General features: G+C 42.0%; 3 protein-coding genes across 5 annotated transcripts; all 3 read left to right on the top strand.

The window, feature by feature from the left end:
- Positions 1-2711: 2711 nt before the first annotated feature.
- lgals3bp.1 (galectin 3 binding protein, tandem duplicate 1) lies at positions 2712-10745 on the top strand. The gene is made up of 6 exons (XM_080723669.1): positions 2712-2823; positions 3416-3519; positions 3945-4154; positions 5825-5959; positions 7884-8178; positions 8917-10745. The coding sequence occupies exons 2-6, from the start codon at positions 3438-3440 to the stop codon at positions 10022-10024; spliced, it is 1830 nt and encodes a 609-aa protein (XP_080579795.1). The 5' UTR covers positions 2712-2823; positions 3416-3437; the 3' UTR covers positions 10025-10745.
- An 8306-nt stretch (positions 10746-19051) lies between these two features.
- Positions 19052-36501, top strand: LOC308283281 (metalloproteinase inhibitor 2-like). Its single transcript, XM_080723685.1, has 5 exons — positions 19052-19392; positions 31930-32030; positions 32405-32513; positions 33260-33384; positions 34972-36501. The coding sequence occupies exons 1-5, from the start codon at positions 19263-19265 to the stop codon at positions 35167-35169; spliced, it is 663 nt and encodes a 220-aa protein (XP_080579811.1). The 5' UTR covers positions 19052-19262; the 3' UTR covers positions 35170-36501.
- A 1732-nt stretch (positions 36502-38233) lies between these two features.
- On the top strand, positions 38234-57646 carry usp36 (ubiquitin specific peptidase 36). 3 transcript variants are annotated; one of them, XM_080723666.1, is made up of 20 exons: positions 38234-38314; positions 43491-43756; positions 44345-44566; positions 44675-44785; positions 46053-46155; positions 46249-46316; positions 46474-46544; positions 46653-46735; positions 47288-47399; positions 47533-47673; positions 47974-48074; positions 48165-48303; positions 49098-49457; positions 50739-50963; positions 51445-51566; positions 52182-52928; positions 53035-53261; positions 54066-54257; positions 55546-55661; positions 56245-57646. In XM_080723666.1, the coding sequence occupies exons 2-20, from the start codon at positions 43504-43506 to the stop codon at positions 56374-56376; spliced, it is 3525 nt and encodes a 1174-aa protein (XP_080579792.1). In that variant the 5' UTR covers positions 38234-38314; positions 43491-43503; the 3' UTR covers positions 56377-57646. The 3 variants fall into 3 exon arrangements, with proteins under 3 accessions (XP_080579792.1, XP_080579793.1, XP_080579794.1); XM_080723667.1 differs by having other exon boundaries at positions 53038-53261; XM_080723668.1 differs by lacking the exon at positions 56245-57646 and adding an exon at positions 55337-55400 and having other exon boundaries at positions 55546-55664.
- The last annotated feature ends 14443 nt before the right edge of the window (positions 57647-72089 follow it).

The following is a 72089-nucleotide window of genomic DNA, read 5'->3' on the forward strand; positions in this document are numbered from 1 at the left end:
CATCCATGCCTCTGCTCTCTCTGACTTTAATACCCTCTCTCTCCGCTGCTAAACTAGTCTGCGTGCTGTCTGCTTCTCACGGTGCCTCATGTATGATTAGTCGTATGACTGTGTGGCGCACGGAACAGTAGATTTCCAAGATCAAACTGTGTCCCCTACGTTGTAGGGTTTGTAGATCAGGCAGTGGGCGTGTACTTGCAAGAGCAACATAGCGAGTCAGTCGGATGTCATTTCCAATAACGCGTCACGTCAGGCACCCGTGCGCTGTTGGCTGTTCCCATGCTGGTAGTGACTATTTCTGCTGATATAAAACAAACCTGTATTGAGTTTTAATTCCCATCGCAAGCAATCATGATACAACGTTACGTCAACCTGGGCGGATGGATGTGGACGGTATGAAAAGTGTGTGCGTGGCTGCGTGCGCGCGCCTGTACATGTGTGTGTGAGAGAGAGAGGGAGGAGGGAGAGATGGAGAGAGAGAAAAAGAGAGAGAGAGAGAGATCTGTCGATCAGCAGCTGTCTTTCTCTTGGTCACTCGCTGCTGTTCCAGACGAGGGATCCCAGAAAAATATCAAACATGTTTGAAAAGAGTCGGGCTGGTCCCGATCGCCCTCCGAGCCACTCAGCGGTGCTCAGATTGAATCCGTGAGACCTCACGCTAGAAGACATTTATGCCCGATAGTCGGGCACGTTTCAGTCGGAGGCAGCCAGATTGTCGGGGGGGTAATTAAATAGCCCGATTATCGGTTAGTGTGCGGCCAGCTTAAGATTGAAAGAAAATGTGTCTTTCCCCCTACAGTTTAAACCTTTGTGAATGTTTGAAATGTTTCCATTTGAGAATAACATTACATTAAAAAGGTATTTTATATTTCAAATACAGAAAATACTTGACCTGAAAGTATTTTGATACAAATTACATCCAGTTTTTCCCATCCCAGCCAAATACAAATTACAAAATACAAAAAAGTATTTCAAATACGTATTTCAAATACATGTATTTCAAATACTGCCCATCTCTTACTTTACATAACGGGGAGGTTTCTATCCACATTGTTTGTTTTGATTTGGACACTTTTTTTCCCCTTGTCTTTTTTGTGTGTGTGTGTGTGTGTGTGTGTGTGTGTGTGTGTGTGTGTGTGTGTGTGTGTGTGTGTGTGTGTGTGTGTGTGTGTGTGTGTGTGTGTGTGTGTGTGTGTGTGTGTGGGTGTGTGGGTGCGGGTGCGTGTGGGTGGGTGCGTGTGCGTTTTATTGGAGTTATTTGACTATGTTGGTTAAGCGAGCCCCCATGAATGTTTTTTTTTCTTATTCTTTTTCTTTTTTGTGAAACAATTCCAGAATCATGATGTACTGTATAGTAGTACTAGAGATATAATATGCAAATACAGATTACTGTATAAACTATAGACTATATATCTATATTGAACTGATATTTTTAAATGTTCTAAATCTACTCATCATTTAAAAATAGAATCTGACCAAGCAGAGCGTTTCGCTTTGTCTTGTCATTGCGTATGAACAGAGAGATCCAGACCGTGAGCTGCAGCCACGGCTGGGTGAAGTGATAAGGCTGTGTGTGGGGATCTACCATGACAAGGAATGGGCAAGTGTGTGTGTGCTGACAAATGGCACCTGGCTGCAGCCCAAGTGGTGTGTCTACAGTTACACCTCCCTGGAGCCAAGCCTGTTGACGTTGGGAGGGGTTAATGGAGGAGGTGCTCTCTAGGTCCATTAGTCCTCCTTCCATTCCATTAGTCCTGATTTTATGACCCTAATCTTGAGTGGGATTATGACTGGTGGAAATAATCAATTTCTTCAGAGATGGTGTGTGGGCTGAAATTGGTTCGGAAGTAGGCCTTTTTAAAGCTCTAGTCTAATCTGGAGATGAATTATGCCACTCCAAAATCAACCCACTGCAAAGCTTTTTGAAGATTAGACTGAAAACAATTTAGGGTTAGCTGAGGCCTTGATGACAAGCATATCATGCAATACATTATACCATACTGTATATAGCTACTGTAATGCATTTATCCATGTGTATGTGATGTGTGTGTGTTTGTTTTCAACTAATCACTAATGCGATCATTGTCATTATTCTTTTGCACATTGCCATCAGGCCAAGGACCTCAATTCTTGAATGGTTTTCAAATTGTTCATTTGACACTGTCCTGCTTCTGGTTTGATGCGGATTTGGACCTTTTTGACCTGAAGGTCAAAATTCTATTTTTCAGACAGGCTCTATTAGCTCAGATGTAAAAATGTCAGCTCTTGTGCAGGAGACATGAGTTCAACTCTGGGGTAGGACAGGAAAGTCATATTGCAGCTTTATTTCAGTCTTAAGCCCCTTCGACACAGTTTGGAATGGCGACGTTCACCAATGCGTGTACAAACTAATATAGGGTAGCCTAATATGGGACTGTCATATCAACATGCCATATAAACCTGACCTTAAGTGCAACAACTAAAGGTCTTTGTTCTCTTACAATTTTGTTTTTGTTAATGAATATCAACACATTATTGGAAGTAGTATTTGGTGAAAGATAATTATGGGGTAAAAAATATATTGCTTTCTCTTTTGATTCTTCCCTTTGTTTAACAGGACATCTATAAACAAACTCCCACTAGGTTTCAGTCTCCCAAGAGAGGTTGTGCAATCCCCCTCACTGCAGTGACTTGATGTGAAACGAAAGTTAGAAAACTAGTTCCAACCCCCCAAAAGGGGCCTAGCCCCTTTTTGTTCCTTCTTGTGGGTTATAATCAGTGAGATTTGGGAACATACTGTACAATCTAAAGGAAAAACTACACCTGAGGACTACACAGAGGGATGTGAGTGGTCATTTCACTTGACTGAATATAAGTACCTTAGCTTTTAGTTTAACTCACAAATTGTCAGCAGTGTATCATGTTATATGTAAGGTATGTAAGGTTGATATAGCCTAGTATAATGTATAATAATTGTTGCTGCTTAGTGTTTTACTATAACCACATATAACAATACATCATATTATGTCAATAATGTCGTTGTAATCAACCTTTTTCAGGTTATTGTATTGTATTGGCCACATTTTGTATATATATATATATATCGTCATTGTTTGGTGGAAACCTTGTATATCCAAAACCGTTCGTTTTGTATTTATCATTTTAAAAATGATCTAAACTAGTGAAAACCGACTTGTGGTGCATGGCGTTGTGTGCTTGTAGATCTGCTGTTTTCACTACTTTTGTGCGATGGCCTTATACGTATGATGAAGCAGTGCTTTACTTTGCGAAAAAATGTACAATTTTGAAACTTGGTTTCTGCCCGACAGTGACGACATGTAGGTTACATTGGTTGATGATTAACCTTATTGACCGATAAGCTGTTGTACTCAAAAAACATTTTGTTTTTATTCACTTTTCTCCTTGTCTTTATCAGAGACCCAATCCAGCATTTGGAAATGTTGACTTGTGGAGTGGTTTCCTATTGTTGGCTGTTGCTGTTTTGTCATGTCACCATGATTGATTCTGGGCCGTGGAAATGTGAGTAAATCAGGACCATGCCCTGCTCCAAGACACAAGACACATTTTGAAACACCATCAAATGTTATTAATGTATTTGTTTGTTTAAGACAACCCTCATGCCATAATCGGTTTAGACTGATTATTGGTTTGCCTATGATCCTAGATTACTATGCATTACTATTTCTATGCATTTGATGTATTGCCTTGTGTTTTCTTTGCTTAGGCAACTGCAAATTGCTCTTGACTTCTAAAAATCTAAATTGTACATGGCCATGAATTATTATTATTTTTTGTAAGTGAATTTGACATCTTTAGAATCATGTTTTATAACGCCATGCAATTGCAGATCACTATAAGTCTACTCTAATCTAAACTATGCACATAATATATTGAAAATATGTTTTTCTAAATATATATATATTTATCTTTGCATATATGAACAGGGAGAGAACCAGATCTGCAGCCACGGGAGGGTGAAGTGAGGCTGGCGGACTCTAAGAACATCAACGCGGGCCGTGTGGAGATCTACCATGACGGGCAGTGGGGAACCGTGTGTGATGACAAGTGGGACATGGCTGCAGCACAAGTGGTGTGTCGACAGTTGCACTTCCCTGGCGCCAGGTCTGCTCTCATTGGAGGGGCGAACGGAGAAGGTAGCCTATACTCTCTAGTTCAGTTGGTCTTCAAATTGTTTTTCAGGCCAAGGACCCCTTAGCTGAGCGAAAGATGAAGCAGGGACCCCCACTAAATATTATTGCGACCCTCAGGTCGCACAGTTTCTATGAAAACCTCCACCGGCTGTCCCTCCGTCAGTCTGTCTGTCACGTCACTTTTGGCCCTACTCTTATCTCCGGCACCGTTGCCCCTATCCATGCTAAACTTTGCACACACACTCCTTGGCTGGCAAACCACAACCTCTGCCCTTGATTTCTCACATGCCCCTCTTCTAGCTCCACCATGAGGTTGCTTTGTATGTGTATACATGCAACCTGACAGTCGCTTATCTCCTGATTAGGGAGTCTTACTGGTATAAAAAATGTGTTGCAGGTTCAACCTTTTCATAGAGTTCATAGATAGCTTCATCGCTGTGTTTGACAGCACTATCAGTGTTGAGTAAATGTATGAGTTTTTGTTATTGTTAATGTGTATTTTCAGATATTTAACCACTTAAAACCTCAATACTTAGTAGACTTGACCCTTGGGCTCTGGTCTTCTGTTTTTTCCCTTTACACGAAATCTCTTTGCCAGTTGGCCAATGTGTCCCCCAGAATAGGGATGCTAGGGTTCAAGTGGTTAATGTAAACAAAAAAATCGAACCTCTGTTCGAAGTGGAGCTGTGTGTGTGTGTGTGTGTGTGTGTGTGTGTGTGTGTGTGTGTGTGTGTGTGTGTGTGTGTGTGTGTGTGTGTGTGTGTGTGTGTGTGTGTGTGTGTGTGTGTGTGTGTGTGTGTGTGTAGCACCTCTCTGGTCACCCAGGATCATGTGTACCGATTTTTGTGACATTTGAAGAAAATATGTAGGAAAAGGAGCAAAAAGTGTGTTTTGGAGAAAATTCAAGATGGCGGAAAATCTATCCTGGCGCAAATGGGCGTGGCCTATATCGGGAGATGCGTCTTGACCCAAGGAATCCAGGGAAAAAAGAATTTTAATTTTCCGACCTACGGTTCAACAGTTACAGGCCAAAACGTAAACTGGGCTGTTATAGCGCCACCATGAGGCCAAATGACACTATTATTTTTTATTTAATCCTTGAAATCATTATGAACCTCCTCTCCAAGTCTTGAAACTGTAGCCCCTATGGTTTGCGAGAGAAAAATAATTGAATGTGAGTTTTTGCGATTCCCATTATAAGTCAATGGGGAAAATTAATTCACTAATAAATTAATATCAATTAAACTATAGAACCTTTCTCTTAGCTAGTTACTAGCACACGATTCCCGAGTAAGCCGGTCGATTTGACATATGGCGCGAGTGTGTGGTGCAAAAACTGTGGGAGGAGTAGCGTGCCGAAGTTTAGGCTACAGACACGGACGGACGGACGGCGACCCACACACACGGCCACGTATAGGGAGCTTGTGTTCCACACAGCTCCAAAAATCCTATCACACAAAGACTTTGGTGGCCCCTCTGTAGTAACTGTTGAAGACCAATGCTTTAGTTACACTAGTCCCCCACCAGAGGGCAGTAGAATCATATTTAAAAAAACAACATTGCATGGTTGTGATTCAAGGATTGACTTGAAGGCTCACCATTGTGCACTATTGCCACACATAACAAAATGCTTGCTCATGCTGTCTAAATGAAGTTATGGTTTCACATGGCAGGTTCTGGACCTATTTGGCTGGACGATATGGAGTGTAAAGGAACAGAAACGTCTCTGTCCAGCTGTTCTTTCAAAGGCTGGGGAGTGACGGACTGCACACACAAAGAGGATGCTGCAGTTATTTGTGACGATGAAGGCATGTATCTAAAGTGGAATCATACAGGTCTCTTTAAACAATATAATACAAAAATGGATGATAAATTGATATCTCTTGTGCAAAGATTTTGCACGTGGCTTAAAAGGGATATTTCACTTAGAGGGATATTTCACTTTCAAAAAATCTTTTTGTCATTTTATTGTCTAATCAGGCTTTTGGGAACACCCATGGACAGTTTTTGAATTTCTTCATTCAGTATTTAGATATTTGATATTCATGTCCCCCCATTTTCCCCCTTCCAGGACCTTCCTGGAAGGGGGAAAAAACCATTATGACTTCAATCTCCATTTTAACCATGATAGATAGAAAAACACCTGTCCTTTTTTCTGGTGACTCCTGAGTCCTGACACCCTCCAAATACGTGAGCAGGCCATGTTTTTTCGATTGACATTTCTCATTGATTTCTATTAATTTTTGGGGGAAATACAAATTATTAAATACAATAAAAGATTATAAAAAATCACACCCGTGTGAACTGAGCGGTGGTTTACCCACCTAACTGTACTGTACATATTCTGTGTTCTATATCTATGAATTCTATGTGTTCTAGATCTATGAATTCTGTCACCCCCCCCCCCCCCCCCCCCAGGCTAGTCTCGACAGCACCCTCTTACCCACCAACCCCCCCCCCCCCCCCCCAGGCTAGTCTCGACAGCACCCTCTTACCCACCAACCCCCCCCCCCCCCCCCCCCTGTGTGTGTGTGTGTGTGTGTGTGTGTGTGTGTGTGTGTGTGTATGTGTGCGCGTGTGTGTGTGTGTGCCTGGCCTGGCCTGGCCTGAAAACAGCGCCCCTCCCTTAACATGTGTGGTCATAAAAGGTACTGTAGGGCAGGCTACATACAGACCCACCCACATACACGGACACATACACGGATACACGGATACACGGATACACGGATACACACACGGCCACTCTATGGAGACGGTGTGACCACCGCTCAAAAATAAATGAAAAAGGGTATCGAAAAAACACGGCCTGCTCACGTATTCGGAGGGTGTTAGGAGTCACCAGAAAAAAGGACAGTTGTTTTCATTGAATCTATCATGGTTAAAATTGAGTTTGAAGTTATAATGGGTTTGTAGGCTATAGGAAGTGGGCAAAATGGGAGAAATGAATATCAAATATCTAAATACTGAATGAAGAAATTCAAAAACTGTCCTGGGTGTTCCCAAAAGCCTGATTAGACGATAAAATTACAAAACGTTTCCCCCATTTGCCCCCTTCCTATATAGCCTACAAAACCATTGTAACTCACCATTGTAAACTCCATTTTAACCATGACAGATTCAATGAAAACACCTGTCCTTTTTTCTGGTGACTCTTCCTGACAACCTCCGAATATGTGAGCAGGCCGTGTTTTTTCGAAAACTGTTTTCATTTATTTTTAATATCTTTTTGGGAAAATGAAGGAAAACTGCTATAAAAATGATTACAAATAAATGAAAAGGGTTATCGAAACACGGCCTGCCCACGTATTCGGAGGGTGTCAGGGGTCACCAGAAAGGTTTTCATTGAATCTGGTTAAAACTAATCACGGTTAAAATGGAGTTTGAAGTTACAATGGGTTTGTATAGGAAGGGGGCAAACGGGGACAAATGGGGCAAATGAATATCAAATATATAATTACTGAATCAAGCAATTCCAAAACTGTCCTGGGTGTTCCCAAAAGCCTGTTTAGATGATGAAATGACCAAAGATTATTTTGAAAGTTAAATATCCCTTTAAAGTCAGTTTCACAAACAAACATTTACATACAGTAACCCAGACACAACATATGAATATGCACTTTCCATGTTCATTTTATATCAAACACTAAGTCCATGATTAAATAAGAGATCTACTGGCACAATACACTGTTGTACAATGTTCATTATAATCCCATCTTTCCCTGTCCCAGCCAGGCCTGAATATAAGCAGCACCAGCGATGCCAACCACTTGCTGGACCACAGCCTGGGTCTGTCTGAGGAGCTCGGCCAAATGTTTGACAGTGAGAAGGGCTGTGACTTCCTGATGATCGTCCAGAGCCCCACTAGCCAGCGACAGGAGGATGGAACCATGGGGATGGTCGGGACGACAACCGTCTGCGCCCACAAAACCATCCTCTCGCTGTTCCCGCAGTTCAATGCCTCAGAGGGGAATAGTAGCGTCTATGTCGTCAGGCAGTCGTGCCAGTCATATTTCACTAGTTTCGTCAGGTAAGCCGAAAAACAAAACAAGAAACGAAACAATCTTACTCCACTTGACCACTTCCTTGCGTCATTTAGCAATAAAGAGAAGTTGAGACATGGAAAAAAACAAAGTTACTTAATCTAACAAAGGACGTGTCGTAAAGTCACCCCAAATTATTACAACTTTAATTGTTGTGGAAAAAGTCATGCATCAAACAAAACAAAAAAGATTGCCAATGCAGTGGACAGCAAAGTTCAAGAGAAGGTTAGAGACTCGCTCAGCCCTACCAGTTTTGTGCCATATAACCTTCAAAAAGCAATGTGTTAGAAATACATGATCCTTCTGTTTCTCAATAGGTACTAATAGAAAAAAATCAAAGACTCTTATTCCCTTAATTCAAAGAAATAAGACTTGAGAGAAACAGGTGTAAATGGAATTTACTCTATTTTGAGAGAGACAGGCAAGGAACAGTACAGAAAACACATCCAATCCGTTTCACGGTCGGAGCTCTCTCTGACAAAATGGTGGTCAGACATTGTATATAAGAGAATACACTACAGTACATGACAGTTAGGCGTGTTCACTGTTCATAGGTTCTCATCATAACAAGACATAAACGTAGGATCCTGGTAACTTTCCACTAGCCGTGACATACTGTAAGCATGGAAACATGGCACTTCCGGGTGGAGGTGGCATGGCACAATATATATTGCATATTTATTGAATTCAAACGATAGATATTAACTACCAAAATTATCCATCAGGTACATTTACACCCGCAAGATGGACGTGACCTTCTCCTCTGCCCAGTGCCTTCACCAGATGGCCTCCGACTTTGGGGTGACCCAGCTGATGGAGGACACGGGCCGACTGTTCACCAGGCTCCTCCCAGAGGACGTCACGTTCCACACCCCGGTGTCCCTCTATGAGTACTCAGTGGAGACCGGCGACTTGCTCCTCCAGGAGAACTGTCTCCAGTATCTAGCCTGGAACTACCACAATCTAACCACGTCCCCTGCTTGGACCCGCGTCACCGTGGACCTCATCAGAACCCTCCTACTCCGCTCGGATCTGGTGGTGCCAGACGAGGCCTACGTTCTGCAGGTCCTGGAGAAGTGGATCTCTCAGGAGGGCAATTCCACCAGTTTGGAATCCCAGGTTGACCTGCTGGGCCTCATCCGCTTCCCTATGATCCCCGCTGAGAAGCTCTATGACTTACAGTTCACCTCGGTGCTCTACAATGCTCACCACAATCTGTACCGTGATAAGATCCTGAAGGCACTTAATTTCAATTTTCTCCTCTTCAGCACCCTGAAGAACAGCTCAGCCTTCAAGGGAGAGGATTATGACTATCAGCCCAGGATTTACATAGCAGAGCCATGGAGCACTGCTCTTAGCCCACCTAAGGTGCCCGCAGTCACAAGCTACCGACCAACTGCTAGACCAAGGCCAAACTATAACCAATATCAAGGGTATGCATATGACGGCAGCTATGGCAGGAACGCGTATCGTGGCTGGCCGGTGACTGCACCACCCACTGTCAGTCCGTACACTAACACACGCAAGTCATTTAGCACACCTGTCCACAATAGCCTGATCTTCCAGAACAACATGATCCAATGGGAGGCTATCGTAACGAGCGAGCCGGTTGCCAAGTTGACTGCCCAAAGAAGTCTTCCTCGCCAGTACCAGAACAAAGTTCGCTTCAGTAACCGGCTTCTGAGGGTGTGCCAAGGCAAGTACGTCTGTCAGGTCCAGGACTTCAAGAACAACGAGGCTCAGATTGCTTCCAACAGCAGCCAGGCCGTGCCGTGTCCTTGTCCCAATGACCAGTACATCTACCGCTTTGTGGTGAGACCGGAGTACATGTGATCCAACCAACAGAGCCTATGATACAATGGTGGCAAGTTACTAAGTACATTAAGTTAAGTTCTGTACTTAAAGTACAAGTTTCAGTACTTTTACTTCTACTCCACTACATCTCAGAGGCAAATATTTTACTTTTTCTCCACTACAATTATTTGAAAACTTTAGTTACTTACTGTACTGTAGTTTTGATTATTATTACAAAACATACATTAACCACTTTGCCCATCTGAAAATAGCCGATTTTCAAGCTCGCAATGCGTTGATGCGAAGCATTGAACTTGTAGATCTGTTATCTGCAAAGATTTTTTCTTTTCTTTTTTACATTTGAAAACTTGAAATGAGACATTCTGCATAATGAGTACTTTATACTTTTATACTTTAAGCACATTTTGATACCAATACTTTTGTACTTTTATTCAAGTACATTTTGAATTCCCGGACTTTCATTTGTAACGGTGTATTCCTACATGCAGTAATGATACTTTTACTTGAGTAAAGAATGAGAAAACGTTTTCCACCACTGCTCAGATGTTACAAAGCAAGCTTCCGTACCCCACTAAATCATTGTTATGTTCAATTATTGAATAGGGTACAGTTGAGTGCTCATAATAAAATGATGTGCTTTGAGTGATTTTCTGATTATGTTTTGTTGATTAGCAACAAATGTTGAAACTGTTCAATGCTTTGCTTCGATTTAGTTTTCCAGACAAATAAAGGCATTTGAAGAAACTGGAATGTTATTGGTTTTTAATTTCTCCACCAGTTGGCATCTGTTTTTGAATCGGTAAACATACAAAAACTAATCTCTTCTCTACAACCTTCGGCGTGCCTTGACCGCTGTAGGGCATCTTATTTTCCGAAGATTGAATTAGCACTTTAATGAGTAAGCATACTCTTTCCGAAAGATTAGTCCAGCAGATTTTTACCAGTCCTAGCGCTGCTGCTTAATCTACCATCTGTCACCGTCATTTCAGCCAGACAGATGTTGTTCAGCTCACACACAGGCAAAAACAGGGTTTGAATTCATATAACAGATGAATTATGATGAATTAATATTAGTATTAGTACATTAAGTAATATGCAAGTGAAATGCTAATTTAATTTTAAATTGTAATCGAATTGTCCATTATGTCATGAATCATGACTCATGCTTTGTTGCTTCATTAATTTATCTAAAAGGTCTTGAGTTACATTTCATACACATCCCATATGACCTTACCAGAAAAACATTGGTCGATCTCAAGGTTTTTCCTATTAAATGATTTGTAGTTTATTTTGTATTTGTTGTCGTTTTATTCCAATGCCTTTTCACCGTTATCAACAGTTGACTGGTGTCAGCGTTGTATTAATTAAGAAAATGAAAGCCACATACATTACACATAGTATTGCAGCTTAAACATGATATGAAATACATTGTAAAGAATTGATAAGTCTGGTGTGGCAAAAAGACAATCTACAAGCTCACAGAGTCGCAATTTTACAGAGGTTTTGAAGAAAAAAACAGGGACCTCAGATTGAAAGTGGTTAAAGCACAGGTTAGGTCTTGTATAAAGTCAGAGTCACATTGGTATTTTTGTGAATCATGGAATCTTACAGAAAGCTTGGTGTTTTGGCAGACACCAGGCAGTTACAGTCACACACTTGGCAAAATACAAACAAACATGCCTGGGCAGGTCAATGAAACACTGAAGTCAAGTCACGTAACATAGAGTGACTCAAAATTATGAGTGGTGGGTTTTCTGTGGGAGTACTACTGTATACACAGAAGATAGGAGATGATGTATTATTAACATTATGCAGGGGATTATTTCACTGTCTTATCTAAACTCAATTTACCGATAAGATATCAGTCGCTGCAGTGGTAGAAGTCACAGGAATTATTTCGAGAATGGTACAGTATATTTCTCAATGGTAACCAACTGGACACTTGAGAGAATTGGACACCTTTTTCTGGAGAATTTGGCACTTGAAAGAACGCACCCGGTCACTTGGGGGAGAACTGGGTACATTGTTAAATTTTTACATTAGAATCCATTTCTAATCACTAATTCCCATTTAATCCCATTTTACATGTTAACACCCATACTGGAGCATTGCTCACCCATTATTATTATTATTATTATTATTGAACTCTTTGATGTGCAGTCTCCTATGGATCCACCCATGTACAACAAACTATACAACTGTGCAAATGAAGATCAATCCAACCATTATGCTAGATTTCAGTATACCCTCTTCGCTTTAGTAGCCAATTCTCTCCAGTGCCACATTTGTTTTAGTGCCGAGTTCCCTCCAGTGCCCACTTCATAGTCATTGTGTCTGTATTAACTATATGTAGTCCGGGCCGACAGATATTTCCATGACAGGTCAAACAAAAACAAGTGCCCCCACGGAAAGTTCAGCTATTACGTATCCTGTATAATGTAATTGGGGATGACTTTGCATTGAGTAACCAGTACCAAGTAACACCAGTCCATTACAGTGTAATAAATATGATACACCTTGTTGTTACTCAATGCAAAGTCATGCATGTCATGCCGATTTATGACACTCGCTCTCTCAAAACGTGCGTTGGTCATTTCAAAACTCTCGACATTTGTGGTGTGGGTGTCATAGATAGGGCAGCGACTCCCAAGCTGTGGGCCGCCAGGATATTGCAAGTGGGCCCCCAAATAATTGGCAAAACCATAAGATTTTATTGATGTAATCCAGCATTAATATAAAAATCAAACCTCGGTTCGAAGTGGAGCCGTGAATTTGAGCAGTTCCAGGTCTATGTTTTTGATTGAAGTGATTTGTAATTATAATCAAAATCTACAAAGTATTTACAAAATAAATAACTTTTGAACGGCTCTTTGAAAAGAACGGAAGAACGGTGACATAAATCCCATCCAAAAAATCGGCTCACTTCAAAGTGACATAAATCCCATCCTCCCATCCAAAAAATCGTCTCACTTCAAAGTGACATAAATCCCATCCAAAGAATTGCGCATGGGCAGATCCTGTTCATTCTCGACTGGACACAGACTCTGGTGAGACAGGACACACATTGCCACTCAGAGGGAGCCCATGTGCTCTGCACACGGCTCCAAAAACATTAATTAAATATAATCAACTCAAAGTATAAAATAACTCAAAAGTATACTCAAAGTATACTTCGTTATACCGGTAGTTCCATTGAACCAAAGGATTGATGACCCACCTGACCACTAAACACGGCAGCCTGTCCGCTGTCGTGTTAAAGGAGTAGTTCATCCCCAAAATGACTTCCTCCACTCCCTCAGGGAGTATACCTAGGCGTTCCCAAGCCAGTTTGGAGATATAATCCCTCCATCTGGTCTTTGGTCTGCCACGGGGTCTCCTCCCAGTGGGACGCGCATCGAGGACCTTCCTAGGAAGGCGCTCGGGGGGCATCCGTACCAGATGCCCGAACCACCTAAGCTGACTCCTTTCCAAGTGTAGGAGCAGCGGTTCTACTCCAAGTCTCTCTCGGGTGACTGAACTTCTCACCCTATCTCTAAGCTAAGGGATATACCAGCCACCCGTCTGAGGAAACCCATTTCGGCCGCTTGCACCCGTCCTGTGACCTTATACTTTCGGTCATGACCCACACTTCATGGCCATAGGTGAGAGTAGGAACGAAGATTGCTCGGTAGACAGAGAGTTTTGCCTTCCGGCTCAACTCTTTCTTCACCGACTGCAAAACCGCTCCTGCTGCTCCGATTCTCCGGCTGATCTCCTTCTCCATCTTCCCCTTTCTCTCATTCGTGAACAAGACCCCGAGATACTTAAACTCCTTCACCTGGAGTAAAGCCTCATTCCGCCATTCAACAGTTCAATAATACTTTTTTTGTATTTGTCGCATTCTTAAGAAAATAATGTAATTACAATAAATGTACCCCCATTGAAATGCATGATTTGGGTCCCCATCCGGAAATCAATGGGGGTAAATTCACGTAATAAAATCTTTGTCTTAGAATGCGACGAATACAAAAAATATTATTGCACTCAAGTCTCCATGGCCTGAGTAATCAATAGAAGAAAAGTCATTTTGGGGGTGAACTACTCCTTTAAGTGGTCAGATGGTCATGGGTGGGCCGGGAACACTTGGGCCCTGATCCAGAAAAGGTTGGGAACCACTCGGTGAGGGGACATAAATTCATCTTTTCACACCTGCAGAGCACTGGTCTGCTATTTACATTTTCGTACAGCATGCCAAGTGTTTCTCCTCCTCGGAGACATTCCGCGGAAATCCTCCCCACCGCTGGGCTATCTCCTTAGTGAGGAAAGCCCACGCCCGAGGTTACGGCATCCCCTAATATTGCAAGTGATGCCTGCAAAAGGGCAAACGGAAATGAGTGTGCGCTGGTTTACTGGAGGCCACTCATTTGGGATTTTGTAAAAGGGAAAGTTCCAAACAGGGTGTAAACAGTTTGCAGCAGTGAATCGTGAATGCAGGGGCGTCACAAGGGGTAGGAAAGTGGGACTGAGTTACTGGGGCCCAAGGTGGAGGGGCCCTTATAACTTTATCTATTGAAAAATAGCAGATATACAAGCTCACAGTGCGGCACCGAGTGCCGCGCTGCGAGCTTGTAGATCTGCTATTTTTGAAAAGTTGTGAAAATGTGTGAAAACCTTTGAATGTATTTTTTAAGCAAACATTTCTAACTCAAATTTTGCTTCTGGGGGTCCCTGGAACTAAATATTTTCAGATCGGGGTCCGTGGCCAAATACATATCATCTTGGGGGTCCTTGACATAGGTTTCTTGCACACATTTTCACGATTTTTCAAAAATAGCAGATATACAAGCTCGCAGCGCGGCACTCGGTGCCGCGCTGTGAGCTTGTATATCTGCTATTTTTCAATAGTTAACATTCATGGGGGGCCCATAGTGAATCCTTGACTGTACCCAGGGCCCAGAATTTGGTGTGACGCCCCTGGGTGAATGCCCTGGTTATTTGGTCATAGTTACGACAGCTCCAGTGGAATAGTCTCGACTCTCCACTGCACTGCTCTCCGGACATGCACCAGACTGCTGGTGATTCACGCTCACATCGTGACAGCACACTGCGGGCACGGTCGACCCCAAACCTCTGTTGCCATTGCTGTGTGTTTTTCCGAACAGATGTTTTCCCTCTCCTCACCGTCCCTGAGGTGGAATCAAACAATATGGAGCCATTGTCTCATTATCACAAATGAAATATATGAATAGCTTTTTGCTGGTGAATGGAAGATTACGGGAACTGTAGAGTATGTGGGCTGTGGCCGGCTCACATCGAGGGAAGAGAAAACAAGGGTGGTGCGGAGGAGGGGGGAAAAGGCCTGGGAGTATTGCATTGGAAGGTGGAGGGCAGGGTGGTGGTCAGGTCACAGTGGAGACTCGCTGCTCCTTGTGCAGTGTGCAGGCGATATAGGGGGCCTGGAGTCAGAGGATGTGGGTCACTGCCACAGCACCCACCAGTTCCCACAATGAGACCCTCTTTTTTCTGTTTTGCTGGGCTCTTCCTTTTGAGAATATTCCTGGCCCTTGCAAGTCTGTAATTTAGGCTCTAGAGGTTCAGCCATTTCTAAGCCCCTCTGGGTGTTTGTAGTGCGTAATGTACACATAGGAGGCTGCTTGCATTGCACTTCTTTTGACAAACCCACCCTCCACGGACAAATGAAAACCTCATGTTGATACCATAAAGCGGATCTAAACTGGTGGATAAAGTCCTGTTCAACCCTCAGTCGTAGTGTGCGGAAAAACAATCTAACAAAGAGAATGACTTGGGCGGATGTTACAATTCATTTTGATCACTGTCTCTTGACTGTTTAGTGAAATGCAAGGAGTTGGGAGAACACTACAGCCATGATACTTAGTAATTTGACTGTATTCCGCAGTATAAGCAAAGGAAATGAAATTCTTAGAAGTCTTTCCTGTAAATGGGAGGCACGCGCAAATCCGCTACTTATCTTCTAAGAAGGTTCTGAGGTCCAGGTGGGAGGTGGAGCGCAGTGTGTGTGTATCAGCACACCGCCTAGGAGCCAGGACATGCCTGCAAGACCACATCAGTAGGTATCTCAGTGCAAAGGAAGCCCGCTGTTTTGACAGGGGGCGGCATGGGGCTTTGCCCAGGAATAGATGTCTGCCATTGCCCTGATGGCTTTGGCATACCGTGGAACAGAGACCAAAGCATATTTCTACTCCCCACTTGATCTGGGATGTGTCACTTCCTCTCATGTGTGCGTCTCAACCCCACCACCACCCCTACTACTCCTACGTACATACCGGGTCCGTGGCGTGCTGTCGTCCGTTTAGCATGTCCACTGTCTTTGGTAACTTCCGCTCTGCATGTGAGTCATGTGGCTTCACAAAACATTCTACGTTTGGGGAGTTTCGTAATCTACACACTTTTACTTGAAAGTGGTTAGTTAAGGGGAAGACCACCCATTTTCAATATTGAACTATGTCATTAATATAACTTAGAGGAGTTGTGTGGAAATAGAAAAAAGGTTCCCCCCCTTATGTGTTACCTAGAACTGGAGGATTGATTTTGGGGTTTGTATTGTAAAGTACAACTTAATGACATCACACATTGTACTTTACAATACAAACCCCAAAATCAATCCTCCAGTTCTAGGCAACACAGAAGAGGGGGAACTATTTTTCTATTTCCACACAACTCCTCTAAGGTATATTAATGACATAGTTCAATATTGAAAATGGTTGGTCTTCCCCTTTAGTTAATTACAATAAATTCCATTAAGACCCGAGGCCGATTCTACAAAGGCCTTTAAAATCAGTAGTTCTCAAACCCTTTTGGTGCCACGGACACTTTCAAGATTTTTCAAAAATGGCACATGTACAAGCTAGATTTTTGAAAAGCCAATGCAAAAATATAAAATGACAGATGCTTTCCTCGTTTTAATGAGTTAATATCTGTGGTCGGGCATAAATGGGCCATTGCCACAACACATTAAGTGACCAATCCATAGGAAGGAGGCAAAGAGGGGACATTATAGGAGTGAGTGTCCAATCATGTCCTTCTCCCTGGCTCTTTTTATAAAGTCAAGTAACAGGGACCCGTGGAAAAGCAACCAAGCAAAAAAAATCCTAAACTATGGAAAAGAGTGGAAATATTTACTGGAGTGGAGAGCCCAACAGACTGGCGGCAGCAAGGGGCCAAATATGATGTCAGGGAGCACGGAGGAGCCCAAAGCAGATACAGTCCTCTCTCTCTCTTCCTTTCCTCTTTCATTATTCACCCTCATCATCAGGCCTGATAGTTACACTTACACACCATGCCCTCACTGTGATCTCTGCTCCGGAGCCAGAATCAACACGGCAGGCCACAAAAAGCCCAAACTGCGAGATCCTCATTTTCCTGAGGAGGAGGTGGTGTTGTTGCAGTAGCCTATATTGAACTTTTCCAACAAAGGAGCCATCAATTTTTTTTTGTGCATGCACAAGGGATGAGAAATGACCCAAGAATTTTGACTATAGCATAATGTTTCTTTCATTAGAGAGCACGAGCGCAGCACAGAAGGGAGGAAGGTTTGGGTAGCTTACGTTAGGGGAATCGCCACCAGATTGAATCTATTAACTTTAAGGGGATGATGTCACTTCTCTCCACTGCCCCCCCCCCCCCCCCCCCCCAACACACACACACACACACACACACACACACACACACACACACACACACACACACACACACACACACACACACACACACACACACACAGCTTCTTGCTCCTTCCCTCTCTTTTAGCATTTTCATGTGTTGCGGTGTCTTTAACAGCTAATGAAATGTTGCTTGCCTAAATCACAGGAAAGTGAAGTGCTTCTTTAGCAGGTCTATATACCGGTATGTTGAAATTGCATGTTTTAATTATAATCATAGTTGCGATTAATAGGTCGCAAGATATAGCATATCTTGTCCACGCATCCGTGTATCTATGAAGGTCACGCCTGACACTGTGGTTCCCCTGACACATCACTGTGACATCACCTATGTCAAAGTCCATATATGGGTATTCCCCAGAATCCCTTTTATGCCCATATATGAAGATCCCTGATGTCATCGATATATATCACTGGCCAGATGGCCAAGACATGGCCCATATATGTGTGGCTGGTTCAGATAGGGATCTCCATGTATGGACATAAAAGATATTGTATGTTGTGATGTCATGGGTAGCAGTCTAACAGAATCCCTTTTATGCCCATATATGGAGATCCCTGATGTCATCAATATTAAGCCCATATCTAACAGGACTTCATATGGTAATGCCCATATGGAGGAAGACAGCCCATATCTGTGTGGCTGGTTCAGACAGGGATCTCCATATGGGCATAAAAGGGATGTACTATAATCATTACATGGATCTCCATATGGGTACCAGGGGTCTCCATATATGGGTAACTGGTCCGATATATAGTACATCACTGGCCAGATGGCCAAGAATTGGCGCAACATTGCCCTTTAGGGCAAGGTCGCATGTCGCCCTGAGGCCTCTTACTAGTAATAATATAGGTCTACTATCACATACTGTAGGCTACTATGAGCATAAAATTAACACTTGAACTCCTCCAGTCCACACGATGCAGTATAACAGTTAACAAGAATTGATGAAATGTTTGCTTGAGTTGATGAAACAAGCAAACATGACAAGGGTACTGTATCAAGAGTATAACAAATTATAGAACTAAAATTACACAAAAGTTGGTTACAACATGCTACCAGAGGATACTTGTTGCCTATATTGAAGCAAAGGACAACCAAGGACAATCTAAAGGTCTCTGCTTAATAATTTTCCATAATAATTATGAAGTAATAGGCTATAGTAAAACAGTAGGCTACACACTGATGATTAAATCATCATCATCATTACTACAGCCTACAGCTCCTACGAGATGCTCATCTCACGACTCACTGACACTGGCTGAATCCTCAACAGGGGAGGAGCTCAGGCTGCCTGCAATAAAACGCGACCGCTACCGACAGCAGAGACAAAAACACATTGGAAGCCTGGAGACGTCAGTCTGTGTGTCTGCAGTCTGGAAGAGAATGAACACATTCCTGAAGCTGAAGCAGTGAAGTCAAGTGGACCCTCTTTGAGAGTATAGTTTGAAACTGTGGACGGGATTTGATCTTCTTATAGATTGTAGACTGCACCGTTTTTATTAGGCTATTATTATTTGCATTTTTATTTTTTATTTTTTAGCAGTTGTTATTTTATGAATAGATTTTTTCAAACATGACTTGGACGGTTAGCAGTTGTTTTGTCACCCTGGCCATCCTGTTTCTGTGGCGGGTGGAAGAGATTGCAGAAGCTTGCAGCTGTTCGCCTGCGCATCCTCAACAGGCGTTTTGCAACGCAGACGTCGGTAAGTAGCCTGACTAGACTAGAGCTAAACTAAACGCATTGATTCAGCAGCATCCGACTCCAGAGGGACGTGTTTATTATGATAGTGTTGGCATATACTCACAGTACTATTGATTTGGTACACATACTGTATATCTGGGGGAGAAAAAAATCAATATTTTCCGATATTTTAATAGGCCCTATCCATTTTGTCCTTGCTGCCCATCATTTGAAGATCCTTGACAGACTAATGAATTATTGGATTGAAATAAATCAATTTAAATACTGAGTAATAGTCTATAGTTAATTAAAATATCTATGATATAGCAATGCACTCTTTCTTGTAGCCTAATTATTATCCTATTTAAAGGTGCTGTAAGTTATTATTATTTGTCTTTCTTTCTTTCTTTCTTTCTTTCTTTAAAGAGTTTTATACCTGCTAGCCTAAGCATTGAGTGTGTGTTCAGGTCCTCCTTATCTCTCCTGCTCTTTAATACAGATGGGTCAACAGTCTCATCCAATCAGGGGAGAGTAGTCATTATGTTCACTTCCAATCTCTTCTTGTTCATCCTGCATCCATGAGTTCACTCAATTTCTGTGTGAAATTGGGATCCCAACCTGAACATCTCTGGAGCTGGAGTGATGGGGATCCCATCCCACTGAACAAACTACTGTATAGTCTAAAGCATTGGTTCTTTTCAGGCCACGACCCCAACATATTTGATCTGGGGATCTTCTCAGGGCAATTCCCTGAGAAGCTTTTGGAATTGTAGGAGTTGAGGCATTACATTTAGTTTGACTCGGTTCTACATTTTGTGAAAAAGCAGATCTACAAGCTCACAACGCCTCGCAGCGAGTCCTTAAATTGTCACGTTGCTGTCATCTGGAGATCTCTTCTTTCATGAGTAAAGTTTGTCTTTCATTTGCTCTGCCTGTTAGAGGTCTATTGTGCTGCTGACTATATGCTCCTTTGCAATTCCACCAAAAGATGGTTGAGCAGATACTTCAAGCTATTTCAAAACGCTATGTTTCCCCCATTTATATGACTGTTTACAAAACACTGCCTGTTGGTGCCTTTGCAACATTGGCCTCATGTTACAGTTAACAGTGAGCGGCTTGTCTAACTATTCAAATTGAGGTTTGCTGAGGATCTTTTTTCTTGGTCGTGAGCTGGCTGAGCGTGTGGTGTGTTACAGTAGCTGACTTATTTAAAGGTTTCCCTTTACCATTGGATTCCATGCCTGTGGAGGTTGGAAAATACACAAAATGCAGTGTAGGTTATGCTGTTAAAGCAGGGGTCTTCAAAAATTCAGGCTAAGGACCCCTTAGTTGAGAGAGAGATGAAGCAAGGACCCCCACAACCTTTTCATAGATGACATATAGTTTCATCGTTTGGCATCATCAGTGTATTTTGGATTCGCAGCGCGAGGGGTTGTGAAGTTGTAGATCTGCTATTTTTGGCTAAAGTTCTCAGGATATGGACACTAGGGTTCAAGTGGTTACTATAAGGAGAAAACAAGCTTTTAACATACAAAGATTTGGAGGACCCCCTGTAGTAACTCTGAGGACCCCCTAGGGGTCCCTGACCCCCTGTGTTAAAGGAAAGGGAATTTCTGCAGTTCTTTCTCATTAGAGATCAGGAAAAGTGTTATTTCTCAAAACTTCTTTAGTCAATTTGAGAGAATATGTCAAGTTTAATGGGATGGATGGAACCAACAGAATATATTTGCAATGTTGTAATTGGTTGTTACAAACTGGGATTATCAAGAAAAGATGTCCACCAGTTATTTCAGTTATGTTTTGTGACAACTGGGCAACAATTATCTGCCAAAACTCACTTTCCCCTTGATCCACAGTTGAATAAAGTTTCTAACCTTAGATTATGTTTCTCACCAACAACTGGACAAGAGATTTGCCTTAAGCAGTTTAGGTTTTTATCTCTCTGAGTCTGCACACACACTTGCCAGGCTATATTATCTAGGATTGTGACCAGGACTGTGAGTAGTCGACATGAACCTTATTAGCAATAGACCCTGGCTGTCAGATCATGGTATGCCTGCACACAGTAAAATAATCTGTTAATCTAACCGTGGAAATGGACCAAAATGGACCCTTACAGGTACCTTTTGTGCACAGTACACACTCAGAGTTAACAAAGAGGTTATATACTAACCTTGGACCTCTCAAAGTAGAGGGCCTTCCCAATGTGGTCCCGGGCTACAGCAGTTGATTGAACAAATACATGTACAGTAAATGATTATAAAAAATGTTTATCTGCAAGTTCACAACTAATGAGTTGTGAGCTTATACTATCCTGTAGATCTTGAATGACACTGCTCTGCGACAAAGTATCATGCAACAAAGTACAAGTTATATCGCTTAAGTGGTTAATCGAATAATTGATATATATTTAAAAAAATCATTACAAAAATAATCTATAGAATAATTATTGTCAAGAAAATAATGTATTGTTGCAGCACCAGTCCCAGAGCCCAGGGTTTGAGGCTACCCACTACCCTCACAGTTTGTTCTTCTGAGAAAGCTGGACTTTATCCCCCAGCACCATGGATAGGCCCACACCAACATCCACCACACCGCCAAGGCGGATGGAATTTGCCTTCAGCAAAGCATGGCATTCAGCTCAGTTCTGGCATCAAACCTGGAACCAACATCAACATGACGTTGGACACACAGGACACTGTTGTGACATTAAACTCACAATAAGTCACAGAGCGTTGCAAAATAACACGCAAACAAGGAAGCTGCTGAAGGTCATACTGTACATCATTTGTGATGGGATCAAGCAATCAAAACGGAAAAGGATACATTTACACTACTCATTTAGTAGAACATCAGCCTCTCTTGCACAACACTTCTAGCACTTTCTCAAGGGAGAGTTTCGAACGACCATTTCTAGAACGGAGCGTCAGGAGGGTTAGCAACTCACCCCACGGAGGTTAGGGTTAGGGTAAGGGTTAGGTTTGGGTGTCGAAAAGATGACACATGGAAACAGTGAAACGCTCCTTTCTCAAAAGGTTCCTCAAACATTTAGCTGACACATACTTTAACAGCTATTGCTCTAAGCTCCACCCTTTGCCCCTGGGCTTTTGCTCAACCTAGCTTGTGAAACAAACAAATTAGATCTCTTTTTTTGGAATAACATATTGCTCATCAACCAAGTCACTGATCATGGTCTAAATCTCTCACATAGAATGCAATGCTCTGTCTGGACTGTGCACGAATCTTTGCGTGATAATGACAAGATAGAAGCATCTGCATAATATAAGAAACATTACAAGAACATGCAGCTTTCATTAAAAAACAAACAAAGGAACTGAGTTTTTCGAACACATGCCTTGAGGAAACCTCTTCAGCTTAATATCAGACAGCTTACTTGTAATATAAAATGTCGGGTCCCTAATAGAGGCCTATCTGGGCCCGCCCCTTTCCCCCCTCCCCCTGAGCGGCAGCCATGATGGAGTTACTGCTGCAGCAGTGTGTGTCTATGTCTATGTCTATGTCTATGGAGATGGGACTTTTAATGAAATTAGTCATTACCAGTCCCATCTCCATGATATTTAGATCTAATTCCTTCGCCAGTTCCATCCGCATGATTTGTAGATCTAATTCTATGAGTCCCATCCCCATGATTTGTAGGTCTAATACCATCGCCAGTCCCATCATTATGATTCGTAGATCTAATTCTATCTGTTCCATCTCAATTATGTTTAGGTCTAATTCCATTGCCAGTTCCATCCAAATGATTTGTAAATCTAATTCTATGAGTCCCATCTCCATGATTTGTAGGTCTAATTCCATCGCCAGTCCCATCCTTATGATTTGTAGATCTAATTCTATCTGTTCCATCTCAATTATGTTTAGGTCTAATTCCATCGCCAGTTCTATCCGCATGATTTGTTGATCTAATTTTATCAGATCCATCCCAATGATTTTTAGATCTAATTTCACCACCAGTTATATCCTTATGATTTGTAGATCTAATTCCATCAGTCCCATCTCAATTATGTGTAGGTATAATTCCATCGCCAGTTCCATCCACATGATTTGTTGATCTAATTCTATATAGTTCCATCCTCATGATTTGTAGATCTAATTCTATCGCCAGTCCCATCCTTATGATTTGTTGATCTAATTCTATCAGTCCCATCTCAATTATGTTTAGGTCTAATTCCATCGCCAGTTCCATCCCCATGATGTGTAGGTCTAATTCGATACATTCCCAACTCCATGTTCTTTAGATCTAATTCGATAGTCACATCCCCATGATCTGTAGATCTAATTCCATCACCAGTCCCATCCCCATAATGTGTAGGTCCAATTCCATCGGCAGTTTCGCCAGTTCCATCTGTATGATTTGTAGATCTAATTCTATGAGTCCCATCCCCATGATTTGTAGGTCTAATACCATCGCCAGTCTCATCCTTAAGATTTGTAGATCTAATTCTATCAGTCCCATCTCAATTATGTTTAGGTCTAATTCCATCGCCAGTTCTATCCGCATGATTTGTAGATCTAATTCTATATAGTTCCATCGTCATGATTTGTAGATCTAATTCCATCACCAGTCCCATCCCCATGATGTGTAGGTCCAATTCTATCGCCAGTTTCATCCGCATGATTTGTAGATCTAATTCTATCAGTCACATCTCAATTATGTTTAGATCTAATTCCATCGCCAGTTCCATCCCCATGATTTGTAGGTCTAATTCGATACAGTCCCATCCACATAATTCATCTGCTTACAATAAATGTGAGAAATCTCTGTGAGTATGTATGTATGTAATCCACTTATCTCGAGAAACGTTCGTCCCACCGGCTTCAGATTCGGCACATGAATTAGATCTACAAATCATGTGGATGGAACTAGCAATAGAATTAGACTTACAAATGATAGGGATGGGACTGGTGACGGAATTAGATCTACAAATCATAAGGATGGGACTGGCGATGGAATTAGACCAACAAATAATGGGGATGGGATTCATAGAATTAGATCTACAAATCATGCAGATGGAACTGGTGATGGAATTAGACCTACACATGATGGGGATGGGACAGATAGAATTAGATCTACAAATCATGCAGATGGAACTGGTGATGGAATTAGACCTACACATTATGGGGATGGAACTGGTGATGGAATTAGATATACAAATCATGGGGATGTGACTGTATGGAATTAGATCTACAAATCATGCGGACGGAACTTGCTATGGAGTTAGACCTACACAAAATTGAGATGGGACTAATAGAATTAGATCTACAAATCATAAGAATAGAGCTGGCGGTAGAATTAGATCTACAAATCATTGGGAAGGATCTGATATAATTAGATCTACAAATCATGCGGATGAAACTGGCGAAACTGGCGATGGAATTGTACCTACACATTATGGGGATGGAACTGGTGATGGAATTAGATCTACAAATCATGGGAATTAGATCTAAAAAATATGGAGATGGGACTGTATCGAATTAGACTTACAAATCATGGGGATGGAACTGGCTATAGAATTTGACCTTCACATAATTGAGATGGGACTGATAGAATTAGATCTACAAATCATAAGGATGGAACTGGCGATGGAATTATACCTACACATAATTGAGATGGGACTGATGGAATTAGATCTACAAATCATAAGGTTATAACTGGTGGTGAAATTAGATCTAAAAATCTTTGGGATGGATCTGATAAAATTAGATCAACAAATCATGCGGATAGAACTGGCGATGGAATTAGACCTGAACATAATTGAGATGGAACAGATAGAATTAGATCTACGAATCATAATGATGGGACTGGCGATGGTATTAGACCTACAAATCATGGGGATGGGACTCATAGAATTAGATCTACAAATCATGCGGATGGAACTGGCGAAGGAATTAGATCTAAATATCATGGAGATGGGACTGGTAATGACTAATTTCATTAAAAGTCCCATCTCCATAGACATAGACATAGACACACACTGCTGCAGCAGTAACTCCATCATGGCTGCCGCTCAGGGGGAGGGGGGAAAGGGGCGGGCCCAGAAAGGCCTCTATCGACAGGCAGGAAACAAGCCACTTAACTGCAATCAATTAATCCTCAAGGACTTCAGCTCTCCGAGTAGTACCATGTGATTGTGTCAGAAGTTATTATATAAGATATTATACATTATTCAATTATAATACCAGCAAGACACCTAAGGGCGACAAGCGAGGTCGTACCCTTTCTTTGCCATCAGGCCAGTGATGTATATCGGACCAGTTACCCATATATGGAGACCCCTGGTACCCATATATGGAGTGAGACCCCAAACATGCTTACTCAATTATTCGTTATGTGAAAGCCCTATGACGTCTATGACATCATACATACATTCCCTTTTATGCCCATATAGAGATCAATGTCCCTGGGATACAATCCCTTTTATGTCCGTATATGGAGATCCCTAACAGAATCATTTTATTTCCATTTAGGGAGATCCCTGCTCTGAGTATCTGACATCACTGTGATGTCACCTGTTTATGCCCATATATGGAGATCCCTGCTCTGAGTTTCTGACATCACTGTGATGTCACTTGTGATGTCACAGTGATGTGTCAGGGGAACCACAGTGTCAGGTGCTACCCGTCCGGACGTCCAGACACGGACAAGCTGTGACAGTTCTGATACTAAACTACAGACTTAAAAGCCAATCAAGTTATAGTTATAAATATAACTACTTACGGTAACTACTTAGGGCGACAGCATGAACTGTACCATAGGTTCAAGGCTTTCACTTTGTTACAATGAGCGTCCAGGTGAAATACAGTACCACATCCAGTTGTAGGTTTCAGTCCTACATTGTCCACAAGCAATGATATAATGTTCATGGACAACCTTCTCATCAAAACAGAACACTTTATCATGTCTTTCCTCATAAATTTAAATCACTTCCATACACAGTAATATCCCAGAGTTTAATTTAGTGTAGGTTAAATTGGCAGTGCATGCAGTTCTTTTGGCAGAGTATGTGTTTAGCTTGAGGCAGCGTAATACTGCTGGTCACATATTTATTGGTAATTATATTTGCCCTTTGCTTTGTAATGCTTTGTTGGAGTGATTTGTGTGTGTACGTAGCTACCTGTGCGTCTCTGGAAAGAAAAGAGTGCAAATCATTTCGGAACTTGAAAGGTGGCCGATGCTAGCCTGATTTCCGCTGGAGGGGGACAGCATTGCAAGCTGTGTAAACAGAGGAGACATTTACACCAGTGTGCCCTTCTTTTTGTGGTCCAAATTGTTATGTAGGCCAGCTCTCAGTACAGCTTCTCAGTGCAGCTCAACACTGATATCCATCTATTGCGTCTATGGCCCAATACATGATATTCATTCATTGTATTACTTTTTATACAGCACAACTGATCTGCTTTGCAAATAACAGAGAAGGTTAACTTTGGCATATAGTGGTTACCTACCGTAACCACTTTTGGATAAAGTATATAAAGTAGGGTATTACATCAAACAAATAAAACATACAAAATGTGATATGGAGGTACAAGATTTCTGTCTGACAACGACGATTCGCAACAAGTGTTTATTGTTTGTGAAACTGCAGGCATAGACAGTACTCTCCGGCTCCATAGCTCTGAAAGACTTTGTCATCGTCTTTGCGAAAACCTTCCCACAGTAAAGATTGTCATTTCCGGCAAGAACGGTGTGTGTCTTGGCTCCTAATTAACCTCGCCTACCAGGCTTTCTCCCGGGAGAGAGCCTGGTGTTCGTTCACAACCGACCGTTTGGTTTCCGCCTAAAGCGCGGAAACCACTAGAAGAAGCGGCGTCGCTTTGATTTAGTTCCCCCCGTTTGTTTCCCCAATCCCTTTTAAAATGCTGGAGTAGCCTACGTAGTCTTGTCAGTCGCTACGAGTTGGATTAAAAGATGCACATACCAAACATTTTTCGAAAGCAAAACTACGCCTCATCAAGGTGTTTATTAGGTCGGCCCTAAAAGTATATCCTTGGGTGCAGGGGAATATTTTGGGTTAAAACTGAATCCGGTTGATAGTTCCGGCCAAAGTGTAGTCCGTCTAAGACTACAACGTGACGTAAAGTGGTTTCCGCTCCCGACCGGATCAAACCCCATAAAGTGAAGTGATCCCAGACTAGCTCCTAATGGTCAGGTCCAATCTTCAGTTGATCAAGTAACAGATACACACACACACATGCTATGATGATTAACCTGGCTCCCTAATGTCACCTCTTGCTAGTTGAACAAGCACAGCACATAGTTTCCGTGGCATCATGGGGTGGGAAAGTTCTAGATGAGTCATTTAGTGGTCTCTATAGGTTACCAAGAGAACACAGGAATAGGAAAGATGTCTTGAGAGTCCATTGCTTTAATTTTGAACCCATGTTACTTTCCAGTGTTCCACTAAATGCTGAAAGAAAGTCCTTAAGTCACCGATTTTCTCCACTGCAATTACAGTGAAGCAATTACAATGTGGCCTTTATCTCTCCACCGAGTATTTGTCCAAGTCCAAGTGCTGCCAATCTACAGTATCAAACTTGACAACATTACGTAAAAACATTTGTTAATGTTGACCGTCATAGGCTACAGCCATAGAACAAAACTGGTTTGTTGTCCAATTTTAACACTGATCGACAAGCGCACAATGTGTCACATCATGACGTGTTGTGAGCTTGTTGATGTTCCTTTATTTCTGTTATTCCTCGTATGACAAAATATATGCATATACAAATATATATACAGTATATACAGGCCTGCAGTAAGTAGTTATTGTCTATATGATGATCCCTCATCTTTCTGTATCTGTAGTTGATTTTCAAATTTACTGAAACAATTCTGATAAAAGCATTACATTCTTTATCGTTTTAATCTTAAATAATCAATCAACTCTGGGAGAATTAATTGATGATTTTACTCATTGATTATTTAGAATTAGCCACTTTAACGAGGCTAGATGCTGCTAGTGCATATATATGATGCCGCAGACGATAGCTTTGTCCAAAATAAATCCTTGCGAGGTAAATATAGTTCTTTTTACCTGACCTACTTTGGAACTGTAGAACTATGAGGAATGGATGTGTGATTCTGCACACTCTGTGAAAGGGGATTACCGCCAATGTTCCCCGTAACTAGAGGAGTTTTTAAGAGTTTTTCCTTGCTTCATTCTTCAACACAACACTACAGTACCCTCCTTTGTCTGTGCGTATGTGTCTTGATTGTTGTGAAGGATCACTTAGTGACATTCGCTAAGGGATCAAAACGCATCTTTGACATTGTGGGTGTGTGTGTGTTTATCTATTGCTGCTCACATGTGCAATTGCGTGTGTGTGTGTGTGTGTGTGTGTGTGTGTGTGTGTGTGTGTGTGTGTGTGTGTGTGTGTGTGTGTGTGTGTGTTGGGGGGGGGGGGGTGTTTAGTTCATTGTTTGTCTGTGATGAGCTTAATTTGTGTGTGTGTGCACACGCGCGTGCGTGCGCGTGCACATTCAGTTGTGAGTTCGTGCGTGCATGCGTGTGAAAAATCACTGTGTTTGTACAGTTTGTAGATCGGTGTCAGTATCTGCTGACTGAAAGCAACTCTCATGCAGAAAAGCATGCGCAGGGAGTTTTTCACTTTCTTTTTCCTGGCTATGAACTAAATCCTACTCTCTCTCTCTCTCTCTCTCACTATGTCTATCTCTCTCTACATTGTCTGCCTTCTTGTTCTCCCCATAACCCAGTATGTTTGTTCCAACTTCATCGCATTGCACCGCAGGGCCATCCTTTTTGACTGTATATGGGACACGTTAAGGTTCATTCCACACCTGCTATTCCTGTCCCTCCTTACCTCTGCCTCCCTGCCTGTAGGCTACAAACACCCTCCATGATCACTCCATTTGTTTATACGCGCACTTCTCTTTCCTTCTTCTTCCCTGTCTTTTTTCCTCCTGCCAACCATTGACTCGTTTATAGCCTTAAAAGGAAATGTTCCCCAAAGTATCTATTGTAATCAAATTAGAGCACATGTGGTTCGCAGCCTCATACTTGGGTCAAATAAAAACCCAGCGAGGATCTTATTTGGTGAGGCTAGGGCTGGTCTGAGGATGTCAGCAGCTGCCACCTAAACTGCGAGCATGCAGACATCTGGTAAACGTTAGTGCTGTCGCTTGTCTCCATCCTTTACTAAAAGCTGGGTGTGATGTGGTTGAATGTATTTCATGCATTGTAAGATACAGTAAGTATTAACACGCAGGCAGTGGTGGAAAAAGTACTCACATTTTATACTTAAAGGGGAAGACCACCCATTTTCAATATTGAACTATGTCATTAATATACCTTAGAGGAGTTGCGTGGAAATACAAAAAAAGTTTCCCCTCTTCTGTGTTGCCTAGAACTGGAAGATTGATTTTGGGGTTTGTATTGTAAAGTACAATGTGTGATGTCATCAAGTTGTGATTTGCAATACAAACCCCAAAATCAATCAACCAGTTCTAGACAACACAGAAGAGGGAGAACCTTTTTTTTTTATTTCCACACTCCTCTAAGGTTTAATGACATAGTTCAATATTGAAAATGGGTGGTCTTCCCCTTTAAGTAAAAGTATCAATACTGTAGTATAGAAATACTCTGTTAGGGTGCCAACCGTGCCATCACACCAAAATACCTAGATTGGAATCCGCCAATGCATTTCAATGAGAATGGAGTGTTTTTTTGCCAGTAGAGGATTTCTGCGGAAAACACTCCATTCTCATTGAAATGCATTGGCGGATTCCACTCTAGGTATTTTGGTGTGAGGGCACCCTTACAAGTGAAAGGCCAGAATTCAAAATGTACTTGAGTAAAAGTATGAACGTATTGGCATCAAAATGTACTTAAAGTACCAGAAGTAAAAGTACAAAATGTTTGAAAATAGCAGATCTACAAGCTCACAATGCATTGCATCGCGACACGTTGTGAGCTTGTAGATCGGCTATTTTCAAATAGCCTAGGTATAAAATAGGTATAAAGTGGATTAATTCATGTTTTATAATATAATCATTTTTATCTGCAAAGTAACTAGTAACTAAAGTTTTCAAATAATTGTAGTGGAATTGGATCCGAGATATAGTGGAGTAGAAGTAAAAGTACTGGAAATTGGAAACACTCAAGTAAAGTACAAATACCTCAAAACTGTACGTAAGTACAGTAATGGAGTAAATGTACTTAGTTACTCTACACCACTGCACGCAAGCAGTAACAATTTTCAATTACAACAGATTAAAGTCCTGCTTATCCAGCAATCAGAATTAAAGGTCTTCAAATGTGTATGTTGCCAAATGTAAAAGCTCTGCCTTACAATTAGTATTGTGTTTATGTTTGAAATCATATGCCGATAGTATACTAGGCCACTGTAAATGGAACAGGTAAATGGGTGATTAAATAGGGGATCTTTTATATTGAATCAAGAGTACAGTATTTATCCCTGCTGTTTGCTCAAAAGCTCACTCACTCGCTTGCCTGGCTACGATTAGATTTTTCCATTTCGATTTGTTTTCATTTCTGAACCTCGTGGTATCTTCGAAGCTGAGAGTGCAAGAGCGAAGAAGGGCAGGCATGAAGATGAGAGAGAGAGAGAGACAGAGAGAGAGAGAGAGAGAGAGAGAGAGAGAGAGAGAGAGGTCTATTTGCATGTCAGCACCTCTGCGCACACCAGGCACGTGCACACATAGATATCAAAGGGGGCTTGAGCCCCTGCCCCTTTACTTGTCATATAAAAATGTGTACTCTCCAGACAATGCATGCAGTTTTCGCTATGGTGAAGGAAATGCAAATGCCCTCTTTCCATGCCATACCTGAAGGCAGCATTCAAGAGAATTTCCTTGTCCAAACTCTCCTGAACTAGAATGCAGCATCTTATGTTGACAGAATTGCCCTCTCTGTGTAAAAATACACGCCATTACACCACATCTCCTGTATTCACTTGATTATGCTTAATTCAGTGTGATATCAAGGACCGAAAATAACCGACCTCCAAGCTCACAGCGTGTCGCGCTCCGACGCGTTGTGAGCTTGGAGGTCTGCTATTTTCAATATTTTCACCAAAAGGCCCTTTTAGAAATTTCAGCCCCTGCCTCTTTAACATTCTCCGCACGTCCCTTGCGCAGACAGAAAGGCAGGTCGGTGGTGGACGCGGCAGGGGCTGGGGGCAGTTTAGTTCAGCTTTTCAAAGATTGCTGACTGGCTTCCTGCTGCCTGTGTCGGTTCAGGAGCCTGGGAGCAAAGCGGCACACATTCCTCTCTCTGACTACAGCTGATGAAACCCTCATGGCTCCCAGTCTTCCCAGCAGATGGTTACGGCAAACTCTCCATATCAAAGACCGACAGCAGTGAATAAATTGAAATCTTTTTACGAGCTCTGGGTTAAATGAACACTCAGATTAATACTGTGTGTGGCACGCCAAATCCGGGCAGAGCAGTGATCAGATACAGGCAGGCACATGAATCCACTGTAGTGGAAGCGACGGAGAACTGGAGATTGTAAAATGTGTTGCTGAAATAAAACCATGAACTTTTGTCCTTCACAGTGATCAGGGCAAGGGTAGTCGGAAGGCAAGAGGTCGATGCCGGAAACGACGTCTATGGCCATCCAGTCAAACGCATCAAGTATGACATCAAGCAGATCAAGGTAAAAAATATCACCCCTATATTATTATTTCAAAACATTTTTAAAAAACATTTCCCAAAAAGATTAGTAAATAAGTAATTGAATTAATAAATACAAGAAATCTAAGAATTTCCAAAATTTAGAAAACAAATGTTTAAGAAGTAGTGAAAAAAGCCAATTTACAAGCTAACAACGCGGCGCAATGTGAGCTTGTAGGTCTGCTGATTTCGCAATAGTTTAACGTCTAATCTCTATTTTGGGTCACAGGCTAAAAGTTAGGGAACCACAGTCTATTATTGGAATAAGTTATAGTACATCTCATGGCTGGGTGAGGTTCAACATCATGAAGAAGTAATTGTTTGATGGATTTATATTTTCTTTTTGTGAACCGATAGATGTTCAAGGGCCCTCAGCAGGATTTTGATGCCATCTACACCGCACCCTCCTCTGCAGTGTGTGGTGTGAGTCTGGAGACCAATGGCAAGAAGGAATATCTTTTCACAGGTACAGTTGAGACCACATTACAATATACACTATTGAGCAGTGGTGGAAAAAGTACTCACATTTTAAATTTAAGTAATAGTATGTTAGGGTGCCCTCACACCAAAATACCTATGAGAGTGGAATCCGCGTTCCGCCAATGCATTTCAATGAGAGTGAAGCGGTTTCATGCCAGCAGAGGATTTCTGCAAAAAACACTCCCTTCTCATTGAAATGCATTGGCGGAACGCGGATTCCACTCTCATAGGTACTTTGTTGTGAGGGCACCCTTACAAGTAAAGGTCCGGAATTCAAAATGTACTTGAGTAAAAGTACTTGGTATTACAATGTACATAAAGTACAAAAAGTAAAATTACTTATTATGCAGAATGTTCCATTTAAAGTTTTCAAATGTGTACAAATATTTGTATTGGAAGTAGGAAATACTCAAGTAAAGTACAAATACCTCAAAGTACAGTACTTAAGTAAATGTACCTAGTTACTAAAGTAAAGTACAAATACCTCAAGTACAGTACTTAAGTAAATGTACCTAGTTACTCTACACCTCTGCATTACAATATGCATACTCATCACTATACTCATCCATAATTTTTTCTTTGTACTTGATACCAATTCCAAAGCATTGCGAGTTGTATTTCATTACTTCTGCTATGCCACTATGAAATGTTGGTGCGTCAACTACTACGGTAAATGTAATTTATTTATTTTGCCTATTTCTATGCTGACTCATTATTCTCGATCTACTACAGGCAAAGTGGAGAGAGACGGCACCATGCACGTCACACTATGTGATTTCATCGAGTCCTGGGAAGTCATGAGCGCTACCCAGAAGAAGAGTCTGATACAGCGCTATGAGATGGGCTGTGGCTGCAAGGTAAGAGAACGGATTAAGCGGAAGGGGGGTCAGAACGTAGCCATAGAACAACACATTACACTGTAGTTGAGACTAGAGCTGTGCTTGTGACTAAAGAAATACATTTATGTGGTCGACTGAAAGTCATCAGAATCAATCGACTAATCTAGGGGTCTTCAACGTTTTCAGGCCAAGGACCCCTTAATTGAGAGAGAGATGACGCAGGGACCCCCACAACCTTCTCATAGATTCATATAGTTTCATCGTTTGACAGCACAATCCTCAGTGTATTTTGGATTCATGTCAATTTGTGTTTTCAGATATTTAACCACTTGAACCATCAATACTTAATAAATTTGACCTTTCACTCTGTACTTAGCCTGCTCTTTTTCCCCTTTACACCAAAGCTCTTTGCCAAAAATAGCCGATCTACAAGTTGTGAGCTTGTATATCTGCTATTTTTGGCTAAAGTTCTCAGAATATGGACACTAGGGTTCAAGTGGTTAATATAAAAAAGGAGAAAAAAGTTTCTATCACTCAAAGATTTGGAGGACCCCCTGCAGTAACTCTGAGGACCCCCTAGGGGTCCCGGACCCCCTGTTGAAGGCCCATGGACTAATCAATTAGAATAATGAACCACTTAAGTCCTACAGTTTATATACTCTGTGGTTCGCCGAATTTGTGAAAACAGCCAATCTACACACGAGCTTGTAGAGCTGCTATTTTATTCTATTCTGGGTAAAAAAAATGTTTGGGACATTTTGGGAAATCTTCGCTATAATGACATGAAATGAAAATATGGACACTAGGTCAGTTCAAGTTTGTTATTGTGCCGAATCACAAGTTTACAGAGCACAGACCTGATTGTTGACTCTCAAACCTGAGTAAGCTTTTTTGCGAGGGTGCCAAAGAAAAACTCCCCTTTAACGGGAAAAACCCTCAGGCAGAAGCAGGCTCTACGGTGGGCGGCCGTCTGTCCTGACCGTGTTGGGGTGAAAGAAAGAGATAGCCTGATTTCAGACTCAGCTGAAACCGTCCACTCTGAGTGGATTGGTCTATGGGCTGGAACCAGGCTAAGAAAGAGAGGGAGAGAGCAAAGACAGACAGTAAGAGATACAAGCAACAGCAACAACAATAAATGCAATGCGCTGTAAGCTTGTAGATCCGCTATTTTCTCTCTTTTTGAAGCGGTGAAAGTCGCTTCCAAGGAGTCCAGAAATTAACAGGCTTTGTCTGTCCCGTACATGTCCCGTGCATGCAGAATTGAGGTTTGGTCAAGCTTCACATGACAATTTGGCCCTCCAGATAAAATCATTCAGAATTCAGAATTCATACAAATATAGAACTAAAGCACATAGAAAGTATAGATCTAGAACACAGAATGTATAGATCTAGAACACAGATTTCATAGCTCTAGAACACATAGAATAAAAATTCACCGCTTCACTTCGAACAGAGGTTTGATTTTTGAAGTATAACATGAATTGATGTAAATAAACAACACGCTTTGTGATGATTCGATTAATAGACAAAGTAAAGACAATAATCCATTGTTGCAGGCCGCCCTATAGTTCACTCACTAATCTTGATCTCTTTCACAATCCTTAGATCACCCGTTGCACCTCCATCCCGTGTATGATCAACTCCGCAGAGGAGTGTCTGTGGACAGACTGGGTGATGGAGAAGAGCATCAGTGGACCCCAGGCCAAACACTTTGCTTGTATCAAGAGGAGTGATGGCTCGTGTGCTTGGTACAGAGGGTCGTCACCGCCCAAAAAGGAGTTCATGGATATCGAGGACCCTTAAGTTCACCGACCATCACTGTTCAATGTTACTGAGGGTGTCTGCCATTAAAGATATCGTCGTTGTCGAGTGGAAACCTTGTATGTCCAAAACTCTTCGTCTTGCATTTATCATTTTAAAAATGATTTAAACTAGTGAAAACAGACGATCTACAAGCACACAACGTTGAGTGCTTGTAGATCTGCTGTTTTCACTACCTTGGTGCGACGGCCTTGTATGATGAATCAGGGCTTTAGTTTGCGAAAAAACATACAAATTTGAAACTTGGAGATACAAGGTTTCTGCCCGACAGTGACGATATGCTAATCTATACAGTACATTCCCAAATTTTCAAACAGTAAAAACTTTTTGTGTGTAATTTCAGACCCACAGGGGTTGCATTCATCAAGGAAATTGTAATAATACATAAATAAAAGCACTTACTAGCCACCAGTTGTTCAAGATTTAAAACAATGTAATTATGATTTGTTTTATAATTTAAATTCTTCATGGAAAAAAACAGAAGAAAGAAAAAGGCCTATAGTTTCAATCACACTATAACTATGCTGGTAAGCGGTATCTGCCTGTTCCTAAATAGACGTTGTAGGCCTACAGCTGGCATCTTGATGTAGATTTTTTGTGACAGCGGTGCTATCACAAAAAAACGTGTACCACTCATTTTTGTCCTAGCTGCTTCCAATATTATTAGTAATGTACTTTATTTTTTTAACTCACAAGAGTTCAAGAGGTCAATTTTGTTTTATGTTTTTCTTTTTTTTTCCATCTAAATGAATTGCGAAACCGACTGTTTGGAGTAAGTGTCATGTCGATGAACACAATTCATGTGTACACTATCAATGCTTTTGTCATAGTTGTATGTTTTCTTAAAAAACTAAATATAAAATAAACATTTTAATAGATGTAGAATGCACTTTGAACACAGTCGCTGCAGCATTCTGAAAACAAGGGGATTGAATCCTCGAATTTGATGTTTGTTTGTTTTTTGTATTACAGCTCTGACACAAGTATAATTTTTGCTTTTCTTTTTTTGTGACGCCTTGGTTTAAGAGTATATTTTATTTAAGGAGGTTGGATGATACTTCATATCATTAAAAAGAAAAGAAAAGAAAATTAAGCATCCTCTTTGAAGAATCATAAAAATGACCATGAAATGGATTTTTGAGAATGATTTAATGTAAAGATCATCTCAAGTTTACAGATATGTGAAAAGATTATTCTGTAAACCTACCTGTTGATTATAAACTATCATAAAAGTAGAATGGTCTTGTGCTGGTTTCACATGAGACTTTGTTGAGAGAAGGCAACATTTTGCATGCATGAATAACTTAAACAATACTGTACAATTGAAAAATACAATAAATAAAACAACACATTTCCTTTTGGTTTGATTTTGTCCCCCCCAATGTAGCCTATTTTAAATAGGAAAACAGAAAGCAAAATTGATTATTGCAGTAATCTGGTGCCCTCTGCTGGCAATGGCAAGCATAGCAGAGCCATTTTGTTACGACATAATAAACATGTTTATGGGTGGGCATTCTGGGCAATAATTACAGTATTCAAAAGTTAACGTTGTTTTTATGATTTGAGGTCGTCTTGGTTTATAGTCACAACGTGATGTACCATCTCAGAGACTCAGACAGAAATTATTTTAGTGACATAATCCATCGTTATTAATCCTTTCTTAGAAATTGAGGGTGCTTTGATTACGAAACGACGTGTTTTGTTGATTCACTCACAGGTAGAAGTTAAACGTCATTCAAAGCTCGAGATCGAGATAGCTAGTTACATAAAGAAGCATTCAGAACTAAATTTTTAAAATGCAGCCATATAAATATTATGGTTGTAATTCAAGCAAGGGTTAAAGGAGTAGTTCATCCCCAAAATGACTTTTTTTCTATTGATTCCTCATGCCATGGAGACTCAGAGTTCAGTAAATTATTTTTGTATGTGTTGCATTCCTAAGACAAAAATTGTGTTTGAGTAAATGTACCCCCATTGATTCCGGATGCATCTGGGTCCCCATCCGGAATCAATGGGGGTACACATTTACTATAATCAAAATATTGTCGAAGGAATGCGACAAATACAAAAAAATATTATTGAACTCAAGTCTCCATGGAAAAAAAGTCCTTTTGGGGGTGAACTACTCCTTTAATGCTGAGGAGGGGGGGGAAGGGGGGGGGGGTTAATAAATAAAGAACATCGGAGACAGTGTTGTCTTGTAGTGCGAGACGATACGACCCGACATGATAACTGATCAGTCGAAGGCCTACTGTTATTTTCGGCGAGTGTCACTGTCGTACTACGGACTACGGAGCATAAATAAAGCGACTTTATCATGTACAGTATCAAGCAGAATGCCCGAAAGTCACGTGTTGTTAGCTACTGACACAGCGGTCGGTTTATACTAGTCGCACGCCGGTGTCGCGCGACAAGAGAAGAAATCCAATCTACAATCACAAGGCGCGTTGACAGCGCGACGAGTCGCGAGCTTGTAGATCTGCTATTTTCGGCACGCGACACCGGCGCGCGACCAAAGTATAAAAGCAGGCATAAGAAAAAGCATTTTTCGTATCTATTCTAATTTCTGCATCTAGCTTAAGGCAAGACCCTTGCCTGTTTTTGAGTGAACATTTTTAACTCAAATAATCTTTGCTTCTGATCTGGAACAAAATATTTTGAGATGGGGGTCCGCGGCCAAATACATATAATTTGGGGGGTCCGAGAACCATAGCAACATAAGTTTTTTTCAGAAAACGGTTAGGATTATTGTAGAATCGGCCTTTATCAGTGGTTCTCTAGCCTCGGAAACCCAGAAGGACCCCCATCTAAAAATATTTTGTTCTAGGGAGTAGGGACCCCCAGAAGCAAACATTTGAGTTAAACATGTTGTTCACTCTGAATTTGGGTCTTGCTCAAGCTAGATGCAGAACAGATACACGTTTGGTCGTTCTCGTGCGTCAAGAAACCATCCAGCCAATGTGATTGGCGGACGCGTTGTCCGTCATCCCCCCCCCCCCGTGGTGACGTCACCCCCCGTGGTACACGCCCTCTCATAATGCAGCATGGGCGAAAAAGCGACGAGAGCAGGATTCTACCAAGCGTCTTTATTACTCCACTGATTCTCCCTGGACCTTTTAACGCAAAGGTGAGAGGATTGTGTCGTTTTAACCGCCGTTTTGAGGTTAATACATGAACATATTGACGGTTAACAGTAGAAAAAGGCACGTTTAATAGCCCTCGTTGCAGGGCAGGGCAGCTGGGCAGGCTAACCAGAGGCTGTCGCCACGTTAGCACGCTGGGGCTAACACACATCGCTAACGTCAAAGAAGAAGGGGACCTTTTAGTGGCGACAGACAGCAGATGTTCTAGAGAGCGGCGTCGCGACGTTATCGAACAAGCGAAGACCGAACGATGTTTTTGATACTCTGAGATGCGGTGGCGTTTGTAATTCGGTTGTCAGGTAATGTCGTTTTGCCTGCTGCTGTTGCTGGTGTCGTTAGCAACATGGCTAGCAGCCTGCCACACACTGTCGTCAGCGATGACTACACTACACTACAGTGGTGCTGGCAAAGTACTCCAATGTTTTACTATTGTAAAAGTATCAATACACTCCAATTTAGAAATACTGTTACAAGTAAAAGTCCCGAATTTTAAATCTACTTGGGTAAAATTACAAAGGTATTGGTGTAAAAAAAATGTACTTAAAATACCAAAAGTAGAGAGTAGTACTCATTACACAGATTGTCCCATTTCACACCTTTATAGCAGATCTACAAGCTCGTAGCATGTAGATCGTCTTTTTTCAAATGGCCGACATGTATTAGGGCTGAAGTGGATAATGTGTTTTGCAATAATAATAATAGTAGTACTTGAGTAAATGTACTCAGTTACTTTACGCCACTGTACACACTACACTCCCGGCCCAGTAGAGCAGCAGAGTCCAGTCCACAGTTTGGTGGCTCAGCTGCACACCGCATGGGGGACATTTAGGTTTGGGGGGAGACATGCATTCTTTGATCCGATCTAAGCTAACTGACCGTTATATCTGGACGAATAACAATACGACATTAATAGTTGGTGTTGTCTAATTGTGTCTGAAAAGCTGAGCGATCGTTCTTTATTTCCCTTGTCTACAACATACGTAAACATGACTTGTACAGTGAGTCAATAATACATAGTGATAGTAATAAAACACGGTTCGGATTTACAGCAACTGATTCAACTCCTAGTGGAGTTGTTGTCATTAACAGATTGTGTGTTGAGGGCCTAGGCATGTCAAATAAGGCTAGTACAGTCAATATGCCAACATACTAATAACTCACTTGCCACGTGGCTACGTTCCGTTTTTTAGAGGAGAGGAGAGTATTCCAAAGTAATGCTGAATTTAACTCAGTCGTTTTACATATAGATATAAAGCCATTGTAGCTATTCCACGACAACATTTAGTTAGAAAGCCAAGTCACCCAGATTGGAGTATTATTGGTAATTCATATCTTGAAATTAAGAAAGTACAAATTCCTTGGAATTGTCATAAGAAGATATTGATGACTTTATGGATATTAAGCCATTATTGTGTGCATTGTCAGTTTCTTGCTCGCTGACAGAGGTACAAGTACAATTAAATGTACAGGCAGGCCAACAAGGCCATTGTTGTCTGGGGCAGCCCCCTGTGGTCAGATAAAGCCGTCACTCCACCTTAAAGGGACATTTGCTGTAATCTATAGGCTAGCCTTGGATCAAGTCTACAATTTTTTTGAGTCTGACTTTTACGTTTGTATCTAAGATATACAGTATATGCGAAATCCAAGGCTATGTTCAGACATAAAACATTCTACTCCAATGATATCAGACAAAAGTTTAAAATGCAATGAGAATGAGCTGAAGGCACGTCAGTTGGAAGATAGTGACCCAATGCTGGGTATACCTCTGTGATATGCTTAAAATACTGTCTGCCTCAAGTCTGTGAGGCCTGAGCAATTCTCTCTCTGGAATCAGCTAAGCTGCTGCAGTGCTGCTTGAGTTTTTGGTAAAGATTGGTACTAAACCTCAGCTATGATGCTGCTGTTGTATTTTAGGTCCTAGCTTACAGCTACAGCTGCTTATCATCAATTGTATGGTAGCTTACTAACTTAGCTGAAATGTCTTTATATAATCTGAAAAGTTCAGGTCATGTCAGCAATTCTTGTAAATAAATAATAATAAAAAAGAAAATAGCTGACTTACTTTGCTGATCTGAAGGAAGAAATCTTATCTTGTGTAACCGTGCCACAGAATCCATCTTAACGGTTTTATTTAAGCTCAATATTGCCCACAATGATATGAACACAACAAATAACTTTGCCTCGTATTGAACTTGCAATCTACCCCCACTTAAGATGGACAGTTTAGCCCCGCCGACCCCAGGGCTCCAAGGACAGCAGTGTCTGTCTGTCCAACACTGGTCCCAAACAGAGGTATATCTAAAAGAAAAAATGTTCCACTGCTTTAATTTGCTGTGCAATGTTCATGGTCAGGTCCTCGGAGGGATGAATTGTACAGATCTTTGTGACCCTATGGACTCTCCTCTAGAGCTACGCTTGGATCATAATGTACACTTTTCGCACAAGATAACTCCAAATTTAGAGGGTTGAATTGCCATGAACAGCACAACCTCTGGGGGCTGCTAAAGGGTCAATGGCCAGTGTGAGAGACCCCAGGACTTCTCTCACATTTTACTTTGTCTATGTGTAGAGTCTTCCTAAATGAAATAGTAATACATTGGGGGGCGCCGGCTGGCCTACTGGTCCGGGCGCATACCACTTAGGCATTGGTTAGGGAGCCTGCCTGGGGAACCAATTCAATTCAAAGGAGCTTTATTGGCATGAGAAAACATACGGAACCTGAGCCCCTGGTTGTCCCTGGTTCAATTCCAGGCCAGGTTAGCAATGTCGATGTGTGTCCCTGAGCAAGACTCTTAACCCCTAACTCACACGCTCCTTGTGGGCAGGAATCAGCTGAGTTGGGCTGAAAATACTTAATTTCCCCCTCGGGATAAAGTAGGTAACTACCTGTAATAATTATTATGGATAGTTGGATACCTGGCTGGCGGCGTCGCCGGTTCGCTTCCCGATCCGGACGACCTTTGCCGCATGTCACTCCCCATCTCTCCCCCATTTTCTGTCAATCGACTGTCCTATCAATAAAGGCATAAAAGCCGCGAAACAAATCTTTAAAAATAAATAAATAATAATAAATAGTAATACATGCGCTTATAGCAGACCGTGGCTGCTTCTTGGTCTAAGTCAAATCCTGTAGTGTAGGATGAGAATTGGCTTTATTGTCACATCACAGGTGGGTCTGTTTTGTGCAAGGGGGGGGGGGGGGGCAAGGGGGAAGAGAGATCAATCAAAGAAAATAAATACAATTATTTACACATTTTTACACGTGGTACGTGAGATAAGATAAAGGTGCATGAGGCTTGAGCACAGCAGCATATGTATACCAGTCTGACTCTGTACATGATGTACTATCATGGATATTAGTTAAGGTGTGAGGAGAAACACACAAAAGGATGGTCTAACGTTCTTTAAAAAAAAGCAGGGTAATCTATTTGAATAGTCTGCTCTGCTGTATAAACGGAATATTCCTGCTTTGTCCACCATTCTGAATCTGCAGTGGAAGTGAGCTTGTGGGCTTTGTCATCACGCTTAATTGTATCACTATCAGCAGCACATGAAGGTTAGCGTGACCTTGTGCATGTAATGCATGATCAGCCCTCCCTCCCTATGATATCACTGCCCACTCTGGTGAGATTGATACTTATGGTCTCTGTTAGCGGTGCTTATTAATTGTATATTATGTATCAATTTACGTTTCATTTTCATATGAGCCATTCCAGCCATTCTAGAGTCTTGAGGTATTTACTGTTTTGCCAGGCATTGTCATGTTATAGGCCAAGGCCAGTACAAAAAAGAACTGCAAAATCAATGTGTATCTAGTAGGTAAGGAATAAACGTAATACATTGAAGAGAATTACATATTTTATTTAATACAGAGCTACAAAATGACTTTGTACTGTATGTAAATACGCATGCCTGTATGTATGTATGTGGACGTGGAGTGAAGTTGACTTACAGTATATACCGGTAGTGTATTGCGGAGAAAGGGCATTCTCTGTCCTATTTTATCATGACCCGGTCGCATTTTTCACTGGACTGCACAGAAATGCACTGTACAGAGTTATTTCAGCGTCTACAACCAAAATAGCTCAGCATCCAGATAATATATTCTAGCTGGGTATTTAGGACTTTTAGGGGACCAGTGTTGGGGTTAAGTCCAGATCAAACAATTTTAATCTGCGCTCACTTCATGGCTAACATTTAAATTGTTACACATGATCTTGCCTGTTCGTTAATGTTTGCCATAAATGACATGAGAAATCATTCACTCGCAATCGCCACCCAGATAGCATTATGGAACAGTGTTGTAGAACAGACTGTTATCTCCACAGTATGGTACAGGGGCAGTACCATACTGTATACTGTAGGAGCAGTACAGGCCTCCAAAGTGTCCTGCTGATTAGTACATTTGTGTAAAGTTTAATGGGAGAACGGGTGTTAATTTATCTAGACAGTTGTCAGATGCAGATGGCAGTAAAAGAGAGGAAAGTAAGTAGTAAGTACAGATCATGACCTTACAGTAATAGCAGCTGCTTCTATCTTATACTGTCTGTCTTAATTGCTTAGTTTCTGATAGGCACACATTTCTAACATAGTTTGTCTGCCGCCTGTTGTCTTGCGTAACTGTAGGAAGTAGAACGTCTGCCAAGAGCCAGCTACATTAACTCCTCAGATGTGCTTAGTGCTCTTGGAATATGGTTATAATATAAAGCTCTGACACTTCATTATACATGAACATAAACACCAAACGGACATAGCAGCATAAACACATTTATTTTATTTGTAGATCTTTGTTATTCCCTTTGGAAATTCACTTTCAGCTTCACCCAGACAATGGCTGCTCAGATGGTCAGTTAGTCATGATGACCGTTCACTTCACAGGGAGGCTGTTGGAGGTTAATTGAATTGCTCAGGGACACTTCGACACACAGACATGGGTGGGCGGGATACGCACTGGACTAGTGAGCTGACATTCTGATTATTAGATAACTATGGCTGCACCTTTTAAAATATGGAACAAAGAAAGTTATAACTAGCACTCATCAGTAATATTTTACATCGCTGAACCTGAACCAATTCGAATTTCCTGTCAATAGATTATTCTACAGACCGTTTGAACCCTAGCTCTGACATACAATCTATCTTCCGATCTGTTTCCCACAGTGATGTTCCAACAATGCCAATAGTGGATAAACTCAAGGAGGCCCTGAAACCTGGGCGCAAGGACACGGGTGATGAGAGCGACCTCAACAAACTGTTGGCCTCCTCTGCCAAGAAGGTCCTTTTGCAGAAGATCGAGTTTGAGCCTGCCACCAAGGGGTTTTCCTATCAACTAGATGGGCTGAAAACCAAGTATTTCCTCCTCAATCCAAGGAATGAGGGGGCCACTGGACAAAGAACTACAGAGCCAGCCCAGATAAAGAGACAAGGTAAGAAAACCTTTCACACAGAGGTGGACAGTGGTAGGCTGGATTTTAGAGAAACCTTTTCAATTTGCTATAACACCATTGTCTTTTTTATTCTCTTTTTGATGGCTGTTTGTTGTTTCAAAACTTCATCCAGCTAGCTGTACATAGGGATGGGACGATATGAACATTTCATATCATGATTATTGTGACAAAAGAAATAGCGATTTACGATATCGCGATAATCAAAATCCATTATCCTGGGGCGGAACATTTTACAAAGATTTTCCAAAAAACTGAACATTTTCCCCCAAAAATAGCAGATCTACAAGCTTGTAGATCAGCTATTTTTTGGCAAAGACATTTGAGAGAGTGAAATAAAGACGGTATCAAGTACGTATATTATAACTACCTTTTACCAATAGAGGGTTTTAAGTGGTAGCGGATATGCAGCTCGGCAAATAAAGTGAATTGAACCCAGTGCATGACCGAGGACGATATCACGATAAATTGAATCTCCACGATAACGATTATTGTGAGTGTTTTTTTATCACGATAGACGATAACATCGCTTATCGTCCCATCCCTAGCTGTCATAGTATCTCCTTTCAGTTTCAGAGAACCTGAACGGGGGCCAGAGCGACGGCATCCCTGCCCCACAGAAACTGCTCTTCCAAGGGAACAAACTTACCCTGAAATGGGAGCGTCTGTACAGGGTAGGAGCGGGTCTCCACAACCTGGGAAACACTTGCTTCCTTAACTCAACTGTGCAGTGTCTCACTTACACCCCACCGCTTGCCAACTACCTACTCTCAAAGGAGCACAGCCGTGCCTGTGAGTAGTACACGATTCCTGGATGCTGTGTGGAATTCTTCACATTTTAACCTCTTGACTCGCTCGGTGGTCTAATCTTTTATGGCTTTGTTGTGGTCAACCTTTCAGGTCACCAGTCAGGCTTCTGTATGATCTGTATAATGCAGAACCACATCATTCAGGCCTTCGCCAACACGGGCAACGCTATCAAGCCAGTCTCTTTCATCAGAGATCTGAAAAGTAAGACTGCTCTGTAATGTTCATAATTGCTGTTCATATGCATAACTCCTTTGTTGACTGTTTATAAAGATGCTAGGTAGTATGATGTTTACTTGTTATCCTAGTTAGTTTGTACCATTTAAATTCCTCCATCACTTGTGCCCTGTAGGTTTACTGGGGTTCATGATGCTTACACTAACCCTGCACTTAGCAAATAGCTCTGGATAAGAAGGCTTCTGCTAAATGCCTAAATTGTGCATGGGAAGTTTGCGTTTAAATTATAGACAACCCTCAAACCGTAGAGCGGAGAATTGTCCACTGAGTGACGCTAAAGGATGACGGAGGCTACTCCGGCAGAATTGAGCATGATGATTCAACACTGGCTAGTATAGAGGTGTCCCAGTGACGTGGGCTATAGTGGCTGAAGTGCCCCCTGTGAGACTGCAGCCTCTGAATTAACGGCTACAGAACAAATGGGGATGAGTTGTGCAAGCTGGACCTTGACGGAAGAGAAGTACCACTCTTGTCTGCAATCTCACGGGAAACTACCCCACGGCCCGCACTTTTTGCTTTCCTCCCTCCTGCCTCGCTCCTCATGTACTGCAGCAATCATCTCTCCTCCTCCTCCTTTGTTTTCTCCCTTACTCCCTCGCTCGCTCCCTCCCTCCCTTGTTCCAATGCCCTCTGTCTCCTTGTGACTGCAGACTGTGAGGACGAGCCTTAGCACAGAAACATTTCCGGCCCCCTCGCAGACGTGAGCGATTCTTCATTATGAAGACGCGGGCTAATGGACATGTTTTTCTAATAGTCAGAGGATATTAATTAAAATCTGGGAATAAAGTCCTTACCAAGACATTTCTTCACCAATGTGTGTGTAAAGGTGTCTGGTAACACATCTAACAAAGTTTGAAATTCTAAATTATCCCTAGGAGAATCTTTGACACCTCCTGAAAGTTTGGGTCCCGTTCACTTACTATACACTATACTATACAGGAAAAATCCCCCCAATATTTTTTGGGGGGCTACTATTTTCCTGAATTGTATCGTAAATCTCCTGAGTTGGCTTCATTTTGATCCCTCACACGTCTGTTCATGTTATATCATTTCCTCTTTCCCGCTCTGCAGTGACTCATTAACTACTCTGGGATATTATGTGGTGGATGTACAGCGATAGTGGTGATTACGTTATACTTCTGCCAGCTCACAATTTACAGTTTTCCCTGTTAGGAGTTGGAATCAAGGGTCCTATGAGTGTCTAACATGCAATCTTTATTTTCTTTTTTAACAGAAATTGCCAGACATTTTCGCTTTGGGAGTCAAGAGGATGCCCATGAGTTTTTGCGGTACACCATTGACGCTATGCAGAAGGCCTGTCTAAATGGTTATCCCAAGTAAGAACGATTTCCCTGTGTGATGATTATGCAGTTGCAACAACACAACCAATGTTTTGTTTGAATATTGTTTAGCAAGTTTCCTTCTTTCAGGCTTGACAGGCAGACCCAGGCCACTACATTGGTCCACCAAATCTTTGGAGGGTATCTGAGGTCACGAGGTAAGAACGTAAAAGTAATTGCTTCTAGAAGTCTGCAATTTCATTATTATAGGAACTTTGTATAATGTGCATTTTATCCAATTGTAACTATCACCTGGTATTGCTTTGGTGACAGCTATTAAATGCAATAACACCAATGCCCATTTTCTCCTTTCAGTCAAGTGTTCGATTTGCAAAAGTGTGTCGGATACATATGATCCGTACCTGGACATTGCTGTTGAGATTCGGGTATGTTTGATTGAGGTCTAAATACACGCCATGCATGGTAATGGGTTTACTTTCTCAACTAAGTTCTGTTATATTGATTATCTCTCCTGACCTCTTCCTGTCTTTCAGCAAGCGGCAAACATTGTGCGAGCCTTGGAGCTGTTTGTTAAGCCAGACGTTTTGAGCGGAGAGAACGCCTACATGTGTGCCAAGTAAGTGGCCTTTCAAAAATGGCAGATATGCAAGCTGTAAGCTTGACCCCATGGAACCCCCCTCAAGGACCGCTTGTGGTCCCCGGATCCCACTTTGAAAACCAATGGCCTAACAGACTTCGGGAGAGTGTTTTCTGCAGGTGATTCAGTCCGAGTGTATCAAAGGGTGCGTTCGGAAATGCGCACCGGGTGTGGTTAGGGTTAGGGGTTAGGTTTAGGCATAGTTTTACTGAGGTTAAGGTTAGGGTTAGGGTTAGATTTAGGCATAGTTTTACTGAGTTTAGGGTTAGGGTTAGGTTTAGGCACTCACTACACTGAGCACACACCCGGTGCGCATTTCCGAACGCACCCTTTAATACACTCAGACTGAATCCCCTGCAGAAAACACTATCCCATCAGACTTCACTCAAATCTTACATTTTCAAGAAAGATCAGTAGGCCCTGAATAATGACTTTATTTTTTATTTGTCTCGACCTCCGTGGCCAGAAGACCAAAACAAATTGGCAAGCGTCTTGCGTTGAGAGTACATCTCTTTCTCTCCCGTTTTCCAGGTGCAAGAAGAAAGTGCCGGCCACTAAACGCTTCACGGTCCATAGAACGTCTAATGTACTGACCCTGTCTCTCAAGAGGTTCGCCAACTTCAGCGGGGGGAAAATAACGAAGGTAAACACAAGCGCTGTCAATGCCTGTTCTTTTAAAAGGCTGCCTGTGCTTTTAAAATGCTGCTGCAGTTCAATGTCAGTGCTTCTCACATTTATTTATTTTGTTTGTTTTATTGTTCCCCCCCCCCACCTAGGAGGTTGGCTACCCAGAATTCCTGAACATTCGTCCCTACATGTCACAGAGCTCAGGCGATCCCGTTATGTATGGCCTTTATGCTGTTCTGGTTCACTCTGGCTACAGCTGTCACGCTGGTCACTATTATTGTTATGTCAAGGTAAAGAAACATTGCAATTTTTCCCCTGTTAGATCTACTAGCTCACAATGTGATTGATTGAATACTTGTTGTCACAGAAATATAAACGGCTGGTACAGTCAGACATTTTGGCAAAAAACAAAATAAAACAGGGGGACTTGTTTCCATTGTGGTTTTATGTTGTCAGCTTGTAGATTGGCTATTTTCGGCAAAGAGATTTGTTGTACGGGGAGAAAATGTGTATAGTGTTTAAATGGTTAATGTAACTGTTTTCAAGACAAGTTCTCTGAAACCATATTAAATGTTTCTTTCTCCTCATAGGCAAGCAACGGACAGTGGTACCAGATGAATGATTCAATGGTGCACTCCAGTAATATCAAAGTGGTGCTGAACCAGCAGGCCTATGTCCTCTTCTACCTGAGGTAAGCTGTGAGTGACCATATTTACAAGAGGTCACAAACCATTGCTCCTGGACATTTCAGTGTATAAAACATTATTTGTGTTTTTGAAAGGATCCCAGATACCAAGAAGAATGTGGATGGGCTGCCTTGCAAGCAGGGAATGGTGCATCCTGGCAAGAACAGTATTTCATCTGAGCAGATAAAGAAGACCAACTTGAATGGGCCTCTGTCTTCCCCGCAAATCAGAAAGGTATGCAACAGACACAGCCATTTGTCTTTAACTATGTTAACCGTAGCGCCCCTATTCAGGCGCCAACATTTGGCCAAAAAAAGCAAGTCTACAAGCGCACAATGCATCGTGTTGTATGTATGATACAGTATGGAGCTGAAGTTGCCATGACACTTATTGACACCAGTATGATCCTTAAACTCTCAAATACCTGGAACGCGCCCGAGTCGCGTTAGATTTTAACCACTTTAACCATTATTTTATGCTTTAACTTTAGAAAAATAGCAGATATACAAGCTCACAGCGCGGCACCGAGTGCCGCGCTGCAAGCTTGTAGATCTGCTATTTTTGAAAAATCGTGAAAATGAGTGCAAGTCTTTGAATATCTTTGACCCGATCTTTGACCCGACTTCTAAATCCTTCCTCTAAATCAGTGGTTCTCAAACTTTTTCATGTCAAGGACCCCCAAAATTACAGGTATTTAGCCACGGACCCCCATCTCAAAATATGTTGTTCCAGGGAACCCCCAGAAGCAAATATTTGAGTTACAAATGTTCGCTTTTAAATAGATATATTCAAAGACTTGCAAAGAAAAATCATGATTTTTCAAAAATAGCAGATCTACAAGCTCGCAGCGCGGCACTCGGTGCCGCGCTGTGAGCTTGTATATCTGCTATTTTTCAATAGTTAAAGCAGTCAATAATCCTAGGCCTAAATGGGCTAAAAGAAAATGTGTATTTTGTTCAACAACCATACATTTTCCACTCAACCTTAAATGACCATAACCTAAATATGGATTCAATTAATCTCCGCAGAAACTTGAGCCTGCTCAGCTGCGTAAAATCCAATCCATGGACGGAGGATTGGGTCTGGCCATTTCGAGGAATGGCGTAGGCCCCCAGCCGCAGCCCAAACTTTCCAACGGGACCTCCTCTTCCCACGGCCCCCCGAAGCTGCCAAGCGGGCCCACCATGATCGATGAACCTTTCAAGAAGCTGAAGAAGCCCTCTCCCCAGGGCCAGGCGCAGTCACGCTGCAGCACCCCGGCACCCTCCAACGGCCTGGGCAGGTCTGAGGGGGACAAGCGGCACAGCAGCGAGGGAAGGGGCATGGCAACATCTACCTCAGCCAAGTCTCTGTCAGACTCTTCCTCAGCTGACACTACAGACTCCAAGGTAACGGAAACACCAAATGCCATTTTTGCTCATAGCCACACAATTATTATTATTATTATATTTGCACCTGTTCATGACAACGCATATGCTTGGAAGTTAACTAGTGGTGTAAAATAACAAAGCACATTTAATTAAGTACAATTTTGAGGTATTTTTGGAGCTGTGTGAAACACAGGCTCCCTATACGTGGCTGTGTGGGTCTGTGTGTGTGTGTCTGTGTGTGTGTATGTAGCCTGACTTCGGCGCGTAACTAGTGCCGCACCATTTACGCCACTCGCGCAATATATACATCAAAATGTGCGGCTCGGCCGGGAATGGTGTTCTATTACCTTTCGTTCCGGTCCGCCTTACCATGCCGACGTAATCGGCAAAAAACGACGCTTAATTGTCCCCATTGACTTATAATGGGACAATGCAAGAAATCACTTTCAAGTATTTTTCTCTCGTAAACCATAGGAGCTACAGTTTCAAACCTCGGAGAGGAGATTCATAATGATTTTAAGAATGAATCGAAAAATAATTACATCACTCGGCCTCATGGTGGCGCTATAACGGCCCACTTTACGTTTTGCCCCGTAACTCTTGAACCGTGGATCGGAAAATTAAAATTCTTTTTTTCCTGGATTCCTTGGGTCAAGACGCATCTCCCCATATAGGCCACGCCCATTTGCGCCAGGATAGATTTTCCGCCATCTTGAATTTTCTCCAAAACACACTTTTTGCTCCTTTTCCTACATATTTTCTTCAAATGTCACAAAAATCGGTACACATGATCTACACACACACACACACACACACACACACACACACAGCTCCACTTCACACGGGTGTGATTTTTACTTTTACTACTGGAGTATTTCCAATTTTCTGTACTTTTACTTCTACTTCACTACATCTCAAAGGCAAATATTGTACTCCATTACAATTATTTGAAATCTTTAGTTACTGCTAGTTACTTTGTAGATTTTGATGATTATTACAAAACATACATCAACCACTTCAGCCCTATATACATTTAGGCCATTTGACAATAGCCGCTCTAAAAATGCTACGCATTGTGAGGTTGTAGATCTGCAATTTTCAAAAGATGTTTACTACTTTTGGTACTTGTAAGTACATTTTGATAAGTGCAAAAGTATGTTGTACGTAAATTTAGAATTCCTTTAACTTGTTTAACAGTGTTTCTACATTGCAGTATTGATACTTTTACCTAAGTAAAACATTTGAGTACATTTTCCACCACTGAAGGTAACGATGTCCTTGTTTTATTTCATTGTCCAGGATTCTATTGGTCCTAAAAGTGCTCCGGTTGGGTCAACTCCCTCCACTCCTAAGAAAGTGTCCAATGGCCTGGCTTCTCCGGCCAAGAGCATGGATCGCATTCAGGGCACGGACGAGCAGAAGACGGTCAAGCTAAAACCCCCGGTGCTCGGCAACATCACCTCCGAGTCGGCCAGTGCTATGTCGCCCCCGCCCGCCAAGAAACTGGCCCTGTCGGCCAAGAAGGTGAACATCGTTCCCATGATTCCGCAGCGACTCTGCCACTTCTTTCCCCCTCTTGGTTGTCTTGGTTCCCTGTTTCCCTGCACCCACACTGCTAATCCCTCGATATGACCATTGATTTCCATAGGTAGGATCATGGTGCCAGATGATTGGCTTTAAACGAATCACAATATGCACTGTAACGAGTGCCGATTTACCTTGTTTCCTGTCTAATCAACCACCTATACGTGCTTGTCGTTTAGAATTTCTTTGTCTTCGTTTACTTTTAGTTTCTTTCTTTCTAACCATTTCTAATTCTTCTCTGCCATGCCCCCTTCCTCCCCCCTTATTTGTTTTCCTTCCGTCATTTCCTGCCACCTTCTCTCAATGGGTCCCTTTCCCTCATTTTGCCCTTGTTTTTATTTCCTTTTCCTTATTTGTTTTTGTCACATTCATGGGTATTTTCTTTAGACCACCAAGTTTTTATTTATGTCGATAACTGCAGGCCAGTCGCAGCAGGAGTCCGAGCAGCACTGATGCTCCACCCCCTCTGCTATGCCAGCCTCCCAGTGATCCCATGCATCATCCTCATCCCCTCACCTCTGCCTCACCCACTCACACACACAGGTAGGTAATGCACACACCGGGGGGAAAAAGAATTCGGACTATTAGGGGTGGGCGATATGGTGATAATTATCGTTGAGACGATACAATGTCTCCACGATACAATATCTCCACGATATGCCTTTTCACAGGTATCGTATATATCGTGATACAATTGAGGGAGCCTTGTGAAAAATCCTGTTTAATCGTTAATACAGAGATTCATTGCAGAATTCAATTTAAACCTGCATTTTGGTCAAACTCATCAGTTCTCAAACTTTCAAATGTCAAGGTCTCCAGTTAACTCTGTCAGTATACAAATGAAACCAAATGGACCCGTAGGGTCCATTTGGTTTCATTTGTATACTGTCAGAGTTACATACTTGTAAAGTTCAGTTTAGACCTCCCAAAAGGAACCCAGACAGTCTAGTTTTTGTCAAGTAACTTGAAAAATAACTATAAAAACCAACGTGAAAAATAATCATGATGAAATCGTGATACAACTAGGGAAAATATCGTGATATTGTATTTTTGCATATCGCCCACCCCTACCCCTACACATTGAAATACAGGATTTTGACAAAACGTGTCTTTATAACCAAAGGATTGTTGTGGTGGTGGTCTTTTTTTCCCCTACAGAGCTGGTCCATTTCATTCACCCAAAGTGCAGTCGCCACCTGCAGCCCATGTCGTCTTAAATGGACCCCTCAAACAACAGAGCCCTCAGAAACTAGCCCGTAGCGCCGCACCACAGAAACCAAACACCAGCCTTTCGCTCAAAACCAATGGGCTTCACGGTCCCTCTCCAAAGAGCCCCATGTCTTCCAGCAACCCCAGCTCCAGTCCCCAGAAACCGGACCTCGGCAGCCCATCGGAACAAATGCCCGGCCAAAAGAAGAGGAAGAAGAAGAAAAAGAAGCGACGCCACTCAGAGGTCGAAGCCGACACGGAGCCAGTCACAGCCCTTGCCGCGGAGGCAGACTCCACGGAACCTGCCAGCCCCAAGAAGCGCAAGAAGAAGAAACTGAAGAGAAAAAGGGAGGAGAATGACGGAGAGAGCGTGCCAAAGGAGAGGGAGTGTGTGCAGTCTCACCTACCGTCGCCTCCCGTTGCTCGGGAGGAGGACGACTGGTGTCAAGGTGGGCACTGGAACCTGACGGCCGTCTCCGAGGCACACTCGGAGCAGTCGAAAGCAGAGCCTCGGCCAGCTCTGCTGGAACCGCAGGGCGCACGGCCACGGAGTCCCCCGTTGGTTCCGGTGCAGAGTGAAGCGTCTCAGAAAAAGGGGTCGCACTCTATGTTGCTGCTGAAGAAGAAAAAGAAGAGGAAAAAGATGCAACTGGTGGAGGATCTGAATGCAGTTAAACAACAATCTTTATCAGAAAGGTGGGTTATATTATATCACTTTGTCTTTAACTTTTATTGTGAGGATTGAATTTGTGGCCCTCTATAACAATGTCTCATACCCTGCTATACTGTATGTGTCTTGCAGCAGGTCTGGGACGAAGGACTTTCACAACGACACTGGAGATTCGATCGAGTTGAAAAAGAAACTGAAGAAGAAAAAGAAGAGGCTAAAAGAGGATGCAAACGTGGGTCAGGAAAGCAGGCACGTCTCCATCTCCAATGGTCAAAACGCTGACCCTGAACCTACAGAGTCCGAGTCCCGTCCTACCAAGAACGCCACGGAGAGTGACGGCACCAGCAGGCACGCTACGGGTGAGTTTCATGTGCACGCGCGCTACTCCCACACATACATTATGTACCCTATCCAAACTGCAGGCAGACTGCAGTATGGACTGTACTGTCCTTGTTGCCATGCCAACCCCAAACCTGCAGTTTCACACACACCCATATTGATCAAAGCGACTCTCGGAAACTCCCATGAACCTAGGGGTGGGTGATATGGTGATAATTATCGCTGAGACGATACAATGTCTCCACGATATGCCTTTTCAGAGGTATCGTATTTATCTTGATACAGTTGAGGGAGCCTTGTAAAAAATCCTGTTTAATCGTTAATACAGAGATTCATTGCAGAATTCAATTTAAACCTGCATTTTGGTCTAAATCAGTAGTTCTCAAACTTTAAAATGTCAAGGTCTCCACTTAACTCTGACAGTATACAAATGAAACCAAATGGACCCAGTAAGGGTCCATTTGGTTTCATTTGTATACTGTCAGAGTTACACTTGTAAATTTTAAATTTAGACCTCCCAAAAGGAACCCAGAGAGTTTAACTAAGTAACTTGAAAAAATAACCATAAAAACCAACATGAAAAAGAATCGTGATAAAATCGTGTATCGTGATACAGCTTGGGAAAATACCGTGATATTGTATTTTTACATATCGCCCAGTGCCCACCCCTACATGAATCTCTCGACCCCTCATCAGCCCTCGTGGTTGTCCATTAATTTCGATGCATCGTATACAGAATAGGAGGTATACGCTTATGAGAATGGCATGTTTTTTTTGTGACATTGTGCTTGCTGGTGCTCTCATACGGTGCTTTCTTTCTCCAGTCACAGTAGTAGCGTGGGATAGCCAGGTGAAAGATGGCTACAAGCGCTGCAAGGCACCTGCTGCCGATCACCATGGATCCGGAGATGCGCCTCCTCCTCGCCCGGCCTCCGTGGCTTGGGATGGGAAAAAGAGCAGCGGTGTTGTAGAGGAGCTGCTCAAGAACGCTACAGATAAGGCCTATGGAGCCACAGGTAAAAACACTTGAGGGGCGAAGTCGCTGAAGGATTGAACAGCTAAATCTGCACAAAACGAGACAAAAATAAAGTAATTATCAAGGCACTTGTAAAGGGTGAAATGCAGCTTTTCTGTACTTCAGTGCTATTTGCAAGTGTTTAAGATCATGGGTAATATCTATGTATTTGCTGCCAAAAGGACCCTTCCTTTGTAAATGAGCCTCATTTGCAAAGTCGCTGGCCTCATCAGGGGGGCCTTATAGCCGATGTGTCTCAGAATCAGAAGGTCCCCTGTTTGTGCCCCGTCCCCGGTCTGTGTGTTGAAGTGTCCCTTAGCAAGATCCCTAACTGCTCCCCGAGCGTGGTACTAATAATAGCATTATGATGGGTAAATTCAGAGGACAAATTTCCCACATGTGTAAAAAACATAGTGACAAAAAAAAAATCGAATTTTAGTCACGTACAAACAAATTAAAGAAAATAAATAAATACGTATATGTTATGGTGAAATTATCCATTTTGTTTACTACGTTCATTGGTCCATTGTCCATTTTGAGTTTTTTGCCAGGCCATTATGCCAGCTCCACACAAATAAATGATGTGCAAAGCCACCATTTATTCCAGTGGTTTTCAACCCCTTTCATATCAAGGTCCATTAATTATTCAGCATTTGAGATTTTGCCTTTGCCATAGGAGAGATAACAGGCCGACGTCGATCAAAATAACAATTCTTCGACATTCTTTATGTAGACTTCTTGTAAATTAAGTAATGCAGATGTGTATCAATAATGTAACACTTGAGAGCGTAGTATAAAATGAAACCAAATGTACCTGCAAGGGTCTTTTTGGTTTAATTTTACACTCAAGAGTTAAATATGTATAAAGGTAGTTACGAACTCTCCATCATTTAGCTGGGGACCACCTGGAACCTCCTCAAGGACCACTGGTGGTCCCCACCGCGGACCACTGGTTGAGAACCACTGATTTATACCTAGCTATGTGAATCATTTAAATCGGATGCAAAACAAGGGCAATTTTCACTATGTGGGCATGTTTACACTTTCATAATTTTAGAACAGTATCTTTTTATGAATCAGACCTTGAGACGGGGCAGATGTGCAGTTCGTGGTGCTATGACGACTGCAAAATTCTTCCCTGAATGTAAGCTTTAGCAGTGTCAGAAGTTTGGTTGATTCATTACTAGGTTTCTTGGCAGCATTACTCTACTTTTTCATGACTCTGCGCTCGGCTGTAGCTGTTACAGATGTTTTCATATGCATGCTTTTTTTTATTTTTTATGTTACAGTCCTGACTTGGGATGGAGATGCCTCTGCCATCAGTAGAGACTCGGTTCAAGATACCCGTCAGGCCAAGTATAACACTGTGATTGACGAGTGGGATGAAGAATTTGACAGCGGAAAGGTACGAAAAAGGCCCAGCAAGACATTTCACTTCTTAATTAAAGGAACATACCACAGTCATCTTCCCTTTAATGGCTTTATTTTACATTTAGTAACATTTTCTGCGAAGCCATTCAATTGTTACAGAACTTACATATAATTGTGTTTTGTGTTTGGTTTTTCTGACAGTAAAGCTGTTGGATGTTTTGAATGGTGACACTGTCGGTTGTTGTTTCGTATTCTATAATTGATTCAGTGCTAAGTTAAACATCATTACCCATGTAGCGCTTTTCTCCAACCGCTATGTTCGGCTGGACGTGAAGGCAGTTTAGCTATTTATTTTACTTTAAAATGTGTTAAATGCAACAGTAAAGTAACGTTGACCCAAAAAAGTACCGCACAATTATATCTAGCGTTTGCTTTGCAGAATAATGGTACAGTACAGTAATGTCAAGAATACCATGAGTCAGTCGTAGTCGGATCAGACCACCGTTATGGTCGTTGGGTCACGTTAATTCTGCTGTTCAGTGATCGACACAAAACAAATTGAGATCGGTACCTTCTAATTAACGTCTTGCTATTGTTTCCCACTTGTGTTTGAACAGGTAAAAAAAATGAAAAACCATAAGAAGGAGAAGTGGCGGGGTGGCGGCAACATCTTCCAGAAGATCCAGGACAGACGGATGAAATGGTCTGTGACGCCTACGGGGAAGAGGGCTTTTGGGATCCGTCGTTGACAGCCCTGGACCACTGCTGTGGGGACGCTGAACACAAACCCAGAACAATGTACCCTACTTTTGTACCCTTTTTTTCTTTTTTTTTCTGTCCGCTTTGTTGTGTTCAGTTCAGCGCTGAATTACAGAATGAAAAAACCAGGCCAAAGCAACAGGGCACAACTGCTCAGGTCATTTGTTCCATCAATGCAAACATGACACACTTTGAGGCTTCACTACCTACGGGCCAGAGGGAGGTGACCACCCATATCCCCTTTTAACCTCACAAACTCTAGCATCCCTATTCTGGGGCAAACATTCGGCAAAAATAGCAGCTCTACAATCTCTCAACATGAGCTTGGTACTGTAGGTTAGCTAATTTAGGCAAAGACATTTGGTATAGACTAGAGAGAATAAAAGAAGGGGTCTAGTATTAGACTCCTGGGGGACACCACTCAACAAAGTATATTTAAGTGGTTAATATAAATATATCACAATACATAATTAAGCTGCTTTCACTTGCCATGGCTTTCCCCTTGACATGACTTTTCTGTATTTACATCTTTTGAGCCTTGGTGATTATATTGAAAATGTTGAGCTTGTATCAAAGTTGGGTGCAAAATATAGCATACGTGTGAAAGGGTAAAATATGGTAAGGGTAACTGTTGGCCATCTTGGCATATTGTATTGAAAAACCTGTTCAAAATCAAAGGGGTAAACCGTTCTGCTTTTGACGACGTGGCCTTAAAATGAACTTGATTTAAAAAGCTCCCATTACTGTATAGCAAATTGCAAGGATCCCAATCGTTTTACAGTTAAACACATTTATTTTATTTTATCCTTTTTGATTTTATTATTTTATACATTTTTTATTTTGTTTTATTTTGCTGCAGATTCTGAACATACCACACAAACTATTCACTCTTCAATTACTGTATGTCCGTGTTTATATAAACTTTTTGTTTCCATGTTTTGGATTTGTGTGAGAGGAAGAGATTGAATCATTTCCTGGTTTTGGATTTACAGTTAGTTTTTAAACATGGCAACTACCACAACAACATAAAATCGGTTCAAAATGTTTTAAAAATGGTCAAGAGATTTTCTTTTTCCTGTTTGTATTTGCTGGCTTCATGCTACAGCAATTGGACGTGGTAGTTTGTTGCATCGGCCACCTTGACTCTACTCCGATTTCACTTCTAAATCTTTATTTTGTCAGTTCAGAGTGCAACGTGTGTTTCCAGAATGAAGGACGGGGGTGTATCTGTGAACATTACATTAAAGGGCCTACACCATGCTTTTAAAACTATATTTTTTGTATAAATATATGCTCAAAATTGAGTCTTAGACAGGTCTTAACCCCCAACACACACCCTGACCATTCCTCTTGTTTCTTATAGCTGTGCTATTATTAGGCCCTGCAGCTGCAATACCAAAACGGCCTTTGTTTGCTCAGTGGCGCATCTAGTGGGGTTTTTCCACCCTCCGGAGAAGGGTGAAGGGAGAGGCGGGGTGGCCAGCTCTCTATAGCCGGGGACAGCGATAGAAGAGGCGGCGTGTAGCCGTGGATAGAGAGAGGAGAGGCGGGGTGTGGAGCTCTTTCTAGCCGGGAACAGTGATTAAGCTCTCTATAGCCGGGGAGAGTGAAGGGAGGACCGGGACAGTCTGCTTGAGCTGCTTGTCGCGGCCAGGACCGCCGCTCTGTCCACCGGGTCGGAGCTGCTTGTCGCGGCCGGGACCGCCGCTGTCCACCGGGTCGGAGCTGCTTGTCGCGACCGGGGCCGCCGCTCTGTCCACCGGGTCGGAGCTGCGGCGGTCCCGGCCGCGACAAGCAGCTACTTGGTTAAGAAATCGCGGTGGATTCGGCCACCGCGGCTCGCTCCCACCCGGCCACCGCGGCGAGCTCCGCGGCGAGCTCCCACCCGGCCACCGCGAGCTCCCACCCGGCCACCGCGGAAAATTTAGGCCCAGGCTTCAGAAGGCCTCGGATCATTAAAAATAGGTCTTTTGTTTCCTTGTTAGAAGGGACGAAGCTTGGGTCCTCGCAGTCTATAACGTCACATTTATAGTGCAATCCAGGAACGTTAAGACTTCTCCTTGGACATGTTGATAGCAAAAATGTTCATAGAATAAAAGTGAGTGAGAGCACTGAGTGAGCAGCCCCAGAACAGTAAGCCAGCTGCAGATGGAAGTGGAGGCTAAGCAAATTAGAAACAAATGAGGGGCTGGGTTTAGAAGAGTAGCTCTGGTTTTTACCTGAAGGGCGGGGGGGAACGAGAGTGACGTCACTCTCGTCAACTCTCAGAACAGCACTGTTCTGAGAACCCGTGGAAAGCTTTTCATCTCTGTCTGCCCAAAACCAGAGAAAGACACAACGGTCAGAAATAGGACTTTGTGAGGATAGAAGGTGCCAGTGGGACCCCAAAAAAAGGTTTTAAAATAGAAAAAGTGAAAATTCATGGTGTAGGTCCTTTAACAGTAATTGGGACATTGCTCATTTAACAGAGTGTACAAATGGACCTGGTTCATCGTCATCTTCACTTTTCACTGCTAGTAATGTCATTGTTGACCTAGCAACCTCTTCTGGTCTTTAGGGTAGCTCCTCCGGTGTTACAAGAAGAAACAATCGTCCAGGTCTTCAAAAGAAGCGACTTGGTCGCATGATCACACACAGATCCCCAACAAACAGTTTTGCCGTTAATGTGAAATATATATAAATCTTGTATGGGATCCCTGTCATAAAATATTTTCCGATGGGGGGTCTTTTGACAAATACATACTGTACAGCTTTGTCTCAAAAGATTTGAATATTGTGGAAAAGTTTATTATTTTCAGTAATTTCGTAAAAAAGAACAAAAAAAGAAATGTTCATATACTAGATACATTGCGCAAAGCATGCAGTGAAATATTCAAAACCTTTTTTATTATTTAGATTTTCATGGCATACAGCTCATGAAAATCAAATCCATATTACACGAGACCACATCGAGAAATGTCAACCTTCTGAAGTCAGAATTGCTTGAAGTCCAGTGTGAAATTTCTGCAGTCAGTGATGATTTGGGATGATATGGCATCTTCTGCTTGAAATGCTTTTTTACACAACATTCAAACTTTTGAGCAGTGCTGCCTATCAGTTCCAACAGCATGCGGTCACACAAGGCTAACATCGTAGCAAGTACGCAAAGACTCACCACAGCTGATGTCACAGACGGAACACCCAAGCCCATAAAGATGACTGTATTCATTTGGGGGATCATTCACATGAAAATATTTGAGAACCACTGATTTAAACAACATTAAGAACCAAGCCCAAATAAGATACGTACTTTAAAAACAAGACCCCCTCAACTATCAACATTTACAAGCGACTTTAACAGAAAAACAAGCCCCAATTCACTGAGCTCCTCCTTTTCAGGGGAAGCCACTCTCTATTTGTTACACTCTGGTTTAAATGAACACTGCAGATTTTACTGTGCATGCAAGCTCACCTCACCAGTCGTGTGTAGAAACACTCAACAAACTGGGGATTTCCTCTGTTCCCTATAACAGGCCTTACCACAATCTTATTTACTGGTGAAAAGAAGTAACTGTGTTTAGATTGAGGCTGCAACATGCTTGTAACTTATCTTTTCCCTGTCTTTATCTCTATGCAATTTTCTGACAGTCAAGCTGGTGACCTAGGAACTGGGCTGAGCCTCAGGAACCCAGTCATACCCCATCCCAGCTCCATCTCTTACCATATCCCACAAACCCAGATCACTGTCAACACACTTACTCACATTTCAGAGTCGCTCCGCGCCACTATTTTACGCCATGTACAGTTTTATCTTGTAGAAACTGTTTTTTATACAAGTAATTCAGATGCAGGGAAAACATGGGAACACCTTCCACTTACCTGGGAACAGATACAGTATATAGAGATATTAATGTCATACCAAGATGCTTTTGCCATTCTAGAAGACTGTACAGTTCACTTTGTGCTTCCTCTGTTCACTTCAATTGCTGTAAAGATATGCCCATCTATTTCCCTGTCATTATAGAGATGTTGCCTTGGATTGGCTATAAAAAATCTAGGATTTCACATGATAATAAATATATAATTTAAAGAAAACAACCAATCTTTAATGTGCTAGTAATATTCAGAGCATAGTCTGTGGGTGTTAACTTGAGAATTTCTCTGCAGATGTTTGTTGATTTGTTTGAGAGCTGTGAGTCTGTTTCATGCGAGAGACAGCCCTGTGTCAATTTAGTGTGTGCGGTAAGAAAGGTCCTGACAACTCATTGAAATATGAAATGAAATTTCATCGAACACGTTGAAGTTGATTTTTAAAAGAAACTGACACGGGCAGGTATTTACAAGTGTGAATGATTGATGGTTCTATTTTGCATTGCCTTTTCTGAAGAGATTTCGGTGGCTCTTACCAAAATGTATGTAGTTAGCTATACAGGTGCAATAAAGTTGTGACTTTTGTGAACGGTTGTTTAATTATTTGTTTTTGTTTTGTTATACTTATTGAACTTTATAAGGTAGCCAACAGTTGTTCTAAGGCGCACAATGAACATAAGATGGCCTATGAAATAAGGGAATAATAGGGTTCTATTATGGTGATAAACTGGATGCTAATCTTACATCAAGTAATCTAATGGAAATTAATAGGCCTTGTTCCCATGCCTTGACACATTTTTTAAAAATATTTTTACAGATACAATGATATCTAAACAACATGCAAATAAACCAAAAGAAACTTGTAGATTGGCGGAGCGGTGGCTTATTAAAAGGTTAGAGGTTCAAAGGATGGATCCCAATGCCATAATGCTCTTAGGTTTAAATCATAGACCTTGTATCTGAACTGTCCTGTGCTTTTCCTATATAAAGTATTCAATCAATCAAAAAAAGAGAAAGAAAAGATAGTGCACTTGCTGACAGAAGGTTCACGTTTCTGGCTGGGGAAGTGAATGGCCACTCCAACACCCTGCTGACTGATGTGACCTTGAGCAAGGCAAAGAACCCCCAGCTGCTTCAGTGTAGGCTACATGTGTTTACTCTGGGTAAATAAAAAATCACACCCGTGTGAACTGAGCGGTGGTTTACCCACCAACCCCCCCCCCCCCCCTCCCCCCTTCCCCTTTGTGTGTGTGTGTGTGTGTGTGTGCCTGGCCTGGCCTGAAAACAGCGCCCCTCCCTTAACATGTGTGGCCATAAAAGGTACTACACCACATGAGGCTACATACAGACCCACCCACATACCCACCCACATACCTACACACACGGCCACGCTATGGAGACGGTGTGACCACCGCTCAAAAACTTGTAGAGCCACACCGATCTGCTATTATTATTATTTCTCTATTTTTTTTTTTTTTTTTTTGTCTGCTTCTAAAGGTAGAAACTTTGAGTTTGAGTCCTCATAATGGGCATATATTGGTATTGGTAATATATGCCCTTTATTGGGTGATAAAGCCACTAATCAATGTGTTAGGAGTATTATTCAAAAAGATATTGTTTCCAAACCCGCAGTATAACAATTATTAATATTTTTTAGGCATAAAGTTCCACTGTGTGACATCACGAATCTGTGATGGGCGGGGCCAGCATGGGCTCGTGTGTGTCTGTCTGGATGACTAGTGATCAGCCTCCAGTCAGTCCAGCCCACTGAGCCCAGCCCAGAATCTACAGCTGTCACTGTCACACACTGTTAACGGCACGTTACCGGCGCTGAAAAGTCACTTCCTACACTATAGTGGACAATTAGACACATTTCTTTGGACAGAGTGCGACCGAGTCGGAGCCGGGGTGGGGTACCACCACCACCACCACCACCACCACCACCAGGGCTGGGCACCGCACCGCAGACACCGGCAGTCGGCAGAAGGTATCCGGCTATAGCGGCTGCTTGGTGGGCGAGACTAGAGAGAATAAGCCCCCCGGACGAGTCTGTCTGCACTCTGCTGCAGCATCAGCACCAGGAGGATGGAGGGGCAGCAGAAGCAGTACGGTGGGTCTGAATTATATGATTGATAATCATACAGGCACCTATTAGTTCACAAAGAACCACGTCCAGCAGCGTGACATTTTGATCACGGAGTTGCCGATATCGCAGCATTCTTCTGTAAAGTCATCAAGTTCAATTTTGAGTTTTTAGATTGCTCATGCAGTAAACAGGTAGTCTTTGAGGGGGCTTTCACTGATGGAATAGAAAGATGTGCATGGTGAATGAACACGCTGTTGTAGTGAATGAATAGCCCTATATTGCAAAAAGCCATTTTAGGCTACTTGATGCTGCAAATAATTTAGTTGCCTTTATCATCGACGTCCTTAATTGTGTCACGTGTTTCGAGATAATCATAATGACACTTATATAGGCAGTGGTGTAAAGTAACTAAGTAAATTTACTTAAGTACATATTTTGAGGAATTTGTACTTTAATTGAGTATTTCCAATTTCCAATACCTTCTACTCCACTACATCTCAGAGGCAAATATTGTACTTTTACTCCACTACATTTACACGAAAACTTTAGTTTCTAGTTACTTTGTAGATTGATTATTATATTATTACAAAACATACATTAAACAACAGCATTTGAAATTAGCCGATCTACAAGCTCACAATGCTTGCAGATCTGCTATTTTCCAAGAAATGTTGCCTACATTTGAAACTTGAAATTCTGCACAATGAGTAGCCTACTTTTACTTTTGGTACTCTCAAGTACATTTTGAAATATGGACTTTTACTTGTAACAGAGTATTTTTACATTGCAGTATTGATACTTTTACTTGAGTCAAACATTTGAGACTACTACACTTGTGAGACAGACAGCCCTTGTTTATTGGAACCCTGTCTTTACAGGAAATTCAGACCTGAATTCATGACTCATGATCAGTCACCCATGATAATGTCAGGCTATTATTCATTGCCTTATTACATAGAGCCCTGCATAGGTCTCAATTATTTATCAGTTTAGTTTGCTGAGCCTATCTTAATGCATCTCAAAATAGAACCTGCAGCAATGGCCTCATTGCAAGATTTCATCTGGTCTTTTCAAATGGAAATGGAGCTCTGTACTCTCTAGTCTAGATGCTATCGCACGACTCGGAACACGCAAGGCAGTCTTTGTACTGCAAGCACAATTGAAAGATATTGCATGTTGGTAATGTCCTCTTTCACAAGTTCCAGTTACTTCTGCCATTATTGTGTAATAACCAGGTCCTACTGAGGGTATAATAGGCCATGTCAATACTCTCAGTACATTCAAATAACATGCACTGTCACCGACACATCTCCTTGGTAAAACCACTGGCCCAATGGATTTCAGTGAAAATAAGTATTCACTATGTCACATTATCCTCTCCCTCCCTGGCAGTGGGCACTGTGACGATTCAGCATATTCACAGTCTGAGAAGGAGAGTGTATAAAATTAATCCCCTCGTCTTTCAGGACTCGAGGGTATACAAAACAGACCTATATAATTGAAGTCATATTATAGCATCAGCAAGGCCTGGTGTATTTCTGTTATTATTCCTTGTGGTGGACATGGACCTGGATGACCAGACTGATTACTGTGGTATAATCCAGGAGAAGGAACGAGCCACGTTTCTTTCTTCTCTTCTCTGCTGTGAGAGTGTGTTGCTAGGTGCTAGTGCTCTAAACTAGCCATCTTGGGACTTTCTATAGGTGTGGCCTGGTTTCAACACTCACCTCATATGCTCTGGGCTCCACACTACAATCTGTTGCTGTTTCATCCTTTGATCCCACTCTCTGCTGTCTGTCTGCCAGAGTTGCCATGTTTGCTTATTATAAGCTTGTTTCTCTGTCAAGTTGCGGGTTGTAGGTTGTGTTTTATTTTATTTTATTATTATTAATAATAAAGTTGCTTAATTTGGCTTGTTTCCTAATGTAGTTTAAACCAGTGGTTCTCATGTCAAGGACCCCCAAATTATCATGTACTGTATATGTCCACCGACCATCCATCTAAAAAGATTTTGTGCCAGGGACCCCATAACAGATTTGTGTTGTTGATACAATAATCAAAAATAGTCCAAATATAAAACATATATTATATATTAAAAACGTCCCCTTTGAAAGTAGGAGATCTACAACCTTGTAGATCTGCTATTTTCAAAATTGCCAACGTGTATACACACAGTAGGATTGAAGTGCTCATGTGGCCACTTCTTTTGAGACTTATGGTTTCTTATTTCTCTCGCAAAATCTGGCAACACGGCTGTCTGCATGGCGCTGATGTGTGGGTGCACGTACCAGAGGAAGTGCTGCTGGTGGTGGTTGACTAGGTAGGTGTGGTGCATAGAGACAGGTGCATGTGGTTGGGGGTAGGGCTGTCATAATTATGACATTTTACATGACGATTAATTGACGCTCAAATAATTGCGATTAACGATTTCATTGTGTTTTTGTCGTTGACAATTACATTTCTGTTTGGCTTTTAGGCTTTGAAGTTGCACATGGCAGATATGACACATAATATACAAATAAATGACTGACATATTTGACAGATTTACACTTGAAAAAGAACCGAAATACAAGCGCCGCGATGCGTCGCGATGCGCCGCGATGCGACGCGTTGTGAGCTTGTAGATCAGCTATTTCCACTATTTTTGACTTTTTTTTTTAAATATATGAACATTTTTCAACATTGAAACGATTATGAAAAATAATCACGATTACGTAAAAAAAAAATCACGATTAGACGATTATGTAATAATTGTGACAGCCCTAGTAGAATTGTTGTATACTTGGAACTGGTTGGTTGGAAAGTGTTATTTCTGAAAGATGGACAGCCCTCCGTATTGATGGTTGACACTGCAGTATTGAAGTGCAGTGCAGCATATATGCCTCAGAGAAGGAAAATGTGAGTGCAACCTGACAGTCAGGGCATCTGGTGCCCATAAATGAAAGAAAAAAAAAGACTAGGGATGGGCCGATAAGCGATATTATCGTTTATCGTGATAAAAAAAAACACTCACAATAATCATATCGTGGAGATTTAATTTATTGTGATATCGTCCTCCGTCATGCACTGGGATCAATTCACCTTTTATTTGCTGAGCTGCATATCCCTCTATAATTGGTAAAAGGTACTTATAATAATATGTACTCGATAAAGTCTTTTTTTCACACACTATCAAATGTCTTTAACAAAAAATTGCTGATCTACAAGCTCACAACGCGTCACGTTGTGACGCGTTGTGAGCTTGTAGATCTGCTATTTTTTGGCACATGTTCCGCCCCAGGATAATGGATATTGATTATCGTGATAATATCGTAAATCGTGATTTCTTTTGTCACAATAACCGTGATATGAAATGTTCATATCGTCCCATCCCTAAAAACGACTGGAGGGGAAAATCTGCAGAGTGCCACAGCAGTTACTCCTCTCACTTCCTCCTGCGAAATGGCATTGTCTTTGTGTACGATGTGTCAAGAAATCATAAATCAATAACAGGACACACACAAACAAAGGCGATTGTTTGTCAGCAGAGGTGATGCTATATTAAGCTGCTGAGTGGGAGACCCACCAACCAACACACAGCCAGCTTATATTCAGCTTCTCAGTCCGTCTGTTCTAGAAGACACAACTTATTTTTGTAAGAGTTTCTGCACTGTTGTTGCTGTTTTTGCTGTTGCTGCTGTTGTTTTCTTACTACTTAATTCACTAGCAGTCAGACATTTCCCCCAACCTACCCTGTCCCACTTGTATGGTATTCCAGTGTATTGTTTGATCTATACTGTATGTGTATATGTCATTGCTGAATTAATGTGAGCTTTGCTATACGTCACAAGCTGCGCTTATTATACAGCAAGAGTGGGTAGCTGTAACCTGAAACAGAAAGGTGCTGTTACATGTCATGTCCACATGGTGGGGTGTATGCACAGTATCTAAACCATCCACATGACACCGGAAAGGACATCTCAGCAGCCCCCAAGCGTTCACCAGTCCTCTTATCAATGACCAGGTTGAAGTCAATGCTGTCAATTCACCCTACAGTTTGTATTCGGTAGTCCATGTCACTGCCAAGTAAAGTGCCAACCCCCTACTGTTTGTCCTGGGGAGCGTGTAGTAGACAACTTCATTTCACCTGCCCTGAGTGAGGAGTAAACAAGTGAAAAGGAACACAACTATCCCTCCTCTGTAGTTCTTCTCCCTTCTGAACAGACGACCCGACCAAACTAGAAGTAACTAGTGCAGTGGTTCTCTACTTTGACCCAAACAGGTCTGTAACTCTGACAGTTATGGGGAGACCGTGAAATGTGAAAGTTTCAAGGTCACCTTCCCCTGCCGGCTGCCTACCTGTTCCTCCAATTGTATTCACTGGAGTGCCTGGCCAAGCCTGATGCACCATGGAGGAATTAAACGCCAGTCTCTCCATGGTGGTGGGCAGGAACTATACCCCTGCACCACCCGGACGCCCAATAATTGCTTTTATGGCAGGACGCCGCTGGCCTAGCTGTTATAGGCCAGGCTCTTATGCAGCCTGACAGCTGTCAGCTGTCATATTTTCTCTGAAACTAAACTAAGCGTATCTTTAACTTATACATTTCATAAGCACTTACTCATGCTTTTCTTTAAAGGTATAGTTCGCCCCCAAAATGTTTTTTTCTTCTTTCTTCTTCTATTGATTGATTACTCAGCCCATGGAGACTTGGATTCATGGATTTATACATTTATTGTCGCATTCCCAAGACAATAATAGGAGGAGACTCAGGGGCGCCCGCTGGCCTAGTGGTCAAGGCGCATACCACATACTAGGCTATGATGCCTGCTGGCGTCGCCGGTTCGATTCCCGATCCGGACGACCTTTGCCACATGTCATTTCCCATCTCTCTCCCCATTTCCTGTCAGTCTACTATCCTATCAAATAAAGGCATAAAAAGCCCAAAAACAAATAGGAGGAGACTTTGTGTCTCCATAGGGAACAAAGCAGGCTCTTTGTGTCTCCATAGCCAGGGAAACACTGCTGGTCATCAAATGTTTGGCTTAGGAATGCAACAGAAAAAAGATATCCACGAATTCAAGTCTCCATAGTGTGAGTAGTTGATAGAAAGAAAGTCATTTTTTTGGGTGAACTATCCCTTTAAGGCAAGAAAGGTCTGTAATTCTCTTTTACCATTTTCTATTACCATTGCAAATCCGAGTTGTAAATAACTCCAACTATTGTATTTCATGGGACAATGGATTTACATGGAGGATAGATTGGCCATTTTATCAATTGAAAATGATGATTATTGTGATCATCTCTGCGTTTGAGGATGTGGATCTGAGAGGGTTGACACTGAGCTGCAGTGCAGCATCCACCTGGCATGGCCCGGTCTCCTGGGCAGAACCTGCTGTAAGCAGCTGATTCCTACAACCACAAGATCAAGGTCATAGACCCAAATACCAAGCAGTGTAGCAGGATGTTAGCAGGGACGGGCGGGGCCGGTGACACCCTGGGGCCCACGTTCTCTAAGTCCAGCTTCAATGCGCCTGGGGGCCTATGTGACCCCCCCCCCCAACCAGCAGATGAACTGCCCCATCCTCCAGTGCTGAGGTGAGGCCTAAGGGTTGGGTGAAGCCCCCCTTGGCATCCGTTGTTCCGGTTTAGTTTTTACCACACCCAGATAGATGTCTCTGCTTCTGTTGTTTACAAACACAGCCCAACAGGACCCAACGCAGCTGCTAACCTGATCTCCATCCGGTAGTGCAGCATATCTCCCTTCTAGTTGGTTTGAGATGGCCTCTCTGAAACGGAACGCATTGACGCACAGCAAGGGACTGAGCAGCCGCAGGTGCCTATAAACACACAATATCATATCATCCATTTCAGAAAAGAAAAAAAAACACTTAGTTTCCACTTATATGCTCCCACACTCCCATTTATAAACCGGCATGTCATAATGATAAATGGAAGGGAACAGTAGCGGGGAGCGCTTGCGTCACTGTAAAATGCTAAATTTAACACGACTGTACTTTTCAACTCACCGGGGAAGACTTCCTCCCTGCTTCGTGCACACAACTGCCAGTCTAATCATGGTGTTTTGAATTGCACTGTACGTACTTCCACTGACAGCTGCCTTAAAGCAAAGTGACATCTAAAGCCAGATTTTTTACCTTGTCATGTACGGCGGAGTCGCGTGCCGAAAACAGACAACCCGCTACGACAGAACATAAATCAGGCATGACTCGAATACAGCTGCATGTAGGCTGCTGTATAGTAAAATGCGAGAGTGCACCAATACAAAAGTGTTCAATCCAAGAGTGTACAAATCCAAGAGTTACAAATGGATTAACCCAAGCAATATGTGCATGCTCCTCTGCACCAAAAAGGAGAAGAAGAAAAAAAAAACACTTTCTGACCTGACCTGATGGAAAGTACATTTACTCAAGTACTGTACTTAAGTACACATTTGAGATACTTTTACTTTACTTGAGTATTTCAAGGCAAGTGTTGTTGTACTTAATTTTTTTTGGTCATAACATAACCACTTAAGCTCTAATTCATTCATTGGCTATTTGAAAATAGTTGATCTACAAGCTGTGTGCTTATTTTCAAAAACACAGTTTTATTTTTTATTTTTTAAAGTACTGTTGGTACTGTACGTATACTTTGTGACACCAATACTTTTGTGCTTTTACTCAAGTAGAATGTTGGCGCTCCTCCGCTGGCACAGCCTAGGGGTGTCATTGTCCTCATACCATCTCTATCAGCCTGTACCAGCTCCACACTATGGCACTCTGCAGTCGTTGCCACTGTGCTCTGTCATTGTCACACTGCTCTCTCTCCATGCTCGGCTGCAGCAGGGTCCAGGGACGTGCTGGCCACTGGGAAAAGCGGGACAACTCCGGGACAACTCCCGAACGGCCGGTTCATTCCCTATTACGGAAAAAACTTTAAAAGAAATGTCGGCCTTCGTTCCATTTTGGGGGCTGTGCGGCCAACATAGTAAATCGTCACTGTTGGGCAGAAACCTTGTAGGGACTTCCCTGCTTCATCATACAAGGCCGTTGCACAAAAGTAGTGAAAACAGCAGATCTACAAGCACACAACGCCTCGCGGTGCGAGGCATTGTGTGCTTGTAGATCGGCTGTTTTCACTAGTTTAAATCATTTTTTAAATGATAAATACAAAACAAACGGTTTTGGATATATAAGGTTTCCACCCGCCAACGACGAAATATAACTAAAAAAAATGAGGGCCTCTCCAACTCTTTTTCCCGGGCTGAATCAGGGGCCCAGCACGTCCCTGGCAGGGTCCCAACTGGCCCAGAATAAGGAAGCCGCTGTGTGACGAGCACTGAATGAGAGTGGACATTGTTGTCTGATGGAGGCTGAGCTGTGCCCATTCTGCCACTGAAGTGATCATTTCCATTTTCCTTCACAATGGAAATTGAAAGTATGAAGTGAAATTTACATTGTGTTGATCATCATACGTATCATGTATCGGGGTGTGTTTGTGTGTGTGTGTGTGTGTGTGTGTGTGTGTGTGTGTGTGTGTGTGTGTGTGTGTGCGTGTGCGCGTCTGCGCGTCTGCGGGTGTGTACCTGTGAGGGCCAAATGTCCCAACTATATAGCAATAGAAACAGAAATTGTGTCACCCAAATGCAAATGCAGGTATAGTTGTAGAAAAGATACATGCATTGTTTTGTACTAGGTAGAGGTTTTGATATGAAGTGAAGATTAAGCGCATGTCATTTTTGCTGTGCTTATTATTGCAAAAAAAAAAAAAAAAGATATATCTTTGTGGTTTTATGGTTAAAAACCTAGGCCTACAATTAGAACAAGATTCAGTGGTTTAGGTTTAGCCGTTGTGGTCATAATTAGCTGGATGCATGTGTCACTCACCAAGCTTTGCACATCTACAAGCTTGTAAAATGGCTATTTTCAGGGCGCCACACTGTCACTCAACGCATAACGAAGGCTGTAGCGCTAGTGTTCAAAATGGCCAAAGAAACAAATGGCATTTGCAAAATTGCTATCCTATAAAATGTTGATGCCCTCAGTAATGTGTGTGTGTGTGTGTGTGTGTGTGTGTGTGTGTGTGTGTGTGTGTGTGTGTGTGTGTGTGTGTGTGTGTGTGTTTGTGTGTGTGTGTGTGTGTGTGTGTGTGTGTATGTGGGTCAGTGACGTGACGCCCCAAAAAATGTGTTTTTAAAAAAACTTTAAATTGCAGGCATAAAAGTTATTTACTTGTGTTCTACTCACTCTCAACCTTATGGAAATACATTTTGTTTTTAGATATGTTATTGGAATCAGACTTTATTCAGCAGTTTGTTGTACTTGTGCCTAAAATCGTCATATGGTGTGACATGAAAATAATTGTTCATAAAATGAAAATGGAGTACATCTTTCTTAAGTTACTCACTTTATCAAAGTACTTTATCATAACTAACCAGTGATCCACTATAGTTTTTTGAAAATTAATTATATCTGTATATTTTTTTCATAATCGACACTCTGTGTGAGGCCCATGTTCATGATCTTACAACATATTTTAAATGTATTCTGTCAAAACTTTCTCTAAAATTACACAAATATTTGTGACTCTTCCTGATAATATTCTCTATGTAATCCATACACATTTTTTTGGTTTAATCATTAATAAAGGTATGATTTTTCACTATTTGGAATGTCACACCAAATGATTTAGTGTCACACCGTATGATCATATCTTCATGTGTCAAAGCAAACTGTGTTTTAACCTACCTATTAGTGAGTACTGAACTTTACTGATTGATTAAACAATTACCCAGGATAACATGGCCTTAATATTTCTGAACAGGATATTATTGTAGGGCTTTAACATGGGATAAGAAAGAATTGTAGTAGTAGATGGATGATGAGGATGTGCACAGGAATGCTACGCACACCTAAGTCTTCTGCCGGCCCATGGCAGAAGGATCCTAAAGAGACAATAAGGCGCATAGCCACACTTGGAGCCAAGGCAACATTTTATTAACACCAATTAGTGGAAACAGAACTCAGCATTCAGGTAAATTGCTTTTTTCCGAAGTCTCCTGAACTTGAACACAGCATTTTGTGTTGAACAAATGTAATTAGGAATCATGACATTACACCACATCTCCACTAGCTAAAGAGTGCTGGGTTGCGCAACTCCGAAAATAGCTGATCTACAAGCTCTCGCAGCACAACGTGTTGAGAGCTTGTAGATCAGCTATTTTCGCTAGTTTTGTCTCGGGTCCTACCTTAACACTGTCCACTGTCCAGTCCAGTGAGTGAAAGTACAAAAGTATTAGATCAGATTAGATTATACATTTAGACTGTATTGTACATCAGCCAGTCGTATTTGGTGAGGGTAGCAAACCGGCTGCCTTGTTGCGGTTCTGCTATGCCACAGACAACCTCCTGCTCTTCGTAGAAAATGCAGTCTCGCCCCTTTGGCTCCTCTCTCCTTGCTGGGTCATTGTTTAGTTTCTCCCTGTACTTTCTCGTTCTCTCAGCACTTGTCATTTTCCAGCTGACAAAAGAAAATGGAATGTATAGTTTAAGACAAAGAGAAAATATTGTTTAGATTGAAACAATATGTTAAGGTTTCTGTGAAGGGGTTTCTGCTCTGTCTGATGAATTTGAAGTATCACTGAATGAAGCTAAATTACATTTTATGTAAAAATGTTTAAAACAAATGTTTAAATGTACAAAAGAAACATGGAACTTTGTTATTTATTGTTATATCTGTAGTTAAATACAGTATAAATCATATGGTGTGACAATCAAGTCATATGG

Source organism: Nannobrachium achirus (assembly GCF_963921795.1).
Source record: "Nannobrachium achirus genome assembly, chromosome: 4".
NCBI lineage: Eukaryota > Metazoa > Chordata > Actinopteri > Myctophiformes > Myctophidae > Nannobrachium > Nannobrachium achirus.

Bases quoted from the DNA above. Each gene is read 5' to 3' on its own strand.
- usp36 (XM_080723666.1), top strand. From the start codon at position 43,504: ATGCCAATAGTGGATAAACTCAAGGAGGCCCTGAAACCTGGGCGCAAG. The intron at 44,567-44,674 runs GTGAGTAGTACA...TCAACCTTTCAG, and splicing joins AAAGGAGCACAGCCGTGCCT to GTCACCAGTCAGGCTTCTGT. The intron at 46,156-46,248 runs GTAAGAACGATT...TCCTTCTTTCAG, and splicing joins TGTCTAAATGGTTATCCCAA to GCTTGACAGGCAGACCCAGG.
- LOC308283281 (XM_080723685.1), top strand. From the start codon at position 19,263: ATGACTTGGACGGTTAGCAGTTGTTTTGTCACCCTGGCCATCCTGTTT. The intron at 32,031-32,404 runs GTAAAAAATATC...GTGAACCGATAG, and splicing joins ATGACATCAAGCAGATCAAG to ATGTTCAAGGGCCCTCAGCA. The intron at 33,385-34,971 runs GTAAGAGAACGG...CACAATCCTTAG, and splicing joins AGATGGGCTGTGGCTGCAAG to ATCACCCGTTGCACCTCCAT.
- lgals3bp.1 (XM_080723669.1), top strand. From the start codon at position 3,438: ATGTTGACTTGTGGAGTGGTTTCCTATTGTTGGCTGTTGCTGTTTTGT. The intron at 3,520-3,944 runs GTGAGTAAATCA...ATATATGAACAG, and splicing joins TGATTCTGGGCCGTGGAAAT to GGAGAGAACCAGATCTGCAG. The intron at 8,179-8,916 runs GTAAGCCGAAAA...ATTATCCATCAG, and splicing joins TATTTCACTAGTTTCGTCAG to GTACATTTACACCCGCAAGA.